The following is a 72,089-nucleotide window of genomic DNA, read 5'->3' as shown; positions in this document are numbered from 1 at the left end:
TGGATGTAGTTCAGCAGGATGCAGGAACAGTTCCTTAATGATCTGCATTTATATTGCAAACTTTCTTTTGGTTTGGACTGAAAAATCTAAGTTGAATGTATCCCCTTGGTATCTGTCTGATTGCATTCATTCACTGTCTGGTATTAAATTACAGTCTCATTCAATATGCAGTGTGATAAGAAATATCAGGAGATATGTAGCCAGCCACTTACACCAGATGATGCCAATTGCTTGATTCATAGACAAACGGAAACCAGAAAGTTAGGAGCTCCATGATGAAATGAAAATTAGGGCAATTAATTCTGACTTGTTTTCAATTCCAATTGCCCTGAGAAATCAAACACGTAACTGGACAGACTGTGAAGAGCAGAGCAAATGCAACTTTAAAAGCCGAGCGAAAGAGTCAGAACGTCACAAGGCTTTATCTCCAACCCACTTGAGATTTGACTGTAACTATTGATTATATATTTGTACACAGTTCTTTGTCTCTCAGCAATGGATTGTGATTGTGGCTAGAACAAGTGAAAAATAGATTATTAAAGAAAACTGACCGAGATAAATTGTTTACATATGTAATATTTATGTGACTCAGACACCGGTGTAGATTGAACAACCAACGTTTATTCACCAGACTTCCTTTTGATCATCCTGTGGAGCTGGCTTTGTCCTACTCTTATTAGTTTTTACAGTTTTTATTTTGTGCACTTCAATCTCTTCATTGAGCACTTTGACCTGACTTGACGTGATCTCGCTGGCACGGCAAACATCAATCGCCTTTTCTAATGTAAGATCTGCCTCTCTCAATAGCCTGCCTCTCACTTGATCATCTCGTATGCCGCATACAATTCTGTCACGTATTAAAGAATCATGCAGTTGTCCAAACTCACAGTCTTTTGCCTTGCTCTTCAAAACTGTTATGTAGGCGTCTATGGTCTCCGTTGGTCCTTGAGCCCTCGTGAAAACCCGGTGTCGGATGAACGGTAAGTTTTTTCTCAGTTCGCAGTAATCTTGAAACTTTTTTTTCAACACTTCAATTTTTTCTTGCTCATCATCTTGGTGTCGTTTGTTTCCATGTCTGTATCTGTGGAAATGTCCTGTGCATCTGTACGTGGAAACTCCCACTCGCCTGTCTTCAGCAGATGCTTCCTGTTCCTCCTGTAGACTCTTCCATCCGGCGTGTGAACTATGAAGGATCTTGGTTGCTGGTGTCTGTTCACAACCACGGCTGGTTGCCAAGTGTCCCCTCTCTGTATTCTGACATTTTCACCTGTATGCAGATCTGGCAACTGTCTTGTACGTCTGTCATAGTAGCTCTTTTGCTTTATTTGCTTGTACTTTTGCTTGTCATGTACTTGAGCATTACCTTCAGGAGTCAGTAGAGTTGTGGATGTTGGCAGTTTGGATTTCAGACGACATCCCATTTACAGAGAGAACCCCACACCCTCAATCGGTGTGTTGCGGTATTCAAGCAGAGCAATGTAAGGGTCACCGTTGCTACTATGTGCCTTCTTGAGCATGTTCTTGACAGTTTGTACAGTTCTCTCTGCTTGTCCATTAGACTGAGCGTGCCCTGGACTGGAAGTAACATGTTGAAATTCCCAGCTTTCTGAGAACCCTCTGAACTCACCACTGGCATATTGTACAAGAAGGTAAGATTTTTTTTAGTTTATGTCATAGTTGTTGCGCTGTAAGAAGGGCATACCTAGAGGCATTGTTTTGGTAATTCACAGTGTTGTAAAAAATATCTTGAGAAGGGGGATGTAATGTATTGTGTGAGTATTTGTAGTATCAGAGTGCGTATGATGTCAGGACGTGGAAAAGGGTTTAAAACATGGAAGTCTGGTGAATAAACGTTGGTTGTTCAATCTACACCGGTGTCCGAGTCACATCAATATTACAACATACTCTATGTTTGTACTCTTCTTTACTCAGTATTAATAGTTTATTGTGACATTCCCTCATTTTGGTTTCATTCCCTCTCAGATGTGTGCACAACTCCAAGGGCCCATGTTCAACTCTGACTTCAGACACTGTCTATATAGAGTTTGTTCAGTCCCCATTGAATGCATAAGTTCCTGCCTGATGTTCCAGTTTTCTCCTGCATCCCGGTGATGTGCTGGTAGATTATTTGCATACTCTAAATTATTGGCTAGGTTGGTTAATTGGCTAAGAAACAAAGTAAGAGTTGATGAACATGTGGAAGAGATTAAGTTACAGAGTTAGAGAAGAAAATAAGGAGGGGAATGGGGCTGGTGGGATTGCCCTCTTCAGAATCAGCAGGGGATCCTACGTGTTGAATGGCCTCTTTCTGTTTCATAATAAGTAACTGAGCAAACACACTTCTGGATGTGGCAGGCAGATGAAAGCAGGCCTTACATTATGGAGCTAATTGTCAACCTTCTATGTTCATCTGTTTTCAATTTAATTTTATTCTGTTGTGTAATATACAGTATATTTTTAAGCATGGATATTTTGTTATCTATGCTGTGATTCTGATAGGGAGAAGATTTATTTAGTCTATTTGTTTTACAGTAATGTCGCAGTCTGGACAGTCTGCCATCTTAACGCCTCAAGATGTAACTAACTATTTTGTGCTTATTTGCACTAGTCTAGATATTGACCTGTTAAGGTTGTTATAAACAAGGGTGGTAACGGGGACATCTTCCTAATGGTGCGCGCCTCGAATAGCCGCTGACAACCAAGTCCAGTTCCTGGCCCTCATGTGTGGCTTAGCTACCAAACCTGACAGAACCACTTCTATTGACATGAGAAGGGGCAAAGGCATGTTACTGTTGCCTTAAAATCAGTCGCTTTGGGCAGATTGGCCTCATCACCTGTAGTTGGCAGCTCATCTAGGAGAAAAAAAACTCTGATTTCAAACAGCCACTGCCTTGCAGCTATACCTACTCTTGGGGAAGGCTTTGGGAGTAAACCCTGAGGGAAAAATGCGGAGCTGGAGTCCCTGTGACAGTCCTACACTGAGTTCAATGCTGACTGGCTACTCCTGCAATGCTGCTGCTACCAAACTGTATTGGTTTCTGCCGTTCCTTTGGGTTTATCAGATGTGTGGAGAGGGGGAGCACATTTGCCTGTGTAGCAAGCTATGGATATCATACTGTCCAGGCTTGCCTATCTAGACAAGTAGGACACAATACTGTCAACTCTGTCTGCTGGAGGCCTCACAGAGACTGAAGAAACCCATCATAAGGTGATCAGAGCAGCAAATGTGCCTTGTTTTACACTGTATCTCCAATGTTATGGCATTGGGTATTAAAGTTCAAAGTTCAAAGTAAAATTTATTATAAGAGTACATACATCCTGGTGGTTGGCTGGCTGGTGGTGTAGTGGCATGAGTACTGGACTTCAAGGCAGATGATCCTGAGTTCAAACCCAGCTGGGTCCCAACCTCGGCAGCAGCAGTATCTGCATGGAAGAAATGCCTGGCAATCTACTTCCTTATCTTGCCATGAAAACCTTATGGACCCTATGGTCCATGAGGTCACGAAGGGTCAGACTCTACTTAGCGACTGAACAACAAACAATTATCTCACCGCATACAACCCTGAGATTCTTTTTCTGTGATATACTTAACAAATCTATAGAACAGTAACTGTAAACAACCTATGAAAATGCAGATAATAAGTAAATAGCAATGAATAATGAGCATTATTATACAGGATAAAAGGGTCCTTAAATGAGTGTAGTTATTCCCTTTTGTTCAAGAGCCTGATGGTTGAGGGGTAGTAATTGTTCTTGAAGCTGGTGGTGTGAGTTCTGAGGCACTTGTACCTTCTACCTGATGGCAGCAGCGAGAAAAGAGCATGGTCTATGTGGTGAGGATCTTTGATGATGGATGCAGCTTTTCTACAGAAATACTTCATGTAGATGTGCTCAATGGTTGGGTGGGGTTTACTCGTGATGTACTGGGCCGAATTCACTACCTTTTATACTATTTTCCACTCAAAAACGTTGGTGTTCCCATACCAGGCCATACTGCAGGCAGTCAGCACATTTTCCACCACACAGCTATAGAGGTTTACCAAGGTTTTTGACAACATGCTTAATATCCAGACTCCTGAGGAATTAGAAGTGCTTTCACGCTTTTTTCTCAATTATATTTATATGATGGTCCAGGACAGGTTGTTCGAAATAGTGATACCCAGGAATTTAAAGTTACTAACCCTTTCCGTCTCCTCCAATGATTACTGGCTCATGGACCTCTGGATTCCCTCTGCTGAAGTCCACTATCAGTTCCTTAGTCTTATTGACTTTGAATGACAGGTTGCTGTTATGACACCATTCAGCTAAAGTTTCAATCTCCCTCTTTTATACTGATTCATCATCACCTTTAATATGGCCCACAACAGTGGTGGCATCAGCAATCGTAAATAGTGTTGGAGTTGTACTTAGCCACCAGTCAGAGCTGTAAAGCAAGTAGAGCAGGGGTCTAAGTACACACCCCTGTGGAACTCCTGTGCTGATGAAGATTGTGGAGAAGACATTCTTGCCAATCTGAACCGACTGTCGTCAACAAGTGAGAAAATCCAGGATACAATTGCACAAGGGGTTATTACTGAAAGTGAAGAGGCTCTGAGTGACTCAAAAGACAGAGCAGAAAATAGTTCAACAGCTACAGCTGCTTCGGATTTCTGGTTTGCATGGTATCATTTGGGAAGCTATGAACATCAGTAGTAAGGTACGTGGAGATGAATAAGAGGTAAGGGTGAAATGCTACGTGAAGGCCAAACAAAGCCTCAATGGGAAGTAAAGGATGGATATTTTGATTGCTATCGGTCTGAATGCATCTGGCAGGAGGATAGCAGAGTTGAGACCTCAGAGACCAGCAGAGTGGAATGTTTGCTCAGTTATCTGTGTGTCATTGGTACCATTGGCCAAAAGGTTATGAATAGGATATCTGAGTCAGAGGAGTTTCTGGGTTTTCAAGATTTGGTGCTGGAGGTGGTGATTAGACATAACAGCAGGTAGCAGCCAAATAGCAGTGTTATTGGGGAGTGGGGTGTGACTCTGTGCAAGGTTGAGTCATAATGGACAGCTGTTAGACGAATCTGCCTTTTATGGGAGTCCACTCCTGAGTGTTGTTAACGAAAACACCCATTCTCCACAAGTAATGACTGCTTCCTGAAAAGACAGTCAATTTTCCGCAAAAGAATGGTACACATGAATTTACATCATTGAATTCTCCCTGGTGGAATTTCTAGTCCAGTCTTAACACAGATAATCACATAGCTGCCATTTCTAACTAATGAGTCCATATTGGATTCCATTGTACCTAAAGGAAGAGTGTGAACCCATCTTTTTTCTAGTTCACTGTGTTTTAATGCATTCATGAAAACTAGAATCCAAAGAATCCAAAAACATGGTAAGATTGTAAAACAAAAGTTTCTCCGTGGTTAATGTAATCATCAAACTAAAGGCCACCAATCTATTTTCTATTTTTAGATATAAGTATCAAGACTTACAAATCTGTGCATGGTTGTGTCTCTTGAATATACAGATTTTTTTTCTTGCGGAGTGGGATTTTGTTAATTCAAGAGTGTGAAAATGCCCTATTTTATTGTACTGAAACCTCAAAATAGCAATATTTTAACTGTGATTAAGACATGAGTGTATAATAATTCTCAGTAGTACATATAAAGGAATGAATACAGTTCTATATGTATTTTCTGATTTGTGCGCAAACCATAAAATAACTGGAAATGGAGGTATTCTTTGGTTAATGCACCAAGGTAAAAATGAAAACTCTTGGGGTAAATCCAGCAGAATTGATTGTGTTCTGACTTGTTTCACCAAATGTTAAAAAAAGAAAACAATATAACCAGAATGCTGAAATTTAAAAATGCTGTATTTAGAAGTGTACATCTTATTTAGATCTTACTTAATGTAGAGAAAAGGCAGTATGAAATCCCTTGGCCTGAGCGGTTATTGAGTGTAGATTCTTCAGTTATTTTTGCTTCATCGTGAGATGCAGTGGGAAGTAAGAGAATGTAGCTGCAGAAGAGCAAAAGCATATATTTATCAAAATCAATTTTATGGCAAGAAAGATTTTAAAAATGCAACTCGAAATGTAAAGTTAAGCAAGAGATGAGTAAGCAAACAAGTATTGTACAATTTGCAGTCTGTAGCTCTTCCAAGAAAGCTATTCTTCAAGTCTCTGTAGTATTCAACTCTTGGAGTGAAATACTGAGCAAATTAAGTATGTTTATTCATTTTCAGATATACAGTACATAGGGAACCAAATTATTGTCTGGGAGCCAAAGACAAAAGAAAACAAAGTGAGGAATGAGAAAAGGCATTTCGGTTCATCGTTCAATTCATTAATAGCATTAATTCCCTTGTCAAGACTGCTAATTATATTTTAATTAGCTCCACTTTTTATATATGTTATTCTGTATCGACGTTTATCTCTCAGTTCTTATTTTCTTTTTTTTTAAATCCTGATACCCACTCAAAATTTTCTCAAAATTCAGTTATCTAATAGAAAGGAAATTATGCATTAAAAGAGTGCTGTGGGCCACCCTGATGTCTGTGAAACTCCCATAAAAATTATTATCTTTATTTGAGGTTAGCACAAAGGTTTTACCAGATTTGGAGTGAAGGAGGATAAGTTGCGACGAGTGAGAGATGTACAAGATGATAAGGGGCATAGATCGAGTGGATAATCAGAAAGTTTCTCCCAAGGCAGAAATGGCTAACACAAGAGGGCATAATTTTATGGTCATTGGAGAAACATATAGGGGGAATGTCAGATGGAAGTTTTTTGACACAGAGTGTGTTGGTTATGTGGAACGTGCAGGCAGGAGTAGTGGGAGAGGCAGATACATTAGGGGCATTTAAGAAACTCATAGATAGGCACTGATAGAAAAATGGAGGACTCTGTAGGAGGGAAGTGTCAGATTAATCTTACAGTAGATTAAAGATCATCAAAACCCTGAGTGCAAAAGGCCTGTACTGTGCCGTAATATTCTATGTTCTATGTTCTATTATCTGTTCAAGGCTGCGTCCAAACAATTTCAATGGGACTTCCAGCTGTGAATTTGACAGTTTGAACTTAACAGACATACAAGGACCAAAATCAGCATTCTTCTAGCCATATGGTAGTGTTTGTATATTATAATTTCATTTTGTAATAATGTGACAGGAGCAGAAAAGATTTTCTGAGGCAACAAGCATTTTCGCGAGCCAGAGTGACCTGGTCAGGTACTGAAGAATAGTGCTCTCAGGAAACATGTTCTTTGTACAAGGAGGTCATCGCGACTCTCTGAGCTACAACTAGTCTTTCTTTGGAGGAGTTTACCAGACATGCTTGTTCAGGGAGCAATGTTACATGAGTAAAGTCCATGAAAGTCTGCACTTTGGAGAAGCTTGCAGTGCAGGTAAATCCATTTGTTCACTCCACATGCTCTTGTGGGTAAAGGAGAAATGAATGATAATATGGATTTACATGCATTGGTGATTTCCTTAATTGGGTGATGAGCAGGACACTGTGAAACATGGCAGAGCTCAATCCCAACTGCCTGGGATCACAAGGCTAAGAATCTGAAAAACACGCAGGTTCTTGTCTCTGAAGACATTCCAGTCCAGGCACAGGAGGTCACAGATCTCAGTGTGAATAAAGAGTGTGACTTATGAATTTCTCAAGCTTCAACAGAAGTATGAGTCTCAGTCTGAAGTAATCATTATTCCTGAACCTAGTGGTGTAAGTTCTGAGGCTCCTGTACCTTCTTCTTGATGGCAGCAGTGAAAAGAGAGCACCTCCTGGGGAGTGGAGGGCCCTGATAATAGATACTGCTTTCCTGCAACTACACTTCATGTAGATGTGCTCTATGGTGGGGAGGGCTTTACCCATAATGGACTGGACTGTATCCACTACTCTTTGTAGGGTTTTCCATTCAAGGGTATTGGCATATCCTTACCAGGCTACAATGCAGCCAGTCGATATACTCTCCACTATACATCAACAGAAATTTGTCAAAGTTTTAGCTGTCACGCCGAATCTTCGCAAACTGTTTATGAAGTAGAGTCATTGCTATGCTTTCTTCATAATTGTACTTTTGTGCTGGGCCGAGGACAGGTCCTCGAAAATAATAACACAGAGGAAGTTAAAGTTGCCACCTCTTATCCTCCAGTAAGGATTTGCTAAGGCCTTCTAGTTTCCTCCTCCTGAAGTCAATAATCAACTCCTTTGTCCTGCAGACATTGAGTAACATTTGTTGTTATGGTACCACTCAGCCAGATTTTTAATCTCCCCTCCCCCCGCCACCCCCCATGTGCTGATTTGGCACCATATTTGATTCGGACAATCAGTAAACTTGAAAATGGCATTGGAGCTATGTTTAACCTTACATTCAGAAGTGTAAAGTGAGTAGAGCAAGCGCTAAACACACAGCCTTGTGGTGCACCTGTGCTGATGGAGATTGTATGGGAGATGTTGTTGTCAATCTGAACTGTCTAGGGTTTACAAGTGAGGCAATTGCAGATCCAGTTGCACAAAGGTGTTTGAGGTTTTGAAGGTTATTGATTAGTTTTGAGGGGTTGATGGTATGAATGCTGAGCTGTGGTCAGCAAAGAGCATCCTGATATATGCATCTTTGCTGTCCAGATGTTCCAGGGTTGAGTGAAGAGTCAATTGAACTGAATTGACTTTATTTCTTACATCCTTCACATACATGAGGAGTAAAAATCCTTACGTTACGTCTCCATCTAAATGTGCAATGTGCAATCACAGTAATTTATAATAACTTATCATAAATAGAACAGTCAATGTAACATGGAGATACACCCAAATCAGCATGAGCTAATCAATGAGTTAGCATCTGCTGTGGACCTGTTCCTCTGGGAGGCAAGTTGGAGTGGATCCAAGTCACCGCTCAGGCATGAGTTGATATGTTTCATCACCATCACCAGTCTCTCAAAACATTTCATCACTGTGGATTTAAGTGCTACTGGATGGTGGTCATTGAGGTAGATCACCACGTTCTTTTTAGGCCCCGGTATAATTGAAGCCTGCATGAAGCAGTTGAGTACCTCAGACAGCCAAAGTGAGAGGTTAAAGATCTCAATGAAAATTCCAGCCAGATGAGCAGCAAGGGTCTATAGTACTCGGCCAGACACCCCATTTGGGCTGGATTATTTTCGTGGGTTCACCCTCCTGAAGCCCACTTGGAACATACAAATGCACTCAAATCAGCATGAGTTAATCAATGAAATCACTGGATCATTGTGAACTTTGGGAGTTTATGATGATTTCTCCATGTCTTGATGACCAAAGCCAGCATAAAAGGCATTGAGATCATCCTGAAGCGAAGCCCTGTTGTCAGCTGTGTTGCTTAATTTAACTTTGTAAGAAGTGATTGTATTCGTCCTGCCACAACTGTCAAGCATCCTTCATTGATTCAAGCTTAATCCGTACTTGCCACTTTGCATGTAAGATAGCTTTCTAGAGATTGTACCTGGACCTCTTGAAACTTTCTTGGTAACCAGACTTGAATGCCTCTGATCTGTAGATCTCATGGTTCACCCAGGGTCTCTAGTTGGGGAAGACGCTGAGTGATTTTTAGGGGACACGCTTGTTTACAACTGTTTTAATACAGTCTGTGACAACCATGGTATTCACTCAGATCCACAGATGAGCCACTTTTCAATATGGCCCAGTCCACTGGCTTTTTAAAGCAACTTGTGGTCCAGCCCACTAGGGAATCAGCTATTCTTGAATGTGTGGTGTGCAGTGAACTGGAATTGATTTGAGAAATTGATGTAAAACAACCTTTAGAGACACATAATTATAAGATAACCAAATTCACCGTGAAATTTAAAAAGGAGAAGCCAATGTCAGATGTATCAGTATTATAGTGAAGTAAAGGGGCATGAGAGAGGAGCTGGCAACAATTGATTGAAAAAGAACACTGGCAGGGATGATGGCAGAGTAGCAATAGCTGGAATTTCTGGAAGCAATTTGAAAGGCACAGGATATGTACATCTTAAAGAAGAAGAAGTATTCTAAAGACAAGATGATACAACCGTGGCTAGCAAAGGAAGTCAAAGCCAATGTAAAAGCCAAAGAGAGGGCATAAAATAGAGCAAAAAAATAGTGTGAAATTAGAGGATTGGGAAGCTTTTAAAAACCAACAGACGGCAACTAAAAAGGTCTTTGGAAGTGTAAAGATGAAATACAAAGGTAAGCCAGACAGTAATATTAAAGAGGATGCCAAAAGTTTCTTCAGGTACATAAAGTGTAAAAGGTAGGCAAGAGTGGATAACTGTCTGCAGGAAAATGATGCTGGAGAGGTAGCAATGAGGGATATGGACATGGCAGATGGAGTGAACAAATATTTTGCATCAGTCTTCACTGCAGAAGACACCAGCAGTATGGTGGAAATTCCAGTTGTCAGGGGTCAGAAATGTGTTAAGTTGCCATTACTAGGGAGATGGTTCTTGAGAAACTGCAAGGTCTGAAGGAAGAATAAGTCATATGGACCATGTGGTGTACACCCTCAGATTCTGAAAAAAGAAGCTGAAGAGATTCTTGATTCTTCAAGAATCATTAGACTTTGGAATGGTTCTGGAAGTCTGGAAAATTGCAGATGTCATAGTACTTTTCAAGAAGGGAGGGAGACAGAAGAAAGGAAATTATAAACAAGAGAAAATTTGTAGATGCTGGAAATCTAAGCAAAACACACAAAATGCTGGAGGAACTCAGCAGGCCATGTAGATCAATGGAAAAAAGTATAGTCGATATTTCAGATCGAAACCCTTCAGCAGGACTGGAGATAAAAACCTGAGAAGTAGATTTAAAAGGTGGGAGGAGGGGAGAGAGAATCACCAGGTGATAGATGAAATATGGATGGGGACTGATGAAGTAAAGAGCTGGGAAGTTGATTGGTGAAATGAGGTGAGAGGGGGAAAAAAGTATTGTGTAATGGAGAAGGAGAAGGGGATGGAGGGCATTACCAGAAGTTTGAGAAATTGATGTTCATGTAACCAGATCGAAGACTATCCAAATGGAATATAAGGTGCTGCTAATCCAACCGATGTGTGGCCTCATCATGACACTGGAGAAGGCCCTGGACGGACATATTGGAATGGGAATGGGAAGTGGAATTAAAATGGGTGGCCACTGGAAGATCCTGCTTGTTCTGGCGGATGGAATGTAGATGCTCAGTGAAGCAGTCTCCCAATCTACATCGGGTCTCACAGATATAGAGCAGGCCACACTGGGAGCACTGAATACAGTATATAACCCCAACAGAGTCACAGGTGAGGTGGTGCCTCACCTGGAAGAACTGTTTAGGGCCATGGATGGCAGTGAGGGAGGAGGTGTAGGGGCAGGTGTAGCACTTTTTCCACTTGCAAGGATAAGTGTCAGGAGGGAAATCAGTGGGGGAGGGACGAATGGACAAGGGAGTTGCATAGGGATTGATCCCTGGGGAAAGCAGAAAGTGGTAGCGTGGGAAACATGTGCTTGGTGGTGGGATCCTGTCAGGGGTGGCGGAGGTTTCAGAGAGTTATATGTTTGACACAAAGGCTGGTGGGGTGGTAGGTGAAGATGAGAGGAACCCAATCCCTGGTATGGTGGTAGGAGGATGGGGTAAGAGCAGGGCTGTGTGAAATGGAAGAGATGCAGTTGAGGACAGTATTGATGGTGGAGGAAGGGAAGCCCCTTTCTTTGAAAAAGGAGGACATCTTCTTCATTCTAGAATGAAAAGCCTCATTCTGAGAGCAGTTGCAATGGGGAAGGAGGAATTGAGAGAAGGGATGGCATTTTTACCAGTAGTAGGGTGGGACAATGTGTGTTCTAGGTCCGTGGTTTTGTAATAGACATCGTTGGATAAACTGTCTCCAGAGAAAGAAACAGTGAGATTGGGAAAGGGAAGGGAGGTGTCAGAAATGGACCAGGTGAATTTGAGGGCTGGGTGGATGTTCAGGCAAATTGGATGAAATCGATGGGTTCAGCATGGGTGCGGGAAGCAGCACCAATGCAGTCATCAATATAGCGTAGGAAAATTGCAGGATGGTCACCAGTGTAGGCTTGGAACATAGACTATTCCACATAGCCATCAAGCAGGCAGGCATAGCTGTGACCCATGCGAGTGCCCATGTATACCCCTTTTGTTTGAAGGAAGTGGGAGAAGCCAAAGGAGAAATTATTAAGAGTGAGAACAAGTGCCACTAGGTGGAGGAGAGCGGTGGTGGAGGGGAAGTGGTTAGGCCTGTTGTCCAGAAAAAAACAGAGACTTGAGGTGGGGGATGGAGGTGTATAGGGATTAGACATCCATTGTCATAGTCCCAACCGTTAACTCCCCATCTTCTTCTAATTCCCTTTGATTGTGCCACAGTTCTGACCGTTATTTCCCATTTTCTCCCAATTCCCTTTGATGACGGCACACCCGGTTTCATCAAGACCTGCAGCATAAGAACCCCGGCTTTGCACTCACTAGTTGCCAGATCATTGGTTTTGCCAGTGTGGTAATTAATGCTTCCCGGCCGTTTAGGATTGTGTGTCCTAAATTTTGCTTCAGTACCGAGGTTTATCTGTGAATCCCAGTCTCTCCGTGTCAAGGTAAATTCTGCCTGTCTCCTGCCTTTCTGCTCTCCCTCCTGTTTGCCGTTCAATGCTCATGGTCACGTCTGCATCCTAACTAAATCTTCGTGCCTGTGTCCTGTGCTTGGGTTTGCCTCATTCGTTGCAGCATCCATAGTAAAATTGAGACGATGGGGGCCAGGGAACTTGAAATCCTTGAAAAGATCAACAGCATTTGAAGTGTCACAGATGTAGATAGGAAGGGACTGAACTAGAGGAGATAAAACAGAGTTCGAGGAAAGCCAATATGAGCTTAGTGGGGCAGGAACAAGCAGAAACAATGGGTATACCTGGACAAGCCTGTCTGTGGATCTTGGGTAGGAGGTAGAAATGGGAGGTGTGGTGTGGATGGGAGATCCCCAGAGTCAATAAGTTTGGTGATGGTGTGGGAGACAATGGCATGGTGTTCCTTAGTGAGGTCCAGTTCGATGGGTAAGTAAGAGGAGGTGTCTGAGAGTTGGTGCTGGACCTCAGCAAGGTAGAGGTCAGTATGCCAGACTACTACAGCACCTTCCTTGTCTGCGGGTTTGATGGTGAGGTTACGATTAGTGTGGAGGGAATGGAGAGCAAAGCATTGGAAGGAGTGAGGTTGGAATAGGAAAGATGAGTGTTAAAGTCTAGACATTAATGTCCCGTTGGCAGTTGGCAGGCAGAAGACCAGGATGGGGTGTCCAGGAAGAGGAGGAGGGTTGAAGACAAGAGTAGGGGTCATCAGTGCGGCGTGGGGAATCCTTGCCAAAGAAGTATCTCGGAGACGGAGGTGACGGAAGAAGAGCTCAGCTTTGTGGTGGGTGCAGAGCTCACTGAGGTATGGACATGGGGGACAAAGTTGAGGCTTTTACTGAGGACAGAATAGTCTGCCTCAGACAAGGGAAGGTCAGAGGGGATGGTGAAATCCTGGTACAGATGAGAGTTGAGATTGGAGGGAGGAAGGGGTTGGTCGCGAAATTATAGACCAGTTAATCTGATCTCAGTCATCTGGAAGATATTGAAGTCAATTATTAAGGATGAGTTCTCAGGGTACTCAGCAGCACATGAAAAAATTGGCCAAAGACTGTATGGTTTCCTAAAGGGAAAATCTTGCCTAACAAATCTGTTGGAATTCGTTGAAGAAATAATAAGTAGTATAGACAAAGGAAAATCAGTTGATGTTGTATACATGGATTTTCAGAAGACCTTTAATACGGTTTCACACTTAAGGCTACTTAAGCTATGAGCCCATGGTATTACAGGAAAGATTCTAGCATAGATATAGCAGTGGCTGATTGGCAGGATACAAAAAGTAGGAATAAAGGCAGCCTTTTCTCGTCTGCCAATGACTAGTGGTATTCCACAAAGTCTGTGCTGGGACCTTTTCTTTTTACTTTATATGTCAATGGCTTGGATGATGCAATTGGTGGCTTTCTTGCAAATTTTGAGGATGATACGAAAATAGGTGGAGGGGTGGGTAGTTTTCAGGAAGTGGAGAACCAAAAGAAGGACAGACTGATTAAGAGAATTGGCAAAGAAGTGGCAGATGGAATACATTAGACAGTAGAACTAGACATTAGAATACTACAGCACAGTACAGGCCCTTCGGCCCTCGATGTTGTACCGACCCACATATTCCTTAGAAAATAACGTACTAAACCCACACAACCCCGTAACCCTCTATTTTTCTTTCATCCATGTGCCTGTCCAATACCCCTAATGTTTTATCCTCCAGCACTATCCCTGGCAAGTCATTCCAGGCACCCACAACCCTCTGTGTAAAAAACTTACCCCTGATGTCTCCTCTAAACCTCCCTCCCTTAACTTTGTACATATGCCCTCTGGTGTTTGCTATTTGTGCCCTGGGAAACAGGTATTGGCTGTCTACCCTATCCACGCCTTTCATAATCTCATAGACCTCTATCAAGTCCCCACTCATCCTTCTACGCTCCAAAGAGAAAAGTCCCAGCTCTGCTAACCTTGCCTCATAAATCTTGTTCATCTGGAAAATCTCCTCTGCACCCTCTCCATAGCTTCCACATCCTTCCTATAATGAGGCGACCAGAACTGAACACAATACTCTATGTGTGGTCTCACCAGAGATTTGTAGAGTTGCAACATGACCTCTTTACTCTTGAACTCAATCCCCCTATTAATGAAGCCTAGCATCCCATGGGCCTTTTTAACTATCCTATCAACCTATGCAGCGACCTTGAGGGATATATGGATTTGAACCCCAAGGTCCCTCTGTTCATCCACACTATTAAGTAACCGACCATTAACCTTATACTCAGCCTTCTGGTTTGTCCTTCCAAAATGCATCACCTCACACTTAACTGGATTGAAATCCATCTGCCACACTTCTGCCCAACTCTGCATCCTGTCTATATCCTCTTGTAGCATTCGACAACCTACAGCTCTATCCACAACTCCTCCAATCTTCGTGTCATCCGCAAACTTACTCACCCATCTTTCTGCCTCTTCATCCAGGTCATTTGTAAAAATCACAAAGAGCAGGGGTCCTAGGACAGATCCTTGTGACACTCCACTAGTCACCGACCTCCAGGCAGAATACTTTCCTTCCACTATTACCCTCTGCTTTCTTCCTTTAAGCCAATTTTTTATCCAAACAGCCAAGGTTCCACTGATCCCATGCCTCATGAGTTTGTGGATGAGTCTCTCATGGGGGACCTTGTCAAAAGCCTTGCTAAAATCAAGATAGAACACACCTACTGCCCTACCCTCATCAATTTATTTTGTTACCTCTTCAAAAAACTCAGTTAGGCTTGTGAGGCACGATCTTCCCTTCACAAAGCCATATTGACTATCCTTGAGTAGACTGTACTTCTCCAAGTGCTCGTAGATCCTGTTCTTAAGAATCCTTTCCAATAGTTTGCAGACCAGCGACGTAAGACTCACCAGTCTACAGTTCCCAGGATTCTCCCTATTACCTTTTTTAAACAAGGGAACTACATTTGCCATTCTCCAATCCTCCGGCACCTCCCCTGCAGCAAAAGAGGATTCAAAGATCATAGCTACTGCTCCAGCGATCTCTTCTCTCACTTCCCACAGCAACCTGGGGTATATCCGGCCCTGGGGACTTATCAATCTTGATGTTTTTAAGAAGATCCAACACTTCTTATTCCTTAATCTCCATTTGTCCAGCACACGGGCCTGTTCTATTTTGATCTCACCCTGATCAAGGTCCTATTCACTTGTGAATACTGAAGCAAAGTATTCATTTAGGACCTCCCCAAACTCCTCCGCCTCCAGGCACATGTTGCCTTCTTTATCCTTTAATGGCCCCACCTTCATTCTTGTCACCCTTCTGTTCTTCACATACGCATAGAACGCCTTGGGGTTCTCCTTAATCCAACATGCCAAGGCCTTCTCATGCCCCCCTCGAGTTCTTCAAAGTCCTTTCTTAGTTTCTTCCTGGCTATCCTATAGTTCTCATGAGCTCCTCCTGCTTCCTGCTTCACATATCTAACATATGCTTCCTTCTTCCTCTTGACGAGTTGCCTCACATGTTTCTTCAGCCACAGTTCCCTTTTCCTACAATGTTTTCCTTGTCTCAGTGGGACAAACCTGTCCTGAACCCAGCACAAGTGGTCCCTAAACTTCCTCCACATTACTTCTGTGCTTTCAGCCTTGAACATCTGTTTCCAATTTACTCTTGCTAGTTCCTGCCTCATCCCTTCATAGTTAGCCCTTCCCCAGTTAAGCACTTTCCCTTTTGTCTGTTTTTATCCTTCTCCATAGCTATGCTGAAGCTAAGCGAGTTGTGGTCACTCTCACCAAAATGCTCCCCCATCAGGAGGTCTGCCACCTGACCAGGTTCATTACCGAGAACTAGATCCAGTATGGCCTCTCCTCTCGTCAGCCGGTCCTCGTACTGTGTCAGGAATCCTTCTTGAACACACCTGACAAATTCAGCCCCATCTATCCCCCTTGCTGTCAGGAGGTGCCAGTCAATATGAGGGAAGTTGAAATCACCCATAACTACAACCCTGTATTTCCTGCACCATTCTAAAATCTGCCTGCTTATCTGCTCCTCGGTGTCCCAAGGGCTATTTGGGGGCCTATAGACTGCTCCCAGCACTGTGATTGAACCCTTCCTATTTCTGACCTCCACCCACACTGACTCAGTGGACACTCCCTCTGCAGCGTCCCGGCATCCTCCCATTCTATAGCCGTGATACTATCCCTGACCAGTAATGCTACCACCGCCCCCCCCCCCCCCCACTTTTCTACTTCCCATCCTACTCCTTTTAAAACACCTCAACCCCGGTACCTGCATCAGCCAATCCTGCCCTTCCTCCAGCCAAGTTTCAGTAACGACCACAATATCGTAGTTCCACGTACTGATCCATGCTCTAAGTTCATCCCTTTATTCCTAATACTGCTAGCATTGAAATAGACTCATTTCAACCCCTCTGACTGGGTACATTTATGTTTTGTCTCCTGCGGTAAGTGTATGGTCATGGACTTTGGTAGAAGAAAAAAAGTTGACTATTTTCTAAGTAGAGAGAAAATTCAAAAATTGGATGTGTAATGGGACTTGGGAGTCCTTGTGCAGGATTCCCTATAGGTTAATTTTCAGGTTGAGTCAATGGTGAAGAAGGCAAATGGGATGCTGGCATTCATTTCAAGAAGTTCTAGAATATGAACTCAAGGGTATAATGTTGAGACTTTATAAAGCACTGGTGAGCCCTCACAGAGTATTGCAAGTAGCTTTAGGCCCTTTATCTTAGAAAATATGTCCTGCCACTGGAGAGGGCTCAAAGGAGGTTCACGAAAATTACTCCAGGTTTGATGGCTTGTCAAATGATGAGTGTTTAAACATAGAAACATAGAAAATAGGTGCAGGAGTAGGCCATTCGGCCCTTCGAGCCTGCACCGCCATTTATTATGATCATGGCTGATCATCCAACTCAGAACCCCGCCCCAGCCTTCCCTCCATACCCCCTGACCCCTTAGCCACAAGGGCCATATCTAACTCCCTCTTAAACATAGCCAATGAACTGGCCTCAACAGTTTCCTGTGGCAGAGAATTCCACAGATTCACCACACTCTGTGTGAAGAAGTTTTTCCTAATTTCGGTCCTAAAAGGCTTCCCCTCTATCCTCAAACTGTGACCCCTCGTTCTGGACTTCCCCAACATCGGGAACAATCTTCCTGCATCTAGCCTGTCCAATCCCTTTAGGATCTTATATGTTTCAATCAGATCCCCCCTCAATCTTCTAAATTCCAACGAGTACAAGCCCAGTTCATCCAGTCTTTCTTCATATGAAAGTCCTGCCATCCCAGGAATCAATCTGGTGAACCTTCTTTGTACTCCCTCTATGGCAAAGATGTCTTTCCTCAGATTAGGGGACCAAAACTGCACACAATACTCCAGGTGTGGTCTCACCAAGGCCTTGTACAACTGCAGTAGTACCTCCCTGCTCCTGTACTCGAATCCTCTCGCTATAAATGCCAGCATACCATTCGCCTTTTTCACCGCCTGCTGTACCTGCATGCCCACTTTCAATGACTGGTGTATAATGACACCCAGGTCTCGTTGCACCTCCCCTTTTCCTAATCGGCCACCATTCAGATAATAATCTGTTTTCCTATTTTTGCCACCAAAGTGGATAACTTCACATTTATCCTCATTAAATTGCATCTGCCATGAGTTTGCCCACTCACCAAACCTATCCAAGTCACCCTGCATCCTCTTAGCATCCTCCTCACTGCTAACACTGCCACCCAGCTTCGTGTCATCCGCAAACTTGGAGATGCTGCATTTAATTCCCTCATCCAAGTCATTAATATATATTGTAAACAACTGGGGTCCCAGCACTGAGCCTTGCGGTACCCCACTAGTCACCGCCTGCCATTCTGAAAAGGTCCCGTTTATTCCCACTCTTTGCTTCCTGTCTGCTAACCAATTCTCCACCCACACCAATACCTTACCCCCAATACCGTGTGCTTTAAGTTTGCACACTAATCTCCTGTGTGGGACCTTGTCAAAAGCCTTTTGAAAATCCAGATATACCACATCCACTGGTTCTCCCTTATCCACTCTATTAGTTACATCCTCAAAAAATTCTATGAGATTCGTCAGACATGATTTTCCTTTCACAAATCCATGCTGACTTTGTCCGATCATTTCACCGCTTTCCAAGTGTGCTGTTATCACATCCTTGATAACTGACTCCAGCAGTTTCCCCACCACCGACGTTAGGCTAACCGGTCTATAATTCCCCGGTTTCTCTCTCCCTCCTTTTTTAAAAAGTGGGGTTACATTAGCCACCCTCCAATCCTCAGGAACTAGTCCAGAATCTAACGAGTTTTGAAAAATTATCACTAATGCATCCACTATTTCTTGGGCTACATCCTTAAGCACTCTGGGATGCAGACCATCTGGCCCTGGGGATTTATCTGCCTTCAATCCCTTCAATTTACCTAACACCACTTCCCTACTAACATGTATTTCACTCAGTTCCTCCATCTCACTGGACCCTCTGTCCCTTACTATTTCTGGAAGATTATTTATGTCCTCCTTAGTGAAGACAGAACCAAAGTAATTATTCAATTGGTCTGCCATGTCCTTGCTCACCATAATCAATTCACCTGTTTCTGTCTGCAGGGGACCTATATTTGTCTTTACCAGTCTTTTCCTTTTGACATATCTATAAAAGCTTTTACAGTCCGTTTTTATGTTCCCCGCCAGTTTTCTCTCATAATCTTTTTTCCCCTTCCTAATTAAGCCCTTTGTCCTCCTCTGCTGAACTCTGAATTTCTCCCAGTCCTCAGGTGAGCCACTTTCTCTGGCTAATTTGTATGCTACTTCTTTGGAATTGATACTATCCCTAATTTCTCTTGTCAGCCACGGGTGCACTACCTTCCTTGATTTATTCTTTTGCCAAACTGGGATGAACAATTGTTGTAGTTCATCCATGCAACCTTTAAATGCTTGCCATTGCATATCCACCGTCAATCCTTTAAGTGTCATTTGCCAGTCTATCTTAGCTAATTCACGTCTCATACCTTCAAAGTTACCCCTCTTTTGATAGCTCTAGGCCTGTATTCACTAGAAATCAGGAGAATGAGGGATGACTTAATTGAAATCTATCGAATATTGAAAGGCTTTGATAGAGTGGATGTGGAGAGGAAGTTTCCAATGGTGGCAGAGCCTGGGACCAGAGGACATAGCCTCATAATATAGGGGCATCCTTTTAGAACAGAGATAAGCAGGGATTTCTTTAGCCAGAGAGTAGTGAAATACGTTGCCACAGGTGGCTGTACAGTTAAAGTCTTTACATATATTTAAGGCAGAGTTTGATAGATTCTTGATTTGTCAATGCATGAAGGGATACAGAAAGAAGGGAAGAGATTGAGGTTGAGAGGAAGAATGAATCAGCCATGATGAAATGCCGGAGCAGACTTGATAGGCCAAATGGCCTAATTTTGCTCCTATATCTTATGATCTTGTCCTGTAATAGGAGAAGGATAACATCCATCAAAAGCATGTTCGTTCTTTCAAGAAGGCATAAGAGATTACAGATGCTAGGATGCAAAATGATAAATGTTCATAATCTGGATGAACAGAATGGGTCAGGCAGCATCTGTAGAGGAAAATGGTATGTTGACATTTCAGGTTGAGAGCCTTCATATGGTCTGTAAGACGGGACAAATAGCCGCTATAAAGACTCGAGAGACAGGGATGGATCAAGAGCTGGCAACAATAGGTAAATCCATGTGAGGAGGGGTGGAAGAGTGGAGGGAGGAAGGTGTGGGCAGAAGGTGGAAGGAAGAGTTATCATTTGTTTAAGTGCTCATGAAGCAAACCAACTAACAGGACAATTCCTTAAATGAGCAAGGTAATCCAACTCTAAATTCTTGCTAAAGCCAATCTAGGATTAAAAATTTAAAAAATAACATTACAGTGCCTATGAATTATATAGAGAATGATCTGACCTTTTTCAGAATAAATATTTTTTTTCTTTCTGGCTTCTCTTTGTGGTTAATTTAAAGACTAAAAAAAATTGTTTATTGTTACAGCTCGGAATTTTAATGGACTGACATAATTTAAAATCAAATTACAACCAGACAGTCAAAAAGATTGTTTAAGAATTTATGAGAACTCATTGCTTATATAATTTTAGAATCTATAAATCAAATCAGTTTTTACTGTAACAATGAATGCTCTCTGCAATTTTGACCAAAAGAAAGGAATTATATTCATTCAATTTGTACTAGGCACTACAAACCTCCATGGACAACCAGTCAAAAGCACAGCTTGTGTTTGAGGTTCTAATGAAGATGCATATACAAATGCTTTATTCATGTAAAACTAAATCTCAGATATGAGGAAGGAAAAGTGTGAAGGACACATTTGATAACTGAGCACATGGATGAGAGTTTTAATCATATCAGTGGCAGATTTATATTATTTCCCAAAGTATTTGATCTTGTGCAAATTGCAAGACTTTTATTCTTGTGTTAAAGATGTAAAGGAAGTGACATATTAAACTTCAGTTCACATTGACTTGTTAGATTAAAAACCTATTTGTAGTTGGTTCAGTTTATCCACACAGTCATCTGCATGAGTCCCAGCTGACTGATGGACAAAATGGGGCACTTGATATGTAAATGTTTGATTTTTCTGCTAAGATTTACATATGAATTTGCCTCTGTCTGAGATATGAATGTTTTATAACTCAGACAGAGGCAAAGGATGTGTAGAAATGCAAGCACACTTAGGTTTTGAATTTTCTGCCTAGAAATTCTGGACTTGAAAAAGAAAAGCAAAAGTTGACAGTTTGGTCTCTGTAAATGGTGTAAATGGGAATAGGTTTTCTAATCATGAAAGAAACTCTAATGACTGTGATGGTGAAGTGAGAAGGAAACACATATCTGCATCCCAGAACTGAGAAGTAATAATAGCTTCATTTAAAATGCCATTATAGATCTACCTAAAATTTTTCCATCACAGAAATGAACTATTCAGTTAAAGAAGTCTATATTAGAAATGAAGATAGAAAGAAAACTGCAGTTGCTCAAAATGATAAATAAAAACAGAAAATGTTGGAAACCCCGATCTAAACATTAACTCTCTTTCTCTTTCCACTGATGCTGCCTGACTTGCCAGGTGCTTCAATCATTTTCTGTTTTTATTTCAGATCTATGCCAGAGTTCAAGTTCACTCCTCCCCTCTTACATATCTCATTCTATCAACATATTACACCATTTCTTTCTCCCTCACGTAGGGCTTCTGGACTGTTTGCCTGGTAACACATGCATATAACTGACCCCTTGGCAACAGCACGTGACGAACGTTGAGCTCTACGATGACCTACTGATGCTCACCACTAAAATTGAGGATAAAAGATTGCAACTAGTGGGGCACTGTCTATGCCCCCCCCCCAGCTACCTGCCAGCCTAGTCATCATATGGGAGCCCAAGCACAGGAGGATGAACCTTGAGCGCCCTCCCAAAACTATGGTCAACACGCTCCTAGAAGACAGCGGCACAGATAATGTAGATGAACTGAACACACTGATGAGGGAGAGGGAGAAGTGGAAAGTCCGTCATCGTGCCCGACGCTGGCCCCCTAGGCCTGAGTCGACGTAGTAGTAGTAGTAATTAGCAAAGAATTTATTCCTGGATTTTTTCTTGTACTTTTGTTTATATCTCTTTGTCTATTTGTCCACAAAATATTCAAGGTATGCTGGATGACATATCTTTATATTAAAATCCTGAACTTACATATGACACATTGAACTTCAGTGTTAGCAATCACTTAACATCACTGAGTAGGTTTATTAACTTAACAGAAAATTTACAGAAAATTGGTTTATATTATTTTATTAGAAAGGAATTGGCTTGTCTCTGCAGGATCCAAGAAAAAAAACATAATTAATCTATAGACTGACTCTTAATTTCTCACTCCATCTCTCGTTCTTTCTTTCTTGGTTTACTATTTTATTGGCACTAAAACAAAAAAAAAATCCCCTGAACTTTCTTCTCTTGACCTCTCTGCACCTAGTACTATGCTGCCTGAAATATGCTTCATTCAAACTTCATTGCGAAGGCATCAAAATTTATTACTTCTTACCCTCTACCTATTCTTAACATGTTTATAATCTCAATACTCTGAGAGTACTTATTTTGCTGAATGAGCATCCTGCAATCTACAGGGTTTTTAAATCTTAGCTTGCAGTAATGTAACCATTATTTAATGCTTCCTCTCAGATTTTTGTAACTTTTTAAACTTTGCCAGTCCTTTAAAGGTTGGGTCATGGCCTTCAATGATCTTATGCGATTTTAAGGGGGGAAAATATCACACAGACTGTGAGTATCTGTAACCGATTTAAACATATGTTATCAAAGAGTTACATATTTAGAAACTGAGTCCCCAAAGATGAGAGCCACTCTGTGCTCATGAGTGAAAAAGATTAGTATTGATTATGAATACTGTTTCAGGCCTTTTATATAAGCTGAAAGAGGAATATCAGGGAAACCCGGTTAAGTAGAACAGAGTAAAAACTTGTATACCAAAATGTAGGACTTATAATTGGCAGTACGAATATTTCTTGCGTTATACCAGATTCTATTTTTCACCAGGATAATGGAGCCATTTAGCTGTTTATGCTATCTCAGTTAAATATTTATACAATAAGATCACAAACAGTAACTTCTGTGCCGCAGTCACTATTAATGAAGATTTGTCGTGCTCAAAGACATATACAAAATTCTTTGCGAGTTAGATTATAGTGTAATCAGAAAAATGACCTGATATTACATTGGCACTCAATCTTAGGATGCTCCTGTATGTTTAACTAAATGTTTATCAGCATAGGAGCTGTTCAGTGCCAAATATCATCCTGAATTCCAGTACTGTTATACCGCATAGTACACAGTTTGGAATAAAAAGCAGCAAATGCTTGAAGCATTCATTAGCTCAGTCACCATCTGTGAAAAAAACAGATAAGCAGCAGATTGCAAAACTCCGTCCTTTTCTCAGAGTAAATTTAAAGTCTTATCTTCAATAAAACATAGAAAATGGTCAAACCATATAATTTGACTGAACCTTTGGGATCTGGTATGTTTCTGGAAACTCTGGAAAGACCTGATTTCCAAATATTTCCTGGATCAAACATGTTTTGGATACTTTGGATAATGTTCAGACTACGAAGCCTCTGGATCCATACTTTATAAACAGAGTATATATCTTATGCACTCAGTGACAGCCAGTATATGTGGCATGATGTATTTCACATTATAGACTGCAGTAAATGTAATACTGGCTTTAAATAATTGTTGTTGCTTCAAGTCTATACTTCTCTGAGACTTGTGAAATGTGACTAACTGCTCTCTGAATTGTAATAACGTTAATGGAATATTCTGAAAAGACAATGTTTGTTGAGTTATTCAATAAAGAGAGTGGACCCGGCATAGAACATAGAACAGTGCAGCACAGGGCAGGTCTGTCAGCCCAGGATGTCTGTGCTGAACATGATGTCAAATTAAAATTAAATCTCTTCTGCCTGTACATGATCTATGTCCTTCCATCCCTGCATATTCATGTGTCTGTCTAAAAGACTTTTAAATGCCACTGCAGTCTCAGCTTCCACCACTACTCCTGCCAAACCATTCCAGGCGCCTTCATATAATTTTGTTCTGAATTCCTCATGCCTCATTTGCATTTTGTTGTGTATTCTGCAAATGCAGCGTTTTGGATGTTAGGAACCCATAGAGAAAGCATTTCCTACACAGACAATACCACTTGATCCACGAGTTATTTTAAAGAGATGGGGTGTCATTTTTGTGGCCCTTGAAAGGGCTTGATGTGAGAGTGGATGGAAGAAATGTTTAAATAATTGACTAAATTTATTTTTGCTGCACAGCAACAGGCTCTAATTTATTCATTTAAATGAAGTGACTTCTGTCATACTTGGTTGATTTAAATTTTAACATTTAGTGACCTAAATGCTTTCACTGAAAGTTGATCCTACAAGGTAGAAAGATCAGCTAAAATATGTTTCATTGAGAGAAATGTATGTGAAAAGGCAGGGCTTATAATATGTCCATCATAGGAGGTTGCTAATGTCATTTATGAAAAACATAATCAACCAAGATTCCCTTTTGTAGAACAGCATGCCAAAACTGCTACTAGCTGTCATTAATATTTCCACAACAGTTTCCTCAATATCAGTGTCGCCACAGAAAGAGTTACAGACAAAATCAAGCAATTCAAAATCACAGTTAGTGTGCATTATATAAAATAGATGATGCAGGCAAAGATAAATGCTGTTATTCAACCGCAGGAGTGCATATGATAGGCATAAATTATTTGAGCTGCATACTAGCAGTCTTTGACTTCTGATTGCACTGTGGATTTGTGACTCCCTCCACGGCCCCTATTATTCTCTATATTCCTGTCATTTGCAGAAAAAATGTCCTAATGTTTTATTAGTTATGTATTGCAAAGCATGCACTGATGCACTGGTATGTGTTCTAAGGTATTCCAGCTTGGCAAGTTGATCTTACTGGTAAAGCATCTTCTCATCATTTGACTTTTTTACAGTCTATCATTCTGTAGATGGTAACAATATCAACTCCTGATCAAAAACGTGTGCAGTCAATTAAAAGCTTACACCAGGCAGAATTAGCTTAGATTCTCCTCAAATCAATGTTAGAAATATAAACAAATACAAAATGGAATAAATTAATAATAAACAAATATTTCTCTCCATTGATGCCCTGAGACTGATTTTCCTCCAAGAAAACTTTGCAAAAAATGTATCTAAAGATATGGAAGAATATCTTGCATGATTATATTCCGTTTCCTTTTATACCGAGCTTGATCTTTGTATGTAATGCAGCACAACAATTTTTCTGGATCTCATGTTGCTTTCCTCCATGACCTCATGACTGCCAATCAATGAAAGGTCATTGCACTGTTGAACTTGTTGGTAATACTTTTCCTGTGAATACTCACATATAAGATCTTATGGGCAAAATAACCTTAATGAATATTATTTTTGACACCTTTCCCTGAACCATGAACTTACCATCATGGTCAATGGTGGAAAATACTTCCATTATTTAAGTCAACTTCTTTTTGGCCAGTACAAAGAAAAAAAAAACATTTCTATGTTATAATCATGTTTGAATTACAGAATGATTAAAAAAAGTAGATGATAAAACTGATTTATGTGAAACTTGGCTCAGCAATGCACAATGCCAGATATGAGCGTACAGCTCTGAAGCAAAGTACAGCGAAGCCAATATTATGAAGTGGTTGGTGCACATATCCCCAGTAAATTCAAAGCTGCTGCTCCTATTTTGGAAATTCATGCTCTTACTGAAGCATATAGATTTAGCACGAGGAAGGATTACCCTATTACAGGCCAGCAATCACAAACTGGATTTCAATCCCCATGACTGCTTGTAAGGAGTTTGTATGTTCTGCCCATGGCCACATGGGTTTCCTCCAAGTGCTCCATCTTCCTCCCATGTTCCTAAGACATACAAGTTAGGGTTAGTAAGTTGTAAGCAGGCAACGTTAATTTGACACAAACAGCACATTTCACTGTATGCTTGGATATAGGTGTGATAAATAAAGTTAATCTTATCGCAAAGATCATTTGAACTTTACCCTGTCTGCCTTCACTAGCAGTTCTGTTCAAAGGGATCATGACTTGTTATGAGCTAATTGATGTTGACAGTGGCTACGGTTGAAGGTGTTGCTTGTGCAAAGCATGGTTGCTTCTAGTTTACAGAAAGATGCTGAAAGATATTTTCCTAACTTCAAGGCTTCTTCATTCATGCATTGCCTCCTCCAACATCAGTATTTAGCATTGACAGCCTCTTACCTTGAAATGGGAGAGAGATGAGCATGTCAAGGTCAATGAGGCGGAAGGTGTAAAGAGCTCTCAGCAGGAGATCATATCTGTACAATATATATAGGAAGTAATTCTCTAACCTGAACTTCAGTCAAGTTCAAGTTTAATTATTCTTCATCCATACATGAAAGCCCATGAATACAGCCAAATGAAACTGCGTTCCCCTGGAGCCCAGGTGAAAAACACAGTATCAATAGTCATTCACAAAGTAAAGCACACACAGGACATAATGAAAAAATGTAATATATATATAGTCCAAATCCCTGAGTCCATAAATGTTGCTGGCAAGAGCAAGTCAGCAGCAGTCTGCAGATGAATGCAATCCAGCAGGTGTTCCACCAGGTGAACACTGGAGGAGAGCTCCAATGCACAGCATGGATGCTATGCCACGCCACCTCCATACACTGATTCTGATGCCTTTCTTCTGGGCAACTCCAGACGGGTGACACCGCAGCATAAGGCCTAGTCCTCACTACAACTGAACCAAGTATAGCAGCCCCCTCCCCGCCATTGTTCCCACCAAAAAACCAGTGAACTGCACTGCAGCATTTCACATTCCCAATGTCAATCAGGGTCTTGTGGTCACAAGAAAAATAACTGAGACAATCACTCACTGTTCAACTGTATACCAACTCTGGCGCCTCCCTGCAGCACTGAGGTCCGCACCAAGTCCAGCACCTCTGTCATTGAGCAACTCGCTGACAGGGTAGACCTGCAGTAGTTGAAATTCTTAATGTCCAGCAGTATCTTGCAATCATAAAAAAAATACCACCTTTGATTGGCCCTGAAGAGGGTGTTGCATCCGAGCATGCTGCCATCTAACCGGAAGATGATGTCACAATCCATATTTATGCTAAATATTCTTTTATGAAAAGATCATCACAAAAGTCTACCAAGTGCACCAGTTTCAACTCTAAGTATAGAGCAGGACAATGGCCACAGTCCTGGTGGCTCATCCAGCTTCATCCTTGCTTGTGTTGCAGACAATGGTGATGTCTCACAGTCTACGCTGCTCCGTTACATATCAGAATCCACTGAAACTCCCTATAGAGTAGTTAAGGGTTAACCAATTTAACTTCTTTCTCTGTTTCCACTGCTTTTCTTTCTTGCTTTTCCAGCAACATCGTTAAAATCTGATGTCTGTCTTCTCCTCTGGTCAGTAAATATGCACTTAATTCAAGGTTCTATTCAGCTGGAGAATGATTCTCATTCACTGCGGAGTCATAATGCAACTCTTCTGTGAAAGGTGGTTACCAGCTTTTAGTATTATAGACTTTCTGTAAATGGTGCAATTCATTAATGATGTTGACCCTTCATTACTGCTACATTGAATAAATAGCAGTACTCAGGAATTATTATAATAGGCAGGCAGCAGAAAATTAGGAATGATTCATGTCTGTGAACCTTTACATTCATCCCCACTATTCTGATATTATCCATTTTAATTGTGACAACTTCATGAAATGTGTGCAGCAACCATTTCCTTAGTCAGAAGTATGGTGGAAGATGAAGCATCTTTTCAAACAATGGAGAAATACATGATGCAGTCGACAATCCCGGTACATGACCATTGCTTACTGTGCTTCATGGTAACACAACCAGCAACATACTCCTACAGGAATCAACCCATTGAAATCTTTACAAAGCTTTTTTAACATTAATTGTAAGCAATGTTTATGTGGAGTGACTCATCACAATCTGAGAAAAGTATAGGTAGGAACCAGCAATATCCTGCACTGGTAAGTACATCAAATGAGAAAAATTATCAACATTTTGCTGAAGAGGGTATGTCCAAATTATACAGAGGCAGCAACAAGCATAGTGATTCAATACTAATAAAATGAACACACTATTAATGATATATAGTACCAGTAAAACATCAGGAGAAAATATCACAAATTATTTGGCCATAAAATAGGCAAGAATGACTCAACGTTGTGGCATTGTGTCATGCACTCCAAAAGTTTCCTGAAATACAGTGAATGCTGCATTTGTTTGCGATATATTTATATATCCTTAGTAACTATTTTAAACACCAATGTAACATGCTGGTCATAGGTCTAATGACAATATAAGAAGTATGCTAACTTTGGTCAGAAATTGATAGTATGTTTTTTTTTCATTTCTTTCATGATTCCTGAAGTAATTCTCAAAGGCTTCCAAATGAGGCTAAAACATAAAAAAAAATGGAGTACTGGGGCAGAATTTAATTATTTCTCATTTATTCTAATACAGAGCTTGCCAAGCAGTCCTTTAACAGATTTTCCCAGTATTACACTTAAGTATACCGATGTCCACCTCTGAAAAAAGTACAAAAAAAAATTAAAGGTCACTAAGTTCTTGAATGCTTCTTAAAGTTGAATGATAATGGAGCCAGAAACTCTTCATTCCAAGTGGCACATTTTCTGCTCCACTTATTGATCTTGGATCAATGGAAAATTGCATGACCTTGACATTGTTATATGATTTGAAACACTAGTGGAATTAAATTGCCAACTGCTATTTTACAAAAGATGTTAATTTGTAATAGACTAATGGAGTATGTGTAAGACTGCCTCATGCCTGTGTATCTGTATCAGAAATTTATTTGAAAGGAAGCTCTCTATGTTATAGTTAGAATCCCACCTTGGATGTTGACAGGCATTTAAGAATGGCATTTAGTATAAATTCACCAAAACATGTATGAAAATTGGTTATTTGCAAATAGCAATTAAGCATCACCCAATCTGTTACATTCTAAACACTTCACTAAGAAGCAGCAGAGAGACTTGGCAATAATTGTAGTGAGGCTCTACTTGATGTTGAAAGTATTACATCTTTCTTTTCAATCTATTTTTTCCAACTACATAAGCTAGCGGTGAAAATGTAGCTAGTGAAAGAAAGGTCAAACATGTCTGACTCTGTGATATCATCCAATGAGAAAATGCATCAACTTGCCTGCTTTCCCTGCTTCATGGATCAAGTAGAGTACAGAAGTTGGAGGAACAAACAATACAGCAATTTCTCTTTCAGATTTTGGAAAGTAATGATACTTTGTAAAGTAATGGACCATTAATATTTGCACTTAGGTAATCTTCGTACAAGTGCCTTTTTTGATTCAACCAATTTAATAAATTTTGCATATTAATCTTTTTGTCAAATTATTGTATATTTACTTATTTGCATCAGGGATATGAGTGCTGCTGGCAAGAACAGCATAAAATGTTCATCCGTAATTGCATTTTGAATATTCAGCTGGAGCTGCCATCTTGAGCTAGAGGGGTTATTGTGATGAATGAATTCCCATGGTACCGTTTGACAGAGAGCTTCACTATTTTGACTCATCAGTCAATGAGTCAGTGCAGCATATTTCCTGTCAATTTGTTATGTGACTTGTAAGTGAATTTGCTTTAGGTCATTTTCCCAAGCAGCCCTTTCCCTTCCAGTTGTCTTGCAAATGCCTGGTCTAAGTCCATCAATCTAGATTCAATTCCAAAATTAGGTGCTGTATGTGTGGAATTTGAATAATTTCCTGTGACCATTCAGAATGCTTTGGTTTCATTCCATATCTGCAAATAAATGTACCAGAAGGTCAATTATCCCTGGTGATGAAGAACAAAGTGTTGTTGATGGGCATACAGCAGTGAAATAAGAGGGGTACAGAACTGATGGGATTCTGATGGGAACTGTTACAAAATTAGTGGGCAAAGGCTTCCTTTTATGCCATAAGAAGTATCTGGAAAAGTTATATGTCTTTTCTTAGTGATTTTAAAGAAGTCTTTGAAAATTGATCATACTTCATCAATAAAGCAAAAAATTAGATTGAACTGACAGACGGCATGAATGTTCAAGGTGCTGATTGACTGCAAAATTAAGCAAGCAAAATTTCCAAGGGTACCAAGCTCCATGCGTGCTATTAGAGTTCCATTTATCTATACAAATGGTAAATATTTCATCACATTTCTGACTGTGCCTCATGGATAAATGAACATCTTCAAGAATCACTCACAGCAGCTTCTCACTGTGTCTTGCAACAAAGGTATCTACAATATATGGCTTTTCTGGTTAAGTTGTTGATCTATTATGAAACTCAGGATGACAATGGGTGGGAATTTTGTGATCTCAATGTTATTAAATGTCAAAGGTAGATGGATGAACTTGGAAAAGTACAAGATTATTGTTGGTTAATATGCAAAATTAATTCTTACATTCTCACAAACTCACTGTTCAAGGCATTAAGAGAGGAACAGAAAGCAATTTTTACTACTTTTTAGTGATGGCTACTCTCTGATATGATTCAAATAAAATAAACTTCAGTTATTTTCTCTGGAGAATTGGAGTCTGAGGAGAGACCTGAGAGAATTTTATAGACTCATAGATGGGGTAGATATTTTCTTTCCTAGGGCAGAAATGTCAGATACCAGAGAGCATAGCTTTAAGGTGAGATGGGAAAAGTTAAATGGAGGCAAGCAGTGTGCTCATTTTTTAAACAGTATATGCTGCCTGTACATGTTGGATGGTGATGGAAGCAGATAAGATGGTGGTATTTCAGAGGTTTTTGGATAAACATATCAGCAGGAAGGGAATGGAGAGATGATGTGAAGGCAAATAGGATTAGTTTTATTTAACATCATAGTCAGCACAGACATCATGGGCTGAATGGGGTATTCTTGAGCTATACTGTTTCATGTTCTGAACAAATAATATCAATAAGATGCATATTCACCCTCTCTCACACTGTCCCACTCTCACATATACATGGTTATGAGTGCCATTTGATAGTTTGTAAATTCAGCAGAAATCCTATCAATTAAAAATATGTTTCTTGACTGTAAATAGGAAGTAGAAAATTAAACCACTCAATTGCATCAGCAGGAGATATGGAAAAAGATATGAATGCAGAGGGTATTTGTCATTTAAATAATCTTCATCTTTATCCAAGTTCTTTTCCTTATTCAGTTAATATACAAACGGAATCAAACTATGACATTAATAATGAAATAAATATTGGGATCATGGCAGCTGATGTCAAGAAGTCGATATACTTTGTCAAATGAGCACATCTTGATCACTAGAATAAGCATGCTGGCAAACTCCGATGAATAAGCTTTTGTGAAACGCCAAGAACCAACTGACAGATTGTTCTGAATGAAATTATAAGCATCAGGCATAAATTGGCACATTTTAGACACAAGTGAACAGGTGGGTGTATTTGAGTAAATTAGCTTCACATAAATCAAATTTTAGCAAGTGAAAATGTAACAGATTTGTACGCATTTTCAGTAGCAGATAAGTGCCAGTTCTCTTTATATTCAATCTCTTCTACTTCAGCTGGGAGGCAATGTTGTTTTGCAATAAGTTTTGTTTACCCCAAGCGTCTGAATAATAGTGAATGTAATCACCACTTGGTCAAAGTAAATTTGGTAGCTCTGCTGGGCATTCTTAGTCATCTATTTGATCTCAATCAACTTTCTCCAAACTTATCCCACTTGTGGATACTGATGACTTGGTCCATTCTATAACTTTGCCCTATTTTATTACATCTAACATTGTAAAGCTATCCTAATACAGCCACATTCATGCCTCAAGTTTGGCGTGTATCCCAATTCCAGCTTCAGTATTAGCCTGCCTCCTACTGACCTGGAATGACCTTCCGTATTTTAGCCTGAGTTCACATGAACACAAGAAAATAAAAGGAAAAGCAGACCACTCAAGCCTGCTCCACCATTCACTGTTGTGATAAATATAGCATGTCCATGGCCAGAGGGCCTTTCTTTTTGCCAAGCTCATCTTTCTGACTCAAAAACTTATAGAGATCAAAGACTTGTTTTTGAGTAAGATGAACTTTCAACCAAAATTCTTTGTTCAGCTTCTTCCCATAAACAGGTAGTCTTTAGTTCTTAATGTAAGTGGCAAACAATAATCAATCTGAAGTTAGAAGGACAGCTTTGCAAACAAATGTACTGTATATAGAAGACAGGATGCTAGCCCACAGCACCTAGGCTGAATTTTCATGAGGTCCACTGTAAAACAATGGGATTATTTAATGGGACTTGTTTCAAACCAGACAATACGGCTAAACTATTTAGATCAAGGAAGCTTGCAAAGAAGATTGATAATATTGCTTAGCACATAACCTTACTGATTTGTTAATAGTTGTAAGGTTTGTGTTCTCAGACAGTAAGCTTCACAGCATTAATTGTGGGAACCTGGAAATTCTGTCTCCAAAGGCTTTCAGACTGCTTCTGTAAAAAAAAATTACACAAAATATCATATACGTGTGAAGTCATGCAATGGTAGGAAAGCAGTATAATTGTAAAGAGAAGTCATGCTTATTAGGAGTGGTAGAGAACATCAAGAAAAATGACAGGAAGGCAGGGACTAGAATCCATTCCTCTGCCTTCGATTTCTACGACAGATTATTTGTTTGTCTGCAACTCGTTGGTAAATCTTCTTGGTTTATAGAAATTGTAACTGTGCTTCAGACATCTTTTGTGTTTTAGAAACTGTTTGTAATTTGGAAACCTTTTCAAGATGGAAAACTTTTGTGAGTTTTAAATGTGCTTTAGGAATTTTGTCATGTCTTAAATGTGTCACTAAAAGTAAATGAACTGTGTTTAAATTATTTGATTGCTGGAAGTATTTCTTCCTTGGATAGGAGGGGGTACCCGCTGCTCAAGTAGTGGGTACTGGCAGCTAAATTCATAAATGGGGAAGTAAACTGGCTTTTGTGGTTACAGTAGATGGTTACAGTATAACCTCCCTTTAGTGAAGATACCCTTTGCATCTATGTTGGATAGGGCTTCATGTCTTCATTTAAACTTTGTGGTCAGCAGACTCAATACTATCACACTATGATCATGACTGTGTTACGTTGATTCCAACTCCTCTTCTGTGCCAGTTTCCTCAAAATCCTCAATTTCTTGACCTTTCAAATATTTACTCACCTCCACCTTAAACATCTGTAATATTTGGCCTCCAGTGCCCTCAAGACAGAAAATTCCAGAGATTCACTACCTCCTGAGAGAAGAAGTGGTTTTAGTTTTAAGTGGCTGGCCCCTTATTTTGTATCAATGCTCTCTTGATCTCCCACTAATGGAAATATCTAAATGTCTCCTCTGTCAATCCCCATATGATCATTGATGTTTGAAAGGGTCACTTCTTCTTCTAAACTTCAAGAAATACTGGTCCAATCTGCCTAGCCTTTCTTGATACACCAACTCCTTCATTCCTAGAATTAACTGTTGTATCATTTTAGCAATACTACTCTACCCATTCTTTAATTAAGGTGACCAAAGCTGTAAACACTATTCCTGTTGCAGCTCAGGAGCATCCTGTACTACTGTTACAACACCTCTCAATTCTCAAATCCCAACTCCTCGTAATAAGGGCTAAAATGACTTTTACTTTTCTCGTTATTCATTGGACCTATTTAACTTCTAATGATTTCACCTGCATTTCAATTCATTCCAAACTCATTAATTTCAGCCTCACCTGAACTCCTCTTGAAGTATATATCCTTTTCCCAAACTTCAATGACACAATTTAAACAAAGTTTCAGCTTGTTCCCTGTCACTTTATTCTATCACAACTAGTGGACAAGGTCTCACATATACCAAAATCTATTGATGCAGTGACTCTGTTTCCATAACAACGTGAATGGAGAGGAAAGCCACAATGAAAAGAGGCAGGGAATGAAAATCATCTGAAATGAAGAAACAGAAACAAGACAAGGAAAGGCAAGATGGGATAAACAGAAACATGGGACAACAAAGAGAACAACCTTTAGTGACTAGGCTAAGGGCCATGTACTGAAAATGTGATTACTATAAATAGTAATTTGATAGCCAATGTGGACACTGGTACCAGAGTAACTATGTGCTGTACTAATGAATAATTCTATTACTCTTTGTCCTTACATAAATGCTTCATGATTTTAAACACCTCTATGAGGACACCTCTCGGTCTCCTACAGTCCAAAGAGCAGAGTTCTAGCCTGCACAATTTCTCCCTATAACTCAGGTCCTGAAATCTTGGCAACATTCTCATTTAGGGAAGATGTCGTTAAGCTGGAAAGAGCAGAAATCTTCTTTGAGCTCTTTCTAGCCCATGACATTTTCCGTATAACAGGGTAGCCAAACTATACATAATATTCTAAGTGTGACCTAGCCAACATTTTACACCACTGCAGCATAACATCCTAACTTCTATACCCAAGGTCCTGACTATGTCAGAACGTTTGGATATGGCCCAAGTACGGCTAGTTAGAGAGACACACACATAGACGCAGGTCAACATTTTGCAGACTTTAATACAGACTTTGCAGAATTTTAAGGGAAAGGAAACCAATAAATGCTAGACTAAGAGGGCCATTAAGTAAAACTCTCAAACTGAAAGTAAAATGCCACAAACACCACAGCTGAAAGCAATATCTAAATACTAAATGAGTACCACTCATGTCCAGCATCAGTTGAAATGGTAGTCCTCTTTCTCAGACAAGGATGAAGGTAAGCATAGAGCGTAATATTGCTGTGCCTTGTTCAAGACTCAACAAGAATACAATGAAAAGAAGGGGGTTAAATACCACAATGATGAACCAGTAATTAGCTGGAATATGCATATTCACAAACGCAATTGCTGAACCCACTGTGCAGCCTGCCTGGGGGGTTGCAGGGGGTTGGGGGAAGGGTTGCATAGATCATTCAGCGGAGTCTATGGTTGTGACAGACTAACGTAGACCAGCATGCCAATCCCATCGTTACCACCCTATCTACCTTTCAGGAAACTATGTTTTCACTCCTAGTCTGCTCTGTTTGATAACACTCCCCAGAGCCTGACCGTTCACTATGAAATTCCCACACTGCTTTGACTTGCTAAAAGGCAACCCCTCACATTTATCTGAATTGAATGCCATATGTCATCCCTTGGCACTCCTATCAAACCAACCAAGATCCCCTGTAATTTTTGATATTGTCCTTCACTCTCTACAATACCATCTATTTTAGCGTTATCTGCAAACTTACTAACCATGTTGTCTCATCTCAATGCCTCATATAAGTAAAAGAAACACCAATGTGCCACCTCCAAATGTTGTGGTACATGACAATAACAATCTCTAATAATGTATCAATAAAGTTAATAATGTGCCCAATTAGTTAGCCCTCCCCAAATCCCCTTGCAATCTAAGGCTCCATATTAGCCTTCTGTGCTTTGCAAAGGCTTTGCTAAAGTCCATATGGACTACCCATCCTGTCCTTATCAATCCTCTTGGTTGCTTCATCAAGAAATTCTAACGGATTTGTGAAACATGATTTTCCAAGCACAAAGCCTTTCAATCCCTAACCAGTCCTTAACAATCTGCCGAAAGAAGAGGTGAGATGGAAAGAGTGCATTGAACAAATTGAAAACCTGGCAGGGGATGGAAATGAAAGACTGACAAGCAAGCAGAAAGATAGATTACAGACAGCTGTCTGCAAATTCTAAGGATGTTTTCAGTGGAAGATGGGTAAAACAAAAAGGAGATTAAAAGCCAAAACATACCATATCTCTAAACGATTCACCAAAGCAATCTGAAGCAATTCAGAAATTTAGATATTCAAGGTCAATTTTAAAGAAAAATTATGGGTATTAAGCATAAAATTTCACTCAAATTGAAAGTAGATATTTCATATGCACAGATATACTATATAAGGATGGATTATAGAGAATTTCCTTAAATGTAAACTTGCATTGAGGTGTGGGAGAAAATTAAGGTGAGAGGTGAGAATAATTTCATGCTTTGGAAGATGAGGTCAGAAAACTAGGGTGTTACTGAATTTTACCTGTTATAATTTAAAAAATATTAAAATATTGTTCAATGAATTCTACTGCATGTTGCATCACTTGTGTTCTGGGCAACAATGGAAGTCGTCCATCTCTGGCAGTGTTCAGGGCTTCCTTTGTCATGTCAGTAGCTCAGTTTTCACTGCTGTCGGTCAAGCAAGTCCCCAGTGAAGACTCAGGTCTACCGTCATACTCAGATGTCGAAGGGTTCTTCATTGCTGTTTCCATAATAGTTTTGTTTTACCAGTTGCGCTTGTTAACCCTGATCTGACTCTTTGTCTAGCCTTTACCCGTTGTCCTGTTTGGCATGGGTGACCCTACAAAGCATAAAACCCTGACACCAACCAAACATTGCTGTCTGGGTCACTGAGGCATGTAAGCCTTCAAACCCTACAATAAGGTTGCGGTCCTCTTGGGGGATTCAATGAATAATCCACGTGAAACTATTATGTTTTAGGGAATGTATACAGACGTGTGGGGCTTCTTTTGAAAAATGATGAACAATACACATAATGAAACAATAGAAGTAATGCCTGAAGGAATAGATCTCACTCTTCATAAAGCAGTAAAATGTATTTCCATGGCAAATGCCACATAATGGAGTGATTCAAATAATTCATTTTCTTTAACAAAAGTTTTCTTTGGAGTTTAGGTCACTGAGAGACAAATTAGTCTTTTTTTTTAACAATGCTTTCTTCAGATTTTCATCAGATCATGATTATTGTATTCATTTTCACACGTTTTGGTGAGGCTACTGCTGATTTAACAGGAACAGTAAAGCAGGACTGTCTATTTTGAAGAGAAAAGGTGGTACAATTCAGCTGTCTGAGTCTACGCTGTGCAACTACAGGAGAACTGGCAAGTCTGCAAGGAAGCAGCTGAATTAACTCTCAATAACAGCGGGTTTGATTGAATAGTAATAATAGGCTCCACATATGATTTACTGTACTGAGAGAAACAGTGGAGCCAATTGATGAAAGAATAGATGCTACCCTTCAATTGACACAACTGTATTCTTTCTCCTGGAACAAGATGAAGGACTGATCTTTTGCTATTTTAACTCCTTCCTACCTAATAGATCTAACACATATTATGTCGAACTGACAATGACTATGTTACTGTTGCAATGGAAATAGAGGCCTAGACTGATGATTTCAAGAGTGGTTAAAATTCCACACTGTGGAATTTAAATAAAATTAATTTATTAATCTGATCATTAAATAATCTGTTTCAAAAGAATCTACTAGGCTGTCATAGGAATCCACGTTACTCAAAGTGACAAGGTTCTGCAAAGGGAGTTCAGGGAGTTAGGTGCTAAGTTAAAGGGCAGGACCTCCAGGATTGTGATCCCAGGATTGCTACTGGTGCCACATGCTAGTAAGGCCAGCAATAGGAAGATTATACAGTTTAACACGTGACTAAAGAGTTGATGTAGGAGGGAAGGGCATAAGATTTTTGGATCACTGGGCTCTCTTCCAGGGAAGGTGGGACGTGTACAGAACAGACAGTTTGCCCCTGAACTGGAAGCAAACTAATATCCTAGCAGAAAGGCTTGCCAAAGCTGCATGGTGGGGTTAAAACTAGGGTTGCAGGAGGATGGGATCAAGAGTGCTAAAGCAATTAGTGGAGAGGGTGTGGAGACAAATGTTCGTAAGAAATCAAACAAAGTCAAGAATTATAAGGTTGAGCATGGTGTGACTAGTGTCCTGAGCTGCGTATATTTCAATGCAAGGAGTATCATAGGAGAGGCGGATGAGCTGAGAGCCTGGATCAACACCTGGAATTATGATATTGTAGCCATTAGTGAGACTTGGTTGCAGGAGGGGCAGGACTGGCACCGTAATATTCCAGGGTTCTATTGTTTTAGATGTGACAGAGCAGCAGGGATTAAAGGAACAGGACTGGCATGACACTGTTCTGCCACGACAGATGGAGAACTCATCTAGTGAGGTATTATGGTGGAACTGAGAAACAAGAAGGGTGCAACAATATTAATGGGGCTATATTACAGGCTACCAAACAGTCCACAGGAATTAGAGGGACATATTTTTCGAGAGATCACAGACTGTTGCAAGAAACATAAGCTTGTTATGGTGTGTGATTTTTAACTTCCCACATATTGACTGGGAATCCCATACTGTAAAAGGACTAGATGTGGTAGAGTTCATCAAATGTATTCAGGAAAGTTTCCTCAATCAGTACGTAGAAGTTCCAATGAAAGAATATGCAATACTTGATCTGCTGCTAGGAAATGAGAAAGGGCACGTGACAGAAATTTGTGCAGGAGAACACTTTGCTAGTGATCATAATGGAATTTGTTTCAAAGTAAAAGATGCAAGGAAAATATGGAAAAAATTAAGTCTGGTCTGCAGGTTGAGGTTCTAAATTGGAGAAAGTCAATTTTGATGGCATCAGAAATGTTCTGGCAACTGTTGATTGGGACAGGCTGCTTTTTGGCAAAAGCGTACTTAGTAAGTGGGAGGCCTTCAAAAGTGAAATTTTGAGAGTACAAAGCTTGTATGTGTCTGTTAGAATAAATGGCAAAGTTAGCAACTGTAGGGAATCTTGGTTTTCAAGAGATATTGAGGCCCGAGTTAAGAAGAAGAAGGAGTTGCAGAGCAGGTGTAGGCAGGTAGGAAAAATGAGGTGCATATGGAGTATAAGAAATGCAAGAGAACACTTAAGAAAGTCGCGATGTAATGATGCAGCTCTATAAAACTCTGGTTAGGCCACACTTGGAGTATTGTGTCCAGTTCTGGTCACCTCACTATAGGAAGGATGTGGAAGCATTGGAAAGGGTACAGAGGAGATTTACCAGGATGCTGCCTGGTTTAGAAAGTGTGCATTATGATCAGAGATTAAGGGAGCTAGGGCTCTAGGGTCTCTTTGGAGAGAAGGAGGATGAAAGGAGACATGATAGAGGTGTACAAGATAATAAGAGGAATAGATAGAGTGGATAGCCAGCGCCTCTCCCCCAGGGCACCACTGCTCAATACAAGAGGACGTGGCTTTAAGGTAAGGGGTGGGAAGTTCAAGGGGGATATTAGAGGAAGGTTTTTTACTCAGAAAGTGGTTGGTGCGTGGAATGCACTGCCTGAGTCAGTGGTGGAGGCAGATACACTAGTGAAGTTTAAGAGACTACTAGACAGGTATATGGAGGAATCTAAGGTGGAGGTTTATATGGGAGGCAGGGTTTGAGGGTCGGCACAACATTGTGGGCCAAAGGGCCTGTACTGTGCTGTACTGTTCTATGTTCTAAAGAAATCAGCAAGGCTAAAAGGAGCCGTGATTTTGCCCTAGCAGACAAGGTGAAGGAGAATCCTAAGGGATTCCACAGATATGTTAAGAACAAAAGAAACGATACCAGCCCTCCAGAAGATTAGAATGGTAATCCATATGTGGAGCCAAAAGAGATGGGAGAGATAGTAATTTTTTTTTGCATCTGTGTTTATTCAGGAGACAGGCACAGAGTCTATACAAGTGAGGCAATGCAGCATCAACTTCATGGACCCTATCCAGATTACAGAGGAGGAGGTGTTTGCTATCCTGAGGCAAATCAGGGTGAATAAATCCACAGGGCCTGACAAGGAGTCCCTCAGACCTTAAGGGAGGCAAGTGCAGAAATTGCTATGGCCTTAGCAGATATTTAAATTATATTTAGCAATGGGAGAGGTACCAGAAGATTGGAGGATAACCAATGTTGTTTTGCTGTTTAAGAAAGGCTCTAAACATAAACCAGGAAATCATAGGCTAGTGAATCAGATTTCAATAGTGGAAAAGTTACTGGAAGGTATTTCAAGAGACCAGATATATAAGTATTCTGAAAGACATGGACTAATTAAGGATAGCCAATATGGCTTTGTGCATGGTAGGTCATTCTAATCAATTTTATAGAGTTTTTCAAGGAATTTACCAAGAAGGTGGATGACGACAAGGCAGTGGATGTTGTCTACATGGGCTTTAGCAAGGAACTTGACAAGGTTTCACATGGGAGGTTGGTCATGAAGGTTTAGTCACTCGGCATTCAAGGTGAGGTAGTAAATTAGATTAGACATTGGCTTTGGGGAAGAACCCAGAGAGTGGTAATAGATGGTTGCCTCTCATATTGGAGGACTGTGACTAGTGGAGTGCCACATGGATTGGTGCTGGTTCAGGCACAGGCACAGTGACCCCCATATCTCTCCTCCCATACAAGAAACTGAACAAAACAGAACAGGCACGTCAACCTCCTAATCCCTCTCTCCACACAAAAAAAGACAAATAAAAATGAAATAGGCACATCGATCCTCAAATCCCTCCTCCAGCATAAAAAAATGAATAAAACAGCACAGGCACATTGCACCCCCCAAGTCCCTCCTCCTGCACAAAAAAATGAACAAAATGGAACAGACACATAGACCCCCAAATACCTTCTCCACAGAAAAAAAAAGAAGAAAGATCTGGCGAAAAACACAGAATATAAAAAAAACTATGAAAAAAAAGTCTATAGCCCAAATCCACATCCGAAACACAGAAAAGCTGGGCAACACTCTCCGGGCCGAGCGGCAGACCTTTCCCCTCTCCAAATCAGATCAATCAAAAGACAGACAGCCAACGCACACCCTCTGCACTTGTCTTGATGTTTCAATCTCCCTCATCACCTGGTGAATAATGGAAGCTTTAATTGGTGAAATGGACTTGAACAACGGCCTGCGCCCCATTCCCCCTGTCCTCTCACCATGAGGTTCACGCACGCTGCCTCTGTCTCCCAGAATCTTATTGGAGACTGCAGAGCACTAAAACATCCAAACAAACACCAAGATTCTGCATTCCCCTCGGCGTTTCAATCTCCCTCGTTGCTTCAATCGGTGAACAATGGAAGCTTTAATCAGCAAAATTTAGTCAAATGTCAGCTTGAAGCTTGACTTCCATGAGGTTAGTGCATTCTGTCTCTGCCTCCTGGAATCCTTTCATAGACTGCAGTGCGCTGCAGCATCCAAAGAATCTCCAAACAGCAAATCACAGGCTCCAACATTCCTAGAACCACATCCAAGATGGAAAACAAATGTAAAAGACATAAAAGAAGTGAAGTATATGGTTTCATGATCTATCCAGAAAATATCAACCAAAGGAGCGTTGTATGCAGCCGTCATCTTGATTGGAAGTTTAACGTATAAGAGCAAGAAGAGGTTTGGTAGAGAAAAACAAAATTATAAAGGGCATAGATAGGGTAAATGTAATCAGGCTATTTCCATTAATGTTGGGTAACACTACAACCATAGGTCATGAATTAAGGGTGAAAGGTGAAAATTTAAGAGGAACATGAGGGGAAATTTCTTTACTCAGAGGGTCATGAGAATGTGGAAAGAACTGCCAATACAAGTGGTGCATGTGAGTTTGATTTCAATGCTTAAGCAAAGTTTGGATTGGTCATGAATGGTAGGGGTATTTAGAGCTAAGGTTGATGAGAGTTGGCAGTTTAAATGGTTTTGGCATGAACTTGATGGGCCGAAGTGACTGTTTCTGTGCTGTACTTTTTAATGACTCTATAAACCTGCTGAAGGGAAGCAAATTTGCAATCCTGAATAGGTCATCCCTCAAATGTGAATGTTGATTAGCCTATCAAGCGCTCCAGCCAACTGCCCAGTTTAAGAGCTAGAATGGAAAGACAGTAACATTTTGGCCTTATCTTTGATGCTCACACCTATAAACATGGAATGTAAAATAACTGTAGGTGAGGTAAGGTCAACCACAGTGATGCTATAGAACAGTATACTTAACAATACAGCCCAGCTATAGAAACTACGAGGAAATGGAAGAGAGTGGCTATCTACAAGATACACTAGATCCAAAGAGCAATGCATAAATTTGCATAATAAAAGAAAACAAATGCCTCAGGGAATAGATATTTTCTTTTTTGGCATGGTAAGCATATGCAGCGTGCAGAAATAATGCTCAGTTGCATCTCCCCATGGGGACATTGTGAAGTTGCTCAAAACTATGTTAGAAGTAGCCACAGTGGTTTGCACCCAGAATCCAGTGATAAATTGGGGAGCATCTCTGAATGAAAAATCCATTGTGAGTTAATGTTTGCGGACTTATTCCTTATACATTGACAAGGTAATTCTAATTAATGCAGCAGAAAATAAGATGATCACAAAAAAAAGAGGCATTGTAAATCCCACATTTCATTCTTAAAATCCTGCAATTATTTGCAACAGCCATACCAATTACTAGAGATGTGTACCAAAAGATACTGCAATCTAGACATAAGTATTTTGTTCTAGTGACAACATGCAAAAAAACTGTTTGTCACAATCTACTGTCCAGGTCATAGTTTTACTGGAACAGCATTTTCTGACCTCACTTCTTGATAATGTGAAAGCAAAGATCTGGGGTTTTGTCTCCTCTGACCAAAATTTAGTTAATTATTTATTGAGATACAGCACAGGATAGGACCTTCTGGCACTTTGAACTGCACTGCCCAGCATCAGTCTACTTAACCCGAGGCTAATCACAGGGTAATTACAATGCCCAATTAAACTACCAACCAGTAAGTCTGTGGACTGTGGGGGGAAACCGGAGCACCCAGAGGAAACCCATGGGGAGAACATATAGACTCTTTACAGGCAGCAGTGGGAATTGAACCCTGGTCACTGGTACTGTAAACCATTATGCTAACCACCACATGACCATACCACCCTTAAGCATCAGTTGCACAATTTTCTCATTCAATTGAATTCACCTTCAAGAAAAAAAACATTTTTCTCTTTCATCAATTCACAAGAATTTCAAAATCTCATCTTCCTAAAAATTCAAAGGTGACTGAATGACTGAATATTTGTAGCTTTTGAACCACATCAAGAGGTTAAACAGACAATATTTCTGAAATTTAGGCAAACAGTTTTAAAATACTGATTATTTTACACCCATTAAAATAATTGAATTTGCAAGCAGATAAACTGACCATCACAAAACTGTTTGGCTGACAGCTGAGTGAAGGACGGATGTAGTCCAAGATGTGATAGTATTTAACCTAAGACGGATATTTGGCCTCTGGTACAGAAATGGACAGCTGGTGTAATATGCCTCAGAGAAAACCAGATCAATGAAATCAAACATCTGAGCAGCTGAACAGGATGTAATAATCTTATGAGAAAACTTTAATTGGGAGAACATCTGAATTTTTCATTCTTCCTGCTTAAATGAATTTGTACTCCAAAGGGATTAATATACTCTATGTGGGATTTCTGAAGTCTGCCAAAATTAAAAGTTGAAGTTCCTTCCTGCTCAAAACAATATAAATGACAGTACTTATCCTAAGAGAAGGGGAAAGGTCTGGAGCCACCGTAGTAGCTTGGTTTTGAGTGGGTGGTACTTTGTACAGGAAGCTGAACAAAGTAAGCAAAATCAGGGAAGCCTTTTACAAAAGACTCAAAGCATTTTTAGGTAAAGGCAGGAGACTCAATCAAAAACATCTGGAGTAATTTTAAGCTGCAGCTGTTTGAAAACTATAGCACTAAAGAAGTAATTGTCAAATTAAAATCTGCAGACTGTGATATGACCTAACCAAATAAATATGTCAGAGACCTATCACAGAATGTACTGAATTAAAAACTTTGCACTGAGAATAAAAATTGCTCATGAAGCATAGGTTTTAAAGAGATGTGATCAGAAATGGACGTCCATTAAAACTGAAATTAAGAGCATGATGTTCGAGTAGTCCAAGAAGGAAGGCTATTTTTCCATTTCCTTGTTGCATATTTTGTTTCTTAATACAGACCATAAGAGAATAATATAGAGGAGCAGAATTAAGCCATTTGGTCCATTGACTTTGCTCTGCCATTTCATCATGGCTGATCTATTTTCCCTCTTAGCCCTAATCTCCAGCCTTCTCCCCACACTCCTTCATGCACTGACTAATCCAGAATCTATCAACCTCTGCCTTAATATACCTAAAGAATGATCTCTACAGACACCTGTGCAACAAATTCCATTAATTCACCACTCTCTGACTAAAGAAATTCCTCATTATCTCTGTTCTAAATGTATGCCCCTCAATTCTGAGGCTGTGTCCTCTGGTCTGAGACACTCACAGCATAGGAAACATACACCCCACATCCACTCTATCGAGGTATTTCAACATTTGATAGGTTTCAATTAGGTCACCTCTCACTCTTCTGAATTCCAGTGAGTACTAAACTTCAACATCATGGCAAGCCTTCAATACTGGAATTATTTTTTGTGAGCCTCCTTTGAACCCTCTGCAATGTCACCATATCTTTTAGATAAGAGGCACAAAACTGGTCACAATTCTCCAAGGGAGACCTCACCAGTGCTTTATAAAGCCACAACATTTCTCTTATATTCTAGTCCTCTTGAAATGATTACTAGCATTGCACTTGCCTTCCTCAAGTCACCTCAACCTGCTAATTATTGTTTTGCAAATCCTGCACAAGGACTCCCTTTGCACCTCAGATTTTAGAAATTTCTCTCCACGTAGGAAATAGTCAACCATTTTATTTCTTCTATCCAATTGCATGACCAAACACTTCCTGATACTATATTCTATCTGCAACTTCTTTGCCTATTCTGCCAATCTGTTTATAACCTTCCGTGGCCTTTCTAATTCCTCAACACTACCTGTCTCTCCACCTACCTTCACATCATCTGGAACCTGCAATAAAGCCATTAATTCCATCATCCAAGTGATTGACGTATAATGTAAAAAGAAGCGGTACCAACACAGAACCCTGTGGAACACCACTATTCAATGGCAACCAATCAGACAAGGCTCCCTTTATTCCCAATTTTTGCCTCCTGCCAACTAGCCACTGCTTTATCCATGCAAGTGGCTTTCCTATAATACGATGGGCTCTTAGCTTGTTAAGCGGTTTCATCAGTGCCACCTTGTCCAATGCCTTCTGAAAATCTTCCGCCAATTCTCTTTTCTGTATCCTACTTGTTATTTCTTCAAGGAATTCCAACAGATTTGTCAGGCAAGAATTTTTCTTGAGGAAACTATGCAGGCTACTGCCGATTTTACTGTGTGCCTCCAAAAACTCCAAAACTACATTGTAAATCTACTCCAACATTTTCCTAACCACTAAGATCAGACTAACCAGCCTATAATTTTCTTTCTCTGCCTCTCTCCCCTCTTGAATAGTAGAGTGACATTTGCAATTTTCCCACCTTCCGGAACTATTTCAGAACCTAGTGATTCTTGATAGATCATTACGAATACCTTCACAATCTCTTCAGTCACCTCTTTCGGAAGAACTGTACACAAACTGTTCCAGATGACTTATTCATCTTTGTGTTGGGCACGTGGCCAAGTGGTTAAGGCATTCGTCTAGTGATCTGAAGGTCGCTGGTTTGAGCCACAGCTGTGGAAGCGTGTTTGTGTCCTTGAGCAAGGCACTTAACCACACATTGCTCTAGTGTCTGTGCGAGGAGCGGCGCCCCACACAGACTTACAATATGCATCTTGTAAGGCATGAAAATGCCTGACGCAGGCCTCTCATGGTCTGAGTTGACGTTTCCTCCTTCCCCTATCCATCTTCAGACATTTCAGTTTCCAAAGAATCTTCTCCCTGGTAACGGCAACTTCAAACACTTCTGCCCCTGACACTCTCAAACTTCCAGCCTACTGCTAGAGTCTTCCACAGTGAAGACTTCTGGTTCATTGCACATTGCCCAATCCAGAATAGCTGATCCCCTAGTGGGCTCAATCTTGAGCTACTCTAAAAAAGACATCTTGCGGGCATTATAGAAATTCCATCCTGGGATCCAGCACGGACCTGATTATCCCAACTTACCTTCATATTGAAATCCCACTGACTATTGTAACATTGCCCCTTTGGCATGCATTTTCTATATCCCATTGTAATTTGTAGACCACATCCTCAGTACTGTATATAACTCCAATCAGGATCTTTTTATTCTTGCAGTTTCATGGCTCTACCAACAATGATTCAACACATTCTGACTCGATGTCACCTCTTTTTAATGATTTGATTTCATTTTTTTACTAACAGAGCTACGCTACCCCTTCTGCCTACTTGTCTATCCTCTTGATATGTATCTTTGGATGTTAAACACCCAATGATAATCTTCTTTCAGCCGTGATTTAGCGATGCCCACGACATCATACATGCCAATCTGTAACTGTGTTACAAGTGCATCTGCTTTATTCTGTATATACATATTCATAGATAATACCTTAAATCCTATATTCACCTTTTTCAATTTTGTTTGCAATTCATGCTGTTTGCTGCAGCTTTACCCTATGATCAGCCTCTCCCTGGTGGCAGTCCAGCTGCATGCTGCCTCCATTTGAAAACTACCTACCACATCCTCAGCAAACTACCATCTACCTCATTCTACCTCATCCAAGAGAAGACAAAGCTACAGATGAAGTTGCCATGTGCATGTGAGCATCAGTATAATGTTTTATTTTCTCGAGATACACTTGGAAAACCAGCAACATCATTACATCAACCAAATCATTAGCAGACTGGAAAAGAAAGACTGATGTATTTGAATGTAACACATAATTTGAGAAGGAGTCAGTCCATTTTAATACAACATCCTCTTTTTAGTCACAACTTTGTCATTAGAAGGTCAAAACCTCTATCTATTTGGATAAGGAAAATTAAGTTTGCAGAAGGTACTAAGCTAGATTGCAGTGTGTAGTATGAGAAGAATTTAGAGAGGCTTCAGGGGAAGTAAATAGGTTAAGTGAATGGATAAGGGCATGTTTAAAGAAGTGAAGCAGTGTATAGTTTTTGATCAATGATATTCTGAAAGGTGTTCAAAGAGAACTGGATGATTCTGTACACAAATCAGTGAGAGTTAACATGTAGGTACAGCAGATCAGGCAAGAGTGACTGAGGTTCAAAGTTCAAAGTATGTTTATTATCAAAATAAGTATGTCATATCCAACTCAGAGATTCGTCTTCTCCAGACAGCTACGAAACATCAAAAACCATATATGTCATTCAAAGAAAAAAAATCAACCCCCACACTTGTAAATACAACAAATTGTGCAAATGGCAACAAGCACATCAAACCCAACCCCTCCTCTGTGCCAAAAAAAAACAAATTGCGCAAACCACAACAAAAACCTCACACTCAAAACCTCAAAACCCATTTGCACAAAAAATAAATCAGGCAAACTGCAACAAGAACATCAAACCCTAAATCCTAACCCCACTTTTGTGCAAAAGAAAATCAAACAAATCGTGCAAATAGCAACAAGAAAGAATAAGGGGAAAGACTTCCTGATCCAATTATATTGTGCCCTAGTAAGACCACATCTGGAATATTATGTAAAGTGTGTGCTCTCCCTACCTAAGTAAGGATATACTTGCAAAAAACATGTTTCAGTGAAGAGCTGTTTTCTGGGTTGGCAGGTTTGCCTTTTAATGAGAGATCATGCAGAGCCAGACCTGAGTGGGTTGTGCTACCTTGATTTGAGAAGAATGAGAGGTGATATTATTGAATGATACACAATTCTTCCAGAGCTTGACGGGGTAGAATCAATGATGATGCTTCTCTTGGCTGAACTGTCCAGAGAAATGACTCATCATCTCAAAACAAGAAGAAATTTCCTCATCCAGAAACTTTACTGAAGAGAACTGTAAGGCTCAGCCACCAAGTATTAAAGACAAATATTGAAATATTCTTTAGATATTAAGAAAATAAAACATGATTTCTCCTCACTAATACAATGATTGAGGAAGCACATCAACATATGAACACCTTGAGAAGACTTAGTTTGCCCACAAGGATTTTCTCAGGCTTCTAAGCTGAACTAAAGAAAGCACTCCAGAGAGTCGCATCTCACCTTTGTATGGTAACTGCTCTGACCTGGACTGAAGGAACCAGCAAAGAATGGTAGACGTGGCTCAATGCCCATCAAATTCATCATTTCCTTCTATCCAGTCATTGTCCATGATGAATTGCTTCAGGAAGTCTAAAAGTATTGTCAGGAATGCCTACTACTCTGGTCATTCCCTTTTCTCTTTTCTACCTTCCAGAAGGAGAAAACTTGAAAGCCTGGATGACCAGACTGATAGCCCAATACTATCATACTTCTGAACCAATACTCTCTTTCACATTCCCATTCTAGTGGAGCTGCCAATATTTTTTTGATTCTTAATTCTATTACTGTTAATAATGTTGTTATTGTCACATTTAACACTTTTTGCACCACCTCGGATTGCACAATAATTCGGCATTTTTTTACACTTGTCATTTCTACTTATTGCTGTATTTATTACTACCAAGTATACTGCTTACTCTGTGAGCTTCACAGGAGCAAGGAACTTCATTTCACCCTGTCAATATGACAATGAACTAACCTGAATCTGATTCAATGAATACAACATTAGCGAAGGCACCGAGGCAAAATATATTATTGACTACCAGAGTAGACATGAGTGGATGAATGACCTGCTCCACCTTCTATAGCTTATAATCGTATGTGCATCTTAACTAATGGATATTCTTCCTTTTGGTACTGATATTGTGCAGTTGTTCTACATCACAGTGAGCGATTAAACTGATAAGACTGAGCCTCAAAAGTTAAAGGGAAGCTTATCTCATTATTCACGACAGTAAAAGACCACCAAAGAAATTTTTTAAATGCTAGATTAAATATCTGCCTGAACATGTGCTTCATTCTGTAATATGCACACTTAATGCAACAGTTGCTTCATCTATTCTCCCACATGAAAAACAATTTCTTTTGTGAAAGCACTGTAGTTGAGATCATAGTATGCTAAACTAATAGCGTTGGGTTTTGATGGTTCTAATTATATATTACTCTAAACTAAACCATGATCTGTGGAAAATAACATGCACTGAAACCAAGTGCGGTCCAGTAGTTGGCACAGATGAAAACATTTATGAAACCTTAGGCACATTAACATTAGTCTGTGAAAAAAAGCTGTTCAAAATATTAAAGTTTCAGATTTTCTATATAAATGTATAGAGGATTTTCTACCTGCCAGAAACACACAGCAGGTCAGGAAGCATGTGTTATAGTCATAAACCACTCTTTTGGTACAAAACTCACTCTTCAAATCATCTTTAAATTTCCTTCTTCTTACCTTAAACTTATGTCTTGCAGTGTTTCATATCTCTAGTTTGCGAAAAGATTCTGACTATCTTGCCCATATATGCATCTTGTAATTTGTTACACTATTATCAGGTTACCCTTCTGCTCTTTCATTCCAGGGGAAATGAGTCCAGCCTATCCAATCTTTCCCCATAAACATAGTCTTCCAATCAGCCAACACCTTGATGAAATCCTCACAAATCTTTCCAGTGAACCACATCCTTGTGGGAATGTGGTAACTAGAGCTGCACATTGTACTCTAAATGTAGTCTAACTAAAGGTTTGTAATTTTGCAACTTATTTTTTTATCTTCTGTGCCCTGATCTTTGAAGGCCTTATGTCTTCTTCACATGGCAGAGAATATGGCAGTTCTCTGCCATGTTCAGATAACTATGGTCTAGAAACATAGGGTCTCTCTATTATCAGCATTCCTTCACACCGTAATATTTACTCGTTATGTCCAACTCCTCTTTGACTTGCCAAAATGCATTAATTGTTAGAGTTAAATTCCATCTGACAAAACTTGATCCAACTTTTCATCTGATTTATATCCTGCTTGGAGAACTTCCTCACTATCTATAAAATCACCAACTTTCTTGTCATCCACAAAGTGACTAATCATGTCTGAAAAGAGAAATATTTTTGATGTTTCTGGTCAGAAGTCTTTTGACTTGAGGCCTTGGCTCTATGTTTTTTTTCAAATACTCTGCCTGACCTGCTGAGTTATTATTTTCCCCAGCACCTGCTATTAACTCAGAATTCCAGCTTCTATAGTTTTTTAAATTTTCTTTTACCTGTCTGGTGTCATGACTTGATACTCAATTTTGAGCTCATTCAGTCATTCATTCTTTCTTAGTCTCATATTGTCTAATGCAAACATAATACATTAATTTGTTACACCTTAAACAGGATTATGAATAAATGTGAAGTGTCCTTGAATTGGATTTCCTTGTTCTTTAAAAAATCTAAGCCGTAATTAATATGGAAACATTTGCTATCTTGAAGTGAGCCTAAATATTCTACTTTTTACCTTAAAAAGCTTTGGGAGGCATGTTTGTTTGAGGATAAACATGAAACTTTGAATGCCATGAGTCGAATATCATAGGAATTTGGAAGCTGTTGTTTGTGTGTTACAGTATCAACTTTGAATTCTATGATGTTTTCTGACATACAAACACTTGTTATTCTGAAGCATTCGAACAAGTAAGAACATATTAATTGAATAAAAATAGTATGAGACAAATATTATTTTTTGAATGGTGATTTTATGATTTGGTCTAGTTCAGAAAGATGACATTGAAGATCTCTGCTATGTGTATCAATGATACTCAGAAAGTTTGAAAAAATACTAGAACTAAATAAAAGAATAAAAATAAAAATAATAACACATGAAAAAATTATCCTATTATAAGCATTGAATAAAACAGAAAGCAATACACACGAAATGATGGAGGAACGCAGCAGGTCAGGCAGCACCTATGGAGGGAAATAAGTAATTGAAGCTTTGGGCTGGAACTGTTATCAGGACTGGAAAGAAGAAAGCAGAGAGGAGGGGAAAGCATACAAGTTAGCAGATAATAGGTGAAACCAGCTGAGTAGGAAGTTAGGTGGGTGGGAGATGGGGGATGAAGTAAGAAGCTGGAAGGTGATAGGTGGAAGAGGTGAAGGACTGAAGAAGAAGGAATCTGTTTGGAGAGGACAGTGGACCATGGAAGAAATGGAGTAGGGGGATCAGAAGAAGGTTATGTGCAGGTAAGAACGAAAGGAGTGAAAGGGAAACCAGAAAGAGGAATGGAAAAATAAAGAAGGGAGGTGGAGGAGAAACTATCAGAAGTTTGAAAAATCAATGTTTGTGCTATCAGGTTGGAAGCTACCCAGACCTAATATGAAGAATTGCTCCTTCATTCTGAGTATGGCCTCATTGTGGCAGTGTCATGGACCAATATGTTGGAATAGGAATGGGAAGTCAAATTGAAATGGACAACCACTGGGAAATCCTGCCTTTTATAGCAGATTGAAAAAAGATGCTCAATGAAGCAGACCCATAATCTATATTGGTTCTCAACAATGGAGGGGAGGGGGGTGGGAGGGAAGGATGCACTTAGTAGTAGGATCCTGTTATAGATGGCAAAAGTTAGGGAGAATGGCATACTGCATGTGAAAGTTCTTGTGTTCGCATGTAAGGACCAGGGGAATCCTATCCCTGTTATGGCAACAGAAAGATGGGGTGAAGACTATGTGTAGAAAATAGAGGAGATGCATATATGGGCAGCATCAATGTTGGTGGGAAGGAAACCCAATTCTTTGAAGAAGGGCATCTGTCAAAATCGTGACTCAGTCTTAGTTGTTTTTCGGTGTAGGGATGGTATTTGGGATAGAGAGGGAAGTTAGGTTATGTTTTAGGAACAGGGTTTTGGAGGACAGCCTGGAGTCTAAACTTTGCACTGCACACAACATTTTGTATTTAAAGGCCAGTGACGACACAGAATAAGGATATCTTTGGATGGATTTCAGGCCAGCAAGTTCAATGGATGAAGTTCAGCAAGGACTACTGCCGGTGACTTCCCCAACAAGGTCAGTGAATCCCCATGGGTTCAATGATTTCAGAGGTCTATGAGTGCAGGAGGTATAACGGCTGATGATCCTATAGGTAAACATGAGAGTGAGTGTGGAATTTGAAGCTTGCAGTTCAGATTTCTGACATCAGTGAGTGTGGAATCTCAGGCTTTGAGTTTGGGATCCTGTCATTGACAAGTCCTGGGATCGATTTCTAAGATCAAAGTCCAAAACTCGATCAGAAATCCAGAAGTCAAAGCCCAATGACCAAAGCCCTGAGTCTGGGAGTCCACGGTGGAAGTCAGAGGCCAATGTCAGCAAGTTTGTGTGTCCAATAGAGGCTGGAGTCCCAGCTGTTCTGTGGGTGGATGAATGTCTGTATGTGTTTATGGGTGGGTGGATGGGGGCGAGGAAAGGGTTATTTTGCTGATGCTTTTTTTGTAAAAGATATCAGTAGATAGACTGTTTCAGAGATGAAGACAGTAAGATTGAGAAACAGGAGAGAGGTATGGATCAAATAAATTTGAGGGCAGACTGAAAGTTGGAAGCAAAATTGATGAAATTGACAAAGTCATCACAGGTGTAGGAACAGCATTATTAGTGTAAGCTTGGAACACAGATGAAATGGTAGGCATAGCTGGGGCCCACATGGGAGCTCATGACTACACCTTGGGGTTGGAGAAAGTGAGGAGCTGAAAGAGAAATTGTGGAGTGTGAGGACCAGTTCTGCCAGATGGAGAAGGGTGACGGTGGAGGGGAACTGATTACATTTGTTGTCCAGAAAGAAGTGGAGAACTTGAAGGCCATCCTAATGGGGGATAGAAGTGTATTAGGACTGGACATTGGGAAAAGGAGTTGATAAGGGCCAGGGAACTTAAAGTGATAAAGTGATCAAGAACATGTGAAGTATCATGGACGTAGATAGAAAAGGATGGAACCAAGGGGGAGAAAATAGAGTTGAGGTTTGAGGACACAAGGTTAGTGGGACAGGATTAGGTAGACACAGTGGCCCCACCTAGACAGTCAGGTTTATGAGATTGAACAGGAGGTAGAAATGAGCAGTATAGCGTAAAGGAACAATGAGGTTGATGACAGGGGGTGTGAGATCTCCAGTGTCAATGACTGATGCTCCTCTTTTAAAATATCCCAACTCTCTGTTAATTCTCTTCCCTACGGCCAAAAAAATCCCCATATAAACGAATAGGTTTTCAGATCTTCTACCAGATCAAATCAAGTGTAGGTCTGGATGAAGGATAATTGATAGGCTATCTGATAGGCCCTGAAGAAGGGTCTCAGTTCAAAGCATTAACTATTTATTCATAAGACTATAAGATATAGGAGCAGCAGTAGGCCATTCAGGCCATCGAGTCTGCTCCACCATTCAATCATGGGCTGATCCAATTCTTCCAGTTATTCCCACTCCCCTTCTTTCACCCCATATCCTTTGATGCCCTAGCTAATCCAGAACATATCTATCTCTGCCTTAAATACACCCAATGAATTGGCCAACACAGCCGCTCAGGGCAACAAATTGCACAGATTTACCACCCTCTGACTAAAGTAATTTCTCCGCATCTCAGTTCTAAAAGGACGTCCTTCAATCCTGAAGTCATGACATCTTGTCCTAGAATCCCCAACCACGGAAAATAACTTTCCCATATCTAATCTGTTCAGGCCTTTTAACATTCGGAATGTTTCTATGAGAACCCCCTCATTCTCCTGAACTTCAGGGAATACTGCTCAAGAGCTGCTAGACGTTCCTCATATGATAACCCTTTCATTCCTGGAATTACTCTTGTGAATCTTCTCTGAACCCTCTCCAAAGTCAGTATATCCTGTGACGAGAATACACATAAAATTAAGATGTTTGCTGGCCTGGGTTAGCATCAGTGACATCAGCAAGTGGTCTGCCACCTGCCCTCAGGGGAAGGAGAGATAAGGAACAATGGAGCAGCGTCTGGAGATGTGTAATGAAGGGACGGGGGAGAGAAAGCTGTCTGGAGCGGCTCCCCCCTTTGAACCTTGAACTGTATGAAGTGATGGACAGGCGATACCCCAGCAGGGGGATAAAAAGGGACAGGTTCGCTAAGGCAGACACACACGACACCCGAGGTAACGAGACCCTGGAAGCGGTACGCCTCTCACGAGTCGGTGAGAAGTATCAGACAACGCCTGGGGTGGAAAGGTACGATCAGAGGGAACCCGGTGTGTGTCTGCCCTTGCCTGGGTGCCGGGTTCACTGCAGAGGATCGACCGCATCTGGAGGAGGGGTCACAGTCGGCGACCTCAGGTGATATCACCAAGGACCCGCCCAAAAGCTGTTTGTGAGCCATCTCGCCAGTCTGTGAGTGAAGCCGTGTCTGAATGATCAGTTGTTCCTGTTCTATCTCTCTCTTCCCCCCACGTTGTCCATCGCCATGGCAACGATTACTGCGAACTGAACTACTAAACTGGACTGAACTTTGAGTCACTTTTAAATTTGGTCATTTACCCCTAGACAACGATAGAGCTTGATTGATGCTGTTATCTTAATTCTGTGCACATCTGTGTTTAGCATCGCTGAACCGTTGCATTTATTATCCTTTCGGTTACTGTGTTGCTCGTTTCTTTAATAAAACTTTCTTAGTTCTAGTATTCCAGACTCCAACTGAGTGATCCATTTCTGCTGGTTTGGCAACCCAGTTACGGGGTACGTAACATAAGTGGGGTTCTCGTCCGCGATTTTGAACGCTAAATTTGGGACGGAGTAAATTGATTGGGTTAAAATTCCCGAAAGAAAGAAAAGACAAACAGCAGAAATGGAGGCTGAGGAATTTATAAAGGCGCCGACCTTGGAGGCATTAGAGGATGCCAGGAAAGCGGAATTGATAGCTGTGGCCAAACGGTTGAATCTTGCTAAGGTGAAGTCGACAATGAGGAGAGAGGAGATACACAGAGCTATTGTAGAGCACTATGTATCTAAAGGTGTGTTTCCCCAAGGTGAGCTGGGGGTGGTGTCTATTGAAAAACCTGCTGGAGACGCGGTACAGGTACAGCTTGAAAAACTGAGACTCGAGCACGAGTTCCGGGTACGGCAGTTAGAACACGAAGAGAAGCAGTTAGAAAGGCAGGAGAGAGAGAAAGAGGTGGAAAGGCAAGAGAGAGAAAGACAGTTGGAGAGAGAAGAGAAAGAGAGGGACAGACAGTTAGAGAGAGAGGAGAAAGAGAGGCAATGGGAGCGAGAAGAGAGAGGGAAACAGAGGGAAAGGGAATTTGAGCTGGAGAAGTTAAAGATAAGGGCCGAGCAGGGGCTCGTGCCGAACCAAGGTGGAGGGTTCCGGGCGACCCAGGAGGTTAGGCTGGTTCCCCCATTTGACGATACCAACGTGGATCGGTACTTTCTCCACTTCGAAAAAGTGGCTATAAGTCAGGACTGGCCGAAGGATAAGTGGGTTGTTTTACTTCAGAGTGTACTGAAAGGGAAGGCCCAAGAAGCTTACTCAGCTTTGTCCGCGGAAGATGCCCAGAGGTATGAGGTGGTGAAAGAGGCCATCCTCAGGATTTATGAGTTGGTCCCAGAGGCATACCGGCAGAGGTTCCGGAATGCGAGGAGCAGTGGGACCGCACGTATTTGGAGTTTGCCCGTGAGATGCAGACATATTGTGAGCGTTGGTGCGCCTCGAAGGGGGTAGAGGGGGATTATGACAGACTGATCCTGATTGAGCAGTTTAAAGGTTGTGTCCCTGAGGGTATGAGACCCTACCTCGATGAGAAAGAGGCAGCCACGTTAGCCGCAACTGCTAAGTTAGCGGATGAGTATGCGTTGACGCATAAAATGAAGTTTGCCCCGAGTAAAGGCTACCAGAAGGGTAGTCAGGACGGCGGGGAGAGTCCGCTGGCAAAGTCAGAAAGTAAGCCGGGGACTAGTGAAAAGGATAAGGTAGACCGGGAGCAGTCTGGTAGGAAGTCTCCTGGGGTCGTCTGTTATAATTGTGGGAAAGTCGGACACTTTGCGTCCAGGTGCTTTGCCCCAAGGAAGGAGACGGGGAAAGAAAAGCGGAAATTTTGAATGGCTGTATCGAGCTGTTAAACGAACCGCTAGGGAAGGACAGGTCTGAAAAAGTCCAGGAAGGGCGCGAGAGGTTTATCTCGGCCGGACTGGTGTCAGTGAAGGAAAGGTTAAAACCAGTTCCAGTGCGGATCTGGAGAGACACGGGAGCGTGTCAGTCACTAATACTGAAGAGTGTATTAGAGTTTAGCTCAGAGACCCAGACTGGGGAGGTAGAGGTCAAAGGTGTTGGGGAAGGGACAGAGTCAGTCCCTTTGCACCAGATACACTTACAGAGCAACCTGGTCTCTGGACTAGTCACGATCGGGGTGAGGTCCGAATTACCGATGAAAGGCGTGGAAGTCTTGCTCGGTAATGACATCGCCGGAGGAATCGTGTTCCCAGTCGTGAGATTGACAGGTCAGCCTACCAGCATTGAGGCCCCGCCCATGGACTCACAGGTTCATCACGGGCCCGCGATAGTGAATTTAGCTGAAACATTTCTGCCAACCTTGTATGAGACAGGGTGTAGTGAGATAAGAGGTAGTGAGGGAGCTGGGACGGACGTTGCAGTAGCCAGGAAAGAATTTGTGCAGACGCAGGAGCGAGACGAGGGGCTGATGGTTTTGGCAGAGACCGCTCTCCCTGACACAGCCTTGACAAGGGAACTAGTAGGCTATTGTGCGGAGGAGGAAGTGCTAAAAGGGAAATCAAGTACAGTATCCGCAGATGAGGAGTGGGGGATGGTGCAAAAGAGTTATGGGGATGGGTTTTTTAACATGGCCCACGAGGTACCCCCCGATGGACATTTTGCGGTGCTGGAGGAAACAGTTGGTGGAATCATGAAAGAGATTTACCGGCTGCCCAGGGGGGAGAATGTTATTGATCATGACCAACGCGAACTGAGACGGTCACCAGCTTTTGATATGCTAACAAACCTAGTCGGTGTTAGCGTGGAAATCAAAGAAGCTAGGGGCCCCCTGATAAGAGGAAAAAACCATTTTGAACAGATTAGTATGGGATCGATCAGATGGGAGAAGGCTATTGTTTTGGCCGGGTCTACTGATAAGGTCTCTCCCTTAATCCCCGAACAAAGCGAATCTTTAGAAGAAGTAATTAGACGACTCGCACCCATGTGTTTGATTGTCCCGAGGAAATGCAAAGAACTGGGACGTTGGGTGATGTCTGTTACAATAGGGCAGCCTAGTAAAGAACACCGATATATAATGAGTAATTCAGTGACTAAAGGGCTGATGAACACAGAGGTGTGTACTGGCAATTTAATACTGCTGTCTGAAGCCAGCTTGATAGTGAACCTTAAAAAAAATGAATTCGGCCACACGAGGGTCACTTACCTAGGAATTGAGGTGACACAGGGGCAGCTGGCAGCGATGCAAGCTACAGTGCAGGCTATCGCTGACCTCCCAACCCCGACAGACAAGAGGGCCCTCAGAAGGCTCTTGGAGATGGTGGGGTACTGCAGGAAGTTTTGCAATAACTCTGCGGTCAATACCCGTCCCCCTCCTACTAAGCCCTTGCGAGAGAAAACTGAGTCGGAATGGGACGACCCTTGTTATTGTGGTCCGGGACAAAACCAAATGAGAGGTTACATTGGTCGCAATTCATCAGTGTTTTTGGCCATTATGAAGTTTGCTGAGTTGGAGCCTGGTCTAAGGGATTATTAATAACACGTGTAAAAGGAACAGAAAATGTGATGACTGTCTGTCAAGGTGTTGACAGCTTCAAACTCGCTGTGTTTGCCAAATAGCTGATAAAGATGTATATTTGTGTATGTATCAAATAATGTATTCATGTTTGTAATTTTTACCTCCCGGTAAAAATCCTTAAAGGGGGGAAGTGTGACGAGAATACACATAAAATTAAGATGTTTGCTGGCCTGGGTTAGCATCAGTGACATCAGCAAGTGGTCTGCCACCTGCCCTCAGGGGAAGGAGAGATAAGGAACAATGGAGCAGCGTCTGGAGATGTGTAATGAGGGACGGGGGAGAGAGAGCTGTCTGGAGCGGCTCCCCCCTTTGAACCTTGAACTGTTTGAAGTGATGGACAGGCGATACCCCAGCAGGGGGATAAAAAGGGACAGGTTCATTAAGGCAGACACACACGACACCCGAGGTAACGAGACCCTGGAAGCGGTACGCCTCTCACGAGTCGGTGAGAAGTACCAGACAACGTCTGGGGTGGAAAGGTACGATCAGCGGGAACCCGGTGTGTGTCTGCCCTTGCCTGGGTGCCGGGTTCCCTGCAGAGGATCGACCGCATCTGGAGGAGGGGTCACAGTCGGTGACCTCAGGTGACATCACCAAGGACCCGCCCAAAAGCTGTTTGTGAGCCATCTCGCCGGTCTGTGAGTGAAGCCGTGTCTGAATGATCAGTTGTTCCTGTTCTATCTCTCTCTTCCCCCCACGTTGTCCATCGCCATGGCAACGATTACTGCGAACTGAACTACTAAACTGGACTGAACTTTGAGTCACTTTTAAATTTGGTCATTTACCCCTAGACAACGATAGAGCTTGATTGATGCTGTTATCTTAATTCTGTGCACATCTGTGTTTAGCATCGCTGAACCATTGCATTTATTATCCTTTCGATTACTGTGTTGCTTGTTTCTTTAATAAAACTTTCTTAGTTCTAGTAGTCCAAACTCCAACTGAGTGATCCATTTCTGCTAGTTTGGCAACCCAGTTACGGGGTACGTAACAATCCTTTCTCAAATAAGGAGCCCAAAACTGCACACAATACTCCAAGTGTGGTCTCACACATCCCTTATAGAGCCTCAACATCATATACCTGCTCTTATATTCTATACCTCGAGAAGTGAATGCCAACATTGCATTCACCTTCTTCACAATCGACTGAAACTTGGCCCAAAAAGTCTACGATTTCTTCATTTCCATAAATGCTGCCTGACCTGCTGAGTTCCTCCAGCATTTTCTCTGTGTTGCTCTGAGCACAGATCTCCCCGTTTAATTGTTCCTGCTCCACCTTTGGAATCCATCCTCCTACAGAATCTACCTGGGAAGACACTGGCAGAAAACAACCAATAAATCACACCCACCGGGAGTACTGGAAATTACCAAATCTTGTGTTGAGAATTGCTGGTATATTCTCAAGAAAAAAATCTATGCCAATGTTTCCTAGTTTCTTTGTAACAAGACAATACTCTTCTGCTCAACCTGAGCTAAAAAAACGAAGTATCGTTTTTTTTCAAAGAGTGGCTATCTCTGCCCATTTTTATTGATCTAAAATCTCTCGAACTTACAGAACATGACTTTTTTGAGTCAATTGTCTTGAATATTTTATTTATTATACTGTAGGATAGCAGACCTAATATATCATAAGCAAGTTGCAGTGCAGCAATTTGCATCCCTGACATTTATCTTGAAAAGGTGTTTACATTATTTTCCAAGTCTCTAGAAGGGAATTATTTTGTAAGATGGACAGTTGCATTTTTGCTCAATGCCCTGATTCATATTTCTTATTAACTTTTCAATAACCTGTAACCAAGAAAATCAGTGGGGAGGATAAGCAGAGTCCCTTTACACACTGTGCAGGAAAGGTCATGGTGCAATAGTTAATGAAGGTCAGTGCAAATGTTGTAGCAGCATACAGAAATGTATGGAGGGACTCAGCAGGTCAGGCAGCATCCATGAAATGAACAAACCATAGATTTTTCAGGCCGAGACCCACATTGATTTGTAAAGTAACTGCTTACATTATGCTTTTGTAATGTTCTTTTGTGATTTTCATGTTTGAGATTTATAAAAACATGTAGATGGAATTGCTCTCATTTTGGATGTTTAAGGGATAGTTATACCCACTACAATGGGAAGCTGTGGTAAATTAGATTTGTAAAACAATGAATGCATGTCTGTCAGGTAAAGGACCACTTAACTCTTTCTGATCTTGTAGTGTGTTGCTATACCTGAACATTGACGACTCCACTCTATTTGCACCAATTAGAGCAGGAGAGAGTAATACAGTGGCAGCAGGCCTGAATAGGAATCTTGACAAGATGAAAGCCTGGGCAGACAACTGGATTGTCACCTTTGTCTAATAAGTGCAAGGCAATGGTGATGTCTAGTAAGAGGAATCATCGAACCCCAACCTGTATTTAGGGAACTGCAAGCTGGATTTAAAGAAGGAGCTAGTAATCTTTGGTGTTAATATTGACAGCAAGTTGGTGTGGGATAAACATCTTTCCACTATTTCAAACAAGGCTGGACAAAGGCTTGGAGCTCTGTGGAGAGTAGCATCCAAACTAGACAAAGAGGGCAGGGCCACGGTTTACAAAGCCCAGGTACGAAGTATCATGGAGAATGCCTGCTTATCATGGATGAATGCCTCACAGAGTGTCCTCAGCCAGCTTGACTCCATTCAAAGTAAGGCTCTCAGGATTATAGGTGTAGATGAAGCCACAGCTCGTGAGAAGCTAGCCATCAGTAGCTTACACCACAGATGACAGGTTGCTGCAGCTACTGTGCTATACGAAATGCACACCAGCCACAGCCCTGCAGACCTTCGTGCCACGCTACAGTCATCTTATGAGAGACAGCGCACCACACAATCAAGTTTATCTATGCCTGATCATGCTTTTGCTATGCCTGATGCAAGAACCTACACACAGGATAGAAGCTTCCTTCACTGTGCTATCAGAATTTGGAACAGCCTTCCAGATGCTGTGGTTGGAAACACCTGCAACAATGAGGCCCAAGCCTTCAAGAGTCGAGTGCACAAACACCTCTCATCTCTGGGAGGGAAGTCACATGCTTCTTCATAAGCTGTCATGAAGGGGAGCAGGATGGCAATGCTTGGTTGTTGGTATGTATGGTTAATACCTGACTTTCAAGAGCACTTGTGAGTTGTGTTCCGGTTGGACTTAGTTCTTAAACTGCTGGAGAACAGTGCAGAAAGAACAGGTGCTGTTTTCTACTGGTAGGGATTAGTTTTTAGTTCCAAGTACTCCTGCCCCGTTTTGTCACCCTGCAATCACTTCATCATGATCATCATGACTCCGGTATTTCTACTGTTTTTTTAATGTTTCTTAATTGTACATATGATTTTTTTTTGTTTTCTATTGCTGAGCAGCAGTGAACCATCTGATTGGCCTATCAGAGTTCTCTTTGGGAACTGGTTGACTTGATCAGCATTTCTGATCTGGCTATTGTTCATGATTGCACTTAATAAAAAAAAGGTCTGTTAGTGACTAAATGCTGGTTAATGTTTGTACAATATCTGTTGATAGCTGAAATTGTTCTTTGGACCTATTGTTTACATGTAAACATAACTGTACTTTGTAAGCCCAAAGAATGTAAATAATGACCGTTAAAATGTCTAATTAATGTAGGAAGACATAATGAATGCTTTGCTAAGGGATGCTCAATGTGTTGTTTAGTGTAAACAGGCTGAGTTGATGTAAGATCAAAAACTGTGTATGTCTCGTAGTTGCCCTGCACTTGGAAAGCTTGTGAATATATTGACCTCTTCTTTCTGGATTTTCTTTAGATTTTAACCAGGGTAAGAAATTGTGATTGGTGTCTGTGAGCAAAGAGTGGTTTCATGAATGAGTTGGAATTCGAAGTTCCCCCGACAACAGCAACAATCAAGTTGCTACATGGAATCCTACATGGTATGGAAGTTGTCCTGTCCAAGACCAAAAGAAGCTGCAAAAGATCGTGAACACGGCGCAGTACGTCACACAAACCAATCTTCCATCCTTGGACTCACTTTACACTGCACGCTGTCAGAGCAGTGCTGTCAGGATAATCAAGGACACGACTCACCCAGCCAACACACCTTTCATCCCTCTTCCCTCCAGGAGAAGGCTCAGGAGCTTGAAGACTCGTAGGACCAGATTTGGGAACAGCTTCTTTCCAACTGTGATAAGACTGCTGAACGGATCCTGACCCAGATCTGGGCCGTACCCTCCAAATATCCGGACTTACCTCTCGGTTTTTTTGCACTACCTTACTTTCCATTTTTCTATTTTCTATTTATGATTTATAATTTACATTTTCAATATTTACTATCGGTTTGTAATCCAGGGAGTGGGAAGCGTAGAATTCTAATATCGCTGTGATGATTGTACGTTCTAGTATCAATCGTTTGGCGACAATAAAGTATAAAGTAGTGTTGAAGAATCGTGAATCCTGAAACCTTTGTGCCTTGCAGAAATCTTTGTGGCCTACTACATAGTATTATGGGTGGTTTTATTTGTGCTTTCTATTTCATGATAATAAATTAGGCTTGAGTTATTTTGTTGTGCTTATATGATTATTATCACATCTCCTGGACACTCGAATGTTTGGGACTGATTAATTCCGTCCATTACAAAAGGAGCTGTCTTCTTTCTGCGAACACAAATTGCTCTGACCATCAAATTGATGTACCCAATAAAAGGTGCGACTGAAATTGTCTTTAATTTCTTTTCCTTAGGAAATGAAGATTTCTGTGTCTGCTTGAAAGCTCTGCAAAAAGTTGATTTTACATGTTCCATATTAGCTGTGCTTAAAGGGACCAAAGCAGACCATAATTGATCAGGAGCACTGGGAGAAATATCTACCCAACCTGAACATATTGTAGAAGAAGGATGAATGATCCTCCTATCGTTTGTCATCTCAGACTTTCCTTTTGCTTGCTGTTTTCAACCTGCCTTTGTTATCCTCCGATCTAATCAGTGCCATATTTTCTCTTGGGAACCTCTATTGTTACCTTAATCCCTACCTCCATCTCTTTCCTCACAGCTTGTCTTGAAGTCCCACCCTTTCTTAATTGTCTCGCATTACTGGTTGTCATTCGATATCTCCTTAAAGATTCGCTGATGATTGGGTAATGTTGATGCTGTGTTCCAAATCTCAAAGTCTTTTTGCTGCATACCTTCTGGGTATCCCATCAAACAGCCCACACTGGGCCCACGTAAGACTGGATGTACAAATTTTCATCGCAAGGCATTCACAGGGATAGACTGGAATTTAATTCTGTAAACTGGTGTCACTACTGCTTCATAATTCATAATTCATCACCAGGCTTCCCTCTTCCCAAACTCCTCTCCACTATATAGTTCTGGTTCTATCTGCACTCACCTCTTCCCTAATGGTTCCCATTATCATTTCCCTTACCAGATTTCATCCATGGGTAGCCTTTGTGTTCCTACTTATCACCGACCCCTCCCATATCCCTCCATCTATGTCATAAGCTTCAATAAGTCTTTCATAAGTCTCAACCTGTCCATTATCTTTCACTGCTCATCAGTCCACCAATCACCTCAGGTTTCTGCTGCACCACACCCCATCTCTTCTTTATACTGGCCATCTCCCCTCTCCACTCTCAGTCCTGGTGCAGGTTTTTGACTCAAAGTGTCAACCATTCCTTTCTTCTCACAGATGCTGCCTGATATATTAGATCTTCCAACAGATTGTTTGCTGGATATAAAATTTGCATTGGCCTTTGTATTCTTTGGAAACTAACTAAATCCAGGATATTTAGCCACAAACACATCTCTGCTGAAGGATGGTACGTTTGTTTACCATACTGTCCTTTTTTATTATCCTTCAGAGATTTGAGTCCCGTTGGAGCATTTTCTTCTAATCTACTGAATAAGAATTCTTGCAAAAATTATTCAAGTCCAAGGTGTGTGCAAAATCTGGATAAACATCAGAGTGTAATACCTTTCCAGTAATATTTTGCTACAGGAATGAAGAGCACAGGTAAGAGCAGGGACTTTAAGATTTGTCCACACTTACAAATTTGGCATCTTCTTGCATTAATTTAAACCTGATATCTCCCAAGGTGTATCACTAAATTGGTTGGATATAACACTAATTTTCAGTTGAGTGATTGCCAAAATATTTTCCCTGTGATGCATTCTGTCTTCGTTGAATAAAAATCATATGTGAGAATTTTAAACAGCCTGGAAAATAAGTGTTGTAATTGACATGTAAAAATATGTGAAAATATGTGTTATGTTGTGTGATAATTACATAATCTGAGAAAAAAGCATTTTAACATGAACCCATTAGTCACATTTTAGTCAAATACTGAGTAAATGTCTTACGAATACATGACTGCACCACTTGGCCTGGGTAATTCATGGAAATTCTATTCTTGATGAACTCCTCTGGGATTGGAGATGAGCAGCAAACAATCTACATTTAGATGTTTCTGTAATATTTTTCTTGTAATTCTACCAATCTCTCATCAAAGTTGCTGCAGAAGAATAAGCGCTCCTCTTTGAGTTTTAGAGAATGGCATATAATTCCCACAGTTATATTCAATGTACCTCCAAACAGAATGTGGGCTTTTTATCCAAGTAGAACATTGGAGTTCTCTTGGCATTCTGATGAAAAAAATCACTCTCAACCAAAACATTTTTTAAAAAAAAAGTTGAATGTGAAAATTCAATCAGTGGGCTCACTTGATTAGGAAGGTTTGGAAGTGTTATTAAGGGACGTAAAATGACAATTATGGCATCTACAAATACCAGTCACAGATTGCAGAGGACATTGTATTTTTGACAAGTTTAGCATTGTGCACAAATTGCCTAATGGAACTGAGAAGATTCAATCAACAGTGTATTTGTCCAGATACACTCTGTTCAGCTGAATACAGCACAGACACAACCTTATCAGAGCATGACCTTTACTATCAACTGTATGAGTAAAACCCAAAAAATAGAGCAGAATGTTCAATATAAGAGAAAATGGATGAAGAAGAATTGAACATGTATCAACAACATTTACTGTAACTTCTCCAGAGGACATAGCAATGACATTCAATTTTTCCCCAAGGAATCTCTGAAGGACTCATCAATGATGATTCCAATAACCAAAACTCCTCTTTCACCAGCAGTCCTATAATTTCTATTTGTTTTGGTGCTGACCTTTTCATTTCTTTATAAGCACGAGAAAATCTACAGAGGCAGAAAATCCGAAGCAACACTTACAAAATGTTAGAGGAAGTCAACAGGTTAGGCAGCAAGACCCTTCATCAGGGGAAGAGGCTAAGTCAGAGTAAGAAGTTGGGGGGAAAGAGGAGAAGTACATACTGGTAGGTGATAGGTGAAACAAAGAGAGGAGGAGTGGTGAAGTAGAAAGCTGGGAAGTTAAAGGAGATACAGAGCTGGGGAAAGCAAACTCTGATAGGGCAGGACAGAAGACCATGGAAGCAAGGAAAGGGAGAGAGCACCAGAGGAAGGTGATGGGCAGGTAAGCAGATAAGGTGAGAGAGATAAACAGAAATGGGGAATGTTGAAGGAGAGTGGGGTGTCAATTGCCAGACGTTCGAGATATCAGTGTTCGTGCCATCAGGTTTGAAGCTACCCAGGAAGAATATAAGGTTTTGCTCCTCCAACCTGAATGTGGCCTCATCACAGCAGTAGAGGATGCCATGGACTGACATGTCAGAATGGGAATGGGAAGTAGAACTGAAATGGGTTGCCACTGGGAGATCCCACTTTTTCTGGCAAATGCAGCAAAGGTATTTTACGAAATGGTCTCCTAATTTACGTTAGGGCCTTGTCAATATCTGTTCTCAGACTTTTTTCCAGAAATATTGAGATATCCTCCTTCTTCAAAGAAAGGGGCTTCCCTCCACCATCAATGCTGACCTTACCCGCACCTCTTCCATTTTGCAGTTTCTGCTATCAGTCCATCCTCCCACCACCACACTAGGGATAGGGTTCTTCTTGTTCTCACATACCACTTTACTAGCCTTAATGCCCAGCACATTCTTCTCCATAACTTCCGCCATCCCCAATGGGACCCACCACCAAGCACATCTTTTCCTCATTACCCCGCCTCCCCCTCCATTCTCTGCTTTCCACAGGAATCCCTTGTCCACTCCTCTCTCCCCACTGATCCCCCTCCTGGCACTTATCCTTACAAGCAGAACAAATGCCCCTACACTTCCTCCCTCACTACCATTCAAGGCCCCAAACAGTCCTTCCAGGTGAGGCGACACTTCACTTGCAAGTCTGTTGAGGTCACCTACTGTATCCGGTGTTCCTGATGTGGCCTCCTGTATATCGGTGAGACTTGACATAGATTGGGAGACTATTTCGCCGAGCACCTTCACGCCGTCTGCACCCATTTCAATTCCACTTCCTATTCCAACATGTCAGTCCATGGCCTCCTCTATTGCCACGTTTGAGGAGCAACTCCTTATATTCTGTATAAGTAGCTTCTAACCTGATAGCATGGACATCAATTTCTCAAACTTCCAGTAATTGCTCACTCCCTCCTTCACCATTCTCCATTCCTGTTTCCCTCTCTCACCTTATCTCCTTTCCTGCCAATCATCTCCCTCTGGTGCTCCTCCTCCTTCTCCCTCTCCTATCAGGTTCCCCCTTCTCCAGCCCATTATCTCTTTTACCAATCAACTTCTCAACTCTTTACTTCACTCCCTCCCCCTCTCCTAGTTTCACCTAACACCTATCACCTTCCTATGCTCCCCCAACTTCTTACACTGACTTCTTCTTTTCCTTTCCAGTCCTTAAGAAGGGTCTTGCCCAAAATGTCAATTTTTACTCTTTTCCACAGATGCTGACTGGCTTGCTGAGTTCCTCCAGCATTTTGTGTGTATTGCCTATTTGCATTTCCTTCTATTTGCCTATGATTGTCCTGGCGCTTTTGTGTACCAGGTGTCCCCTGCATTTCGAATGTTCGCTTTACGAAACCTCACTGTTACGAATGACCTACATTAGTACCCTATTTTCACTTTCAGAAGGTGTTTTCACTGTTACGAAAAAAAATTCAGCACTCTAAAAAATCAGCGCGCGATTAAAGGCAGCGCGCCCCGAGCAGCTGCTCTCCCCCGGATTCACAACTGCTTTGTCTTAACACGTGCTTGTGAGCAGCCATTTGCAAGGTGAGTTCTATGGTATCGGAAAAGCCTGAAAGAGCTCGTAAGGGTGTTACACTTATGGTAAAACTAGACATAAATAAGCATTTTGATAGTGGTGAATGAAGTAAGGACAACATGAGTTTGGCTTGTGGAAGCTGACAAAGATGATGTTGAAGAGGTTTTGGCATCCCATCACCAAGAACTGATAGATGAAGAGCTGATGCAATTGGAAGAAAAAAGGATAACAATCGAAACCGAATGAGTAATGATAAAGTATGACTTTAATTTTGAAAGGGTATGTCGGTTTAGGGGATATTTGCAGGATGGTTTGAATCCTTATTAAAGAACTGTGTGATAGAAAAATGCGCAAGGCTCAGCAGTCAAGCAAGCCTTCCACATCAGCCACAGCAGACGACGAACCTCGACCTTCGACATCGAGGCAGGCAGAGATAGAAGAAGATGAGCTGCCTGCTGTAATGGAAATAGGCGACGAGATGACACCCCAGTATCCCACCACCCCAACACCCAGGCCGCGGATAGATACTGTACCAATTTGCAGAGAATGCAAAAGTAGCCTGGAGGCACACAGCACATCTTTAAGAAAGAAGCCGAAGTAAACATGCTAATTAATTAGGTGCCGCTGACACGTAATTGTCGGCCCAGATCAGAGACGACGCAATCAGAAATCGGCACTGATCTGGGCCGACAATTATGGGCGGCTCCTAATTAATTAGCATGTTTGTTTCGGCTTTTTTCTTAAAGATGTGCTGTGTAGCTCTCGGCTACCGTTGGACCCCTGCGTTCTTCGAGGCAATGTATCGCTTAGCGGCCTGGAGAGTGAGGGTCCACTGCACCACCCAAACTCCAAATCAGTCTAACACTCCATCATCCATGTGCTCGATGTCTTCCAAATTCCTGTAAGTGATACTACACTGTACATACATTATTTCTACTTTATATAGGCTGTGTATTTTTATGTGTTAATTGGTATGATTTGGCAGCTTCATAGTTTAAAGATTACTGGAGAGCGCTTGCGCCGTGTTTTTGCCGAGAGCGCTTGCGTGAGATTTTCTGCCGACAGCGCTTGCGTGAGATTTTCGCTACGGAGATCTGTGCCGGCAATGATTGTGGAAAAGTACTTCTACTTTATATAGGCTGTGTATTTATCATATCATTCCTGCTTTTACTATATGTTACTGTTATTTTAGGTTTTATGTGCTATTTGGCATGATTTGGTAGGTTATTTTTGGGTCTGCGAACGCTCACAAAATTTTCCCATATAAATAAATGGTAATTGCTTCTTCGCGTTACGACACTTCGGCTTACGAACCATTTCATAGGAACACTCTACCTTCGGATGGCAGGGAAACCTGGTACTAGCATCACAGTGAATGTAGTAAGGCCATGGATGGTATTAACTTTCAGCAGAAATGACTGTATAGGACATTAAAAGGTGAATTGTAGCTGTTCTGAAATTATTTCTATCTTGGTCTTGGGCAAGGGTTGTCTTCCAAGTTGGTTTGGATACCTCAGTTATGAAATGAATGCTTTCAATATAGGTTGATTGATTCACAAGCAATAACAAATTTACTAATGGAATGGCAGAGCTGGAAAAAAAAAGCTTCGGACTTCCTGGGACAGCACAGCACAATTGGGCCCTGTAGGCCCAGTGCCATGTTAGATGTGCCTCAGTGGCTGTCTCTCAGGGCTCAGAGTACTGGATTGCAACAGCCTGCAAGCCCTTGATATAAATTTGAAGAAAATGCTCCAGCTAGACTCAAATCACAAAGGGTGGTAAGAAAGGAAAAATGTACCATCACTGTTGTAGAGTCATTGAGCTTATAGCACTGCATTTATGAGATTTGACATGTGACACAGACTTCCATGGCGATTTAATGTTTGTTCTTTTAGGTATGAGTCTCAATGGCCTCTTTGCTTATTATGGAAACATTTTTTTCCATCTCTTTAACCATGGCCTGTAGAACTGGATTTGTCCTCCTTAAGTTCGTGTCATTCTTCCTCATCTTTCTTGCAGACAAAATAAGCCTGCTATTAAAACTGTGTCAGATCACCCTAAACATTGGTGATAATCTTTAACTGGTGAAAGCATATTTTGACAGTGTACCAAGAAATACTAACATTGGTCACAAAAGGAAACTATTATAATAAAAGGCAGTGTCTAAATGAAATACAATCAATTAGCTTCATGCTTATTATGCATTGGCATCACATCCAGAGTTCATGCGCAGTCCAACTTAAATTAACTGGCTGTTTTTTCATTATTTGTAACAGGCTACAATTCACTGATTGGCTATAATATTTCATGCTTTATATTTGTAAATATTCTTTCCTCAATTTTTCATGACTGAAGATCTATTTTAAGATATCCTGAGGAACTGAGATATGCAAAATATATGCAAGTTGTTTCTTAAATGGCAAATGAATTTATGGTGTTGGATCTTGTTTAAAACTACATGGGGGGAGAAAGAAAGGGATTCAGAATCAAAATCAAAATAAGAATCAGAATCAGGTTTAATATCACCAGCATATGCCATGAAATTTGTTGTCTTTGTGGCAGCAGTAAAATGCAACACATAATGATAGAGAAAAAATGAGTTGTAAGTATATACACGATATTAACTAGTTAAAATAAATAAGTAGTGCAAAATAAAAAAATTTAAAAGTCGTCAGGTAGTGTTCATGGGTTCAAAGTCCATTCAGAATTAGATGGCAGAGAGAAAAACGCTGTTCCTGAATCATTGAGTATGAGCCTTTAGCCTCCTGTACCTCCTTCCTGATGGTAGCAACAAGAACAGGGCATATCCTTGGTGATGAGGGTCCTTAATAATCAATGTCTCCTTGAAGATGTCCTGGGTACTATGGATACTAATGCCCATAATGGAGCTAACTGAGTTTACAACTCTCTGCAGCTTATTTTGCTCCTGTGCAGTAGCCTAGGGTTCATTTGGAATTGAACAAATTCTAGGATGCTTTATTTATAATTGGTCAAAACTATAAATCGTGTCTGATCATGAAAACTTGAAGAGCAAAGGATAACTTTGAGAGGTAATTGTATGGCAATATAGGAATTTAAAATATGATACTTCATTTTGTCAGTAAATGTCACTGTGCCATTAATGTCTAAAAGTTTTTCACTGTCGTTGTGAATTGTTGTTACTAAAGGGTTGACGTTGACATCTTTGTTAAAATAATGATGGAGCTGTGAAAGAGGGTGTACCAATGCTTCTGGGTTTAAACCTAGACCTGTGAACTCTGGGAACTAAATTTGGGGTGACCTACAAAATGAAAGTTTCGTTTCCTCTGCTCATGTGTCTTAACTTAATTCAGGCATTCTAAACTCCTATGCAAAATGTTTGCAATTTGACACCAAGTCAGCTACCGTTGTGTATATTGCAGATTATTTCAGTTAGAAAAAGTATCAGTAAAATAACTAAGTTTCATTCTTTTGCTCTGGATTGCTGCCATTACTTTGGCAGAAACCCTGGATTAATTGTAAAAATTACCACTTGTGCTATTTTCTTGAAACATCCATAAATTATGGTATATAGTTTTGGAAATATTACATTAATTTCATATCATGTTTGGAGAAGACTAGAGCAAATGAAGATCCCTGAGATAGATAATACACTTCTGGACCAAATAATTTGATCAGGTTAAATTCACCAATAAGTTAAATTTGTCTTGAAATGGTTGCATTAGGGAGAATTTCTGGCACAGTTAAACATATCTTTAAAAAAGATCTACTTATGCAGAAGCTTGTACGATTGAAGCCTATTAAGCTGCTCTATTCAAAACTATCATATCCTTTTAGCAACCTATGCACTGACAAATCTCTATAAATTACTCATGCAATATTTATGACACAGCTCCAAAACTAACTTGAATGAAGTAATTGTAGATTTGAAGAGAGGAGCAGAGTACAAAAGGTTTCCAAAAATGCAAATAAATGGTTACTTCACAAATTAGTAATTGTTCTTGGGGCAAAGAAAGTTGCAAATAAGTTTTAAAATGGCATATAAGATCATCATTGCTTTAAAGAGGGTAAATAGATTAAAGTTGACCCCATTAATAGTTGTTTCAGGCACTGAGGGACCAGATTAAATTATGGTCAAAATGGATACATGAGGAAAAACCCTATTGCACAAAGAGTTTTTATGATCTGTAACTCACTGCCTGTAAAAGTCGCTGCCAATGATTCAAAGTTTTCAAAGGGAATATGATAGACACTGAGGGAAAATAATGTCTTGTGATATATGAGAGCGACAGTGGCATAAAGGATGACGTAAAAAGGATCTCTTGCCTTATTGAGGGATTTCATTCCTCGAAAGCAGTCTATTTCATAATCATCAGTAGCCAAACACCTTATCTCCTACTGAATTCCATGCTATAAATGGAGATGCATCACTTCTGAATGCTTTTCTCTCAACAGTGGTGCTGGTATAGCAGAAGAAGGAGGCCAGTTTTATAGAAACATAGAAAATAGGTGCAGGAGTAGGCCATTCAACCCTTCGAGCCTGCACCGCCATTCAGTATGATCATAGAAACATAGAAACATAGAAAATAGGTGCAGGAGTAGGCCATTCGGCCCTTCGAGCCTGCACCGCCATTTATTATGATCATGGCTGATCATCCAACTCAGAACCCAGCCTTCCCTCCATACCCCCTGACCCCTGTAGCCACAAGGGCCATATCTAACTTCCTTTTAAACATAGCTAATGAACTGGCCTCAACAGTTTGCTGTGGCAGAGAATTCCACAGATTCACCACTCTCTGTGTGAAGAAGTTTTTCCTAACCTCGGTCCTAAAAGGCTTCCCCTCTATCCTCAAACTGTGACCCCTCGTTCTAGACCTCCCCAACATCGGGAACAATCTTCCTGCATCTAGCCTGTCCAATCCCTTTAGGATCTTATACGTTTCAATCAGATCCCCCCTCAATCTTCTAAATTCCAACGAGTACAAGCCCAGTTCATCCAGTCTTTCTTCATATGAAAGACCTGCCATCCCAGGAATCAATCTGGTGAACCTTCTTTGTACTCCCTCTATGGCAAAGATGTCTTTCCTCAGATTAGGGGACCAAAACTGCACACAATACTCCAGGTGTGGTCTCACCAAGGCCTTGTACAACTGCAGTAGTACCTCCCTGCTCCTGTACTCGAATCCTCTCGCTATAAATGCCAGCATACCGTTCGCCTTTTTCACCGCCTGCTGTACCTGCATGCCCACTTTCAATGACTGGTGTATAATGACACCCAGGTCTCG

This window comes from Mobula hypostoma, chromosome 4 (genome assembly GCF_963921235.1).
Source record: "Mobula hypostoma chromosome 4, sMobHyp1.1, whole genome shotgun sequence".
In the NCBI taxonomy this organism is placed as follows: Eukaryota; Metazoa; Chordata; class Chondrichthyes; order Myliobatiformes; family Myliobatidae; genus Mobula; species Mobula hypostoma.
Note: the sequence above shows the minus strand (reverse complement) of the source record.